The sequence below is a fragment of the Anoplophora glabripennis genome, unplaced genomic scaffold (genome assembly GCF_000390285.2).
Source record: "Anoplophora glabripennis isolate ALB-LARVAE unplaced genomic scaffold, Agla_2.0 scaffold661, whole genome shotgun sequence".
NCBI lineage: Eukaryota > Metazoa > Arthropoda > Insecta > Coleoptera > Cerambycidae > Anoplophora > Anoplophora glabripennis.
The window spans coordinates 194,016-265,217 of NW_019416768.1; the positions used below are offsets into that span (position 1 = coordinate 194,016).

Here is a 71,202-nt window from a genome sequence, read left to right on the forward strand (position 1 = left end):
CCCTCCCGCGCTAGCCTAAGGGCCACCTTAGCAAAGCGCATCCCAGGCTGCATAGCCGCACTACCCTACCCAACCATACCACACATAAACATGACACTACCCCCGGGGTTTACACAGACGAGCCGGCGAAGCAAGAAGAGCGCCAGAAGAAAGGGCCCTAGCCGGCGGGGCCCAGCCAGGACAAAAGGAGGTCCCACAAAGCGCCTACACCGGCCGCATTTGCGGTCGGGGTAGACGACGGATGGGGCCCACCTACGAAGGCTGTCCAGGCCTACACGAGATGAGGCAGGATAAAGAGGGATAATCCCCCTCGATCCCAAATCATTGAGGCCAATTTCTAGCCATGGAATAATGGCGGGCGGCCGCGTTTTGTGGCATGTGGCCCTATTTTGTTGAAACCACATATCGTCCAGATTAAAATCTTCAATTTCAGGATAAAAAAAGTCGATGATCATGGCGCCATAATGTGCCGTATGACAGGCCCAAATGCTGAGCTCGACTTGAAGTCGAAAGATTCGGGTCATCGTTAACACTTTCATTCACAGCGGCTATGTTTCGATTAAACGGGCAAAACGATGATGCACAGGTCTTACGATGTCTGTTACCGATCCACTCTATTGGAATTTCCTCACTGTAACGGTGGTTATTTGCTGGGATGGACGATTATGTCAATCATAATCTCCGCGTAATGCGCGAAATACAGCCACCGAAGATCCACCATTTTCGTAGCATAGTTTATTAATTTTAACGCGTTGTTCGGTCGTAAAACGTTCCATATTGTGAAATGACAAACCTTTAACTAAACAAATATCAGTCAGAATGATAGTGACATTTGACAAATATCAATTGGCAGGGCTTTACTATTTGGCAGGGCTTTACCAAGCTCGAAATGGATAACCCTGTATTAGCGTTTCTAATGACATCTTTTATCTAGTGTTATAGTTAGCTAAGTGACGTCATTTTAAATCCAATATGGCAGACTCCCAAAGATGGCGGACCAGAATACGAAAATAAAATGACGTCACTAAAAGTTTCTTTTTAATTTTTATTATATACATGAACTTATTTTTAATATAATTAGCATTGCTATTATGTACTGACAAAAGTTAAGTCATTAATAAACACTAAAATTTACCAATAAATTAGAACTAAGTATGTAGTTCCATTTTCTTCAATTTTTTCAATCTAGGAAATTTCCAACAATATTATTATACGCACCAGTAAAAAATTGCCAATTCTTTGTGCAATTTATTAAGTAAAATATATTAAAGGTAACACGGGTTTTAGATAAATGTGAAGTTTTCGACCGCCAATGCAATTTAGATTTTATTTCGACAAAACGTTATTGTTCTTTACTCAAGTTTTATTGATTTACTAAGAACTTATTTTAGATAGCTATAGTTACAATAATTGTGGATTTTTTCACATTCCACTGTTATACTACATATAAGTACACTAATTTCATAAAAAATAAGGTATTTTAGTACTTTTATAAATAAATAGTAGTACACCTTTAAAAAATCGATTCCTACAACACAAATGATGGGTATAACGATAAAGTAAGTAAATAGGGTAAAGATAAGACAATTTTTGTAAACTTCTTTCTTGTTACAACTAATAAAAACAAACAAGTATGACAATTTAGTACCAAAAATATAAGTTTGCCATTATCTCACTTTGAAGGCATATCCACAACGTAACAATAATGCTCAATCAGTTAGAACCACGTCGAATCAGTGCATCTTAGCAAACAAATCAAATAAACAAAATTTGTTTATTAGTTATGTCAAAGTTAAACATTTAATTCGGCAAATTGTTATAAGTAAGACAGATATGTTATTTCTCAATATTTTGTGCTTATTTTATATTCTGTTACAGATGATTCCAAATTAATGTTGAAATGAAAACATAGAATCCGTTTTTCATTAAATATTGCGAGGTGAGTACGAAATTCATACATGTATAGTTTAAGATATTGACAGTCCATATTAACCGGTCAAACACAAGTAGAACTTTTTAACGGATTCAGTCTGGCGAATCTAGTCAGATCGACTCGATCAGATAGACTCCTGAATTAGGAAAACTAATTTAAAACATATGACATTATTATTTTAGTTAAACTAATCCATAGCGGGACTAATTATTTAAATAAACTTAAAAATTTTCTTTTAACTTCAACACCCTGTTATGTACTTGCATTTATAAGAATTTTTTTATTTGTTTGTGAAGTAGAAGATACTATCAGAGTTTGGCAAAGTATATGACTGACACCTTGTATTGTATTAGTTTTTCGTATCATACAATATGGAATGCTCTCTATACAAATCTATTAGCAATAGCGTAATAGGCTGCGTTGTCCCGAGCCTTGTCCAGCTCATGTTTTACAGATAAAATATAATTTAAAAAATTTAAAACTTATCAAATTATTGAGAAAATTTCATTTACAGGTTCGGTTTTTTTTTGTTTATTTGATGTACCAATACCATACTGTCATTTTCAAATTTAGATTACTCAGTGAAAATGCTTACTTTACGGTACATTCTTCCACATCTTTATAACAGAACTAAACATTATTCTCTAAACTGTAGCATTATCTGTTTGTATTTTGTACTTTATTGTAGACTCTGACAATAGCATGGCACAAGACTGTTTAATATTGATATTTGTATAAACAAAGAGGCAAAAATCATTATTGATTTGATTAATAAGGCTTTCCAAAAAAAAGTGACCGAAACTAAGTACCATGTCCTTTTATCTTTACATAGTCACTGCGCGATGAGAATATTTGCATATTTTATTATTCGAGTTGATAGTACAGGGTGAAATACTCAAAGAGCGAATAAAGAAGCAGAACCCGTAATATAAAGTTTTACGAATTTGATGAAACAGTTTGATCAAAATAATTTGATTGCGTGACAGTGAATTTTGATGTAATTTAATAACGTCATCAAACTATTTTGGCAAATACATTATGCTGAGCAAAAAAGAAGAATAATTGCATCTGCAACAATTGAAATGCAGTTGCTTGTGAGCTTGTGAGGGGAGACTTCCTTACCTAAAAGCAAAATGGATTGGCCACATCGCTTTCTTAACCATCTGAAAGTTAATCAACCCACAGATTGTAACAATTTTTTTTGTTTCTAGTTAGTTTAGGGTTAATTAAAAATTGCACATCGTGTGTTTACTTGAATAGAGTCTTCTTACCAGATAGTTGATAAACATCTTTATCTTGATCCTCAACAAGGAATCAAACCATTTAAATAAAACGCTGATATCTGCTGACTAATCTAAGGGATATCTTCTTTTTCAGCAAAACATAGGCGGAAGTCAAGGCAAGTTCCGTCCGAAACCGAAAGACTCCTGGTTAAAAATGAAGTTATCAGGGAGACAGCCGCGCCTTTTACCCGACGTCATGCAGGCCATCGTCGACCTTAAGGAGGGACACGGTTCTACCCAAAACAAGATCCTGGAACACATTCAAGGCGTAATCAACACGAAGAAGATTACTCCGAGACCGCGCAACGTAACTATGCAGATCAGGAGGGCTCTGAAGCACGGAGTTCAGAACGGACTTCTGAAGCAACGGGGAGGAAAATTCGTCCTTGGGATCCACCCAAGGGACTTCGCGCTCTACAAGAGTTTTCAGCAAATGGGCTCATTGAATTCCTGCTGCAATAAATGTAGAAGGGGGAAAAAAGGGAAGAAACGCGGCAGAAGAAGGCGAAGGAAGAGGCACATGGGAGACTTTTCAGATACGGATTACAGTGCTAAAGGTAAACTAGACTGAGATATATTATGGTAACATTGTTTGACATTTATCATACCTCCCTACAAAAACAGAAATTTTACTACCATAAAACAAGACTTTAGAAAACACATGTTGATTCTTCCATACTTGAAGGAACTTGTATTAAAATCAGTAAATATGTAGGTATCTACTTAAAAATCAAAAAAAAATACTCGTTTTCACATGCACAATCTGTTACTAGCACTTCTGTGTACAATAATTATTAAACTATAATGCCCGTTTGCACCGTAGTATTTAATCCAGAATTAAGTCTGAACTTGGATTAAATTATAACATTTTGTTTGCACCGTTTCAAATCTATGTATTAATCTAGGATTAATTTAAACCCTCAAATTTGACCGCTTAAACTTGGATTAATGAGAAAATATAAATTGACACTATTGACAGTACTTAGCTGCTAATTATAATTTTTTTAAGTAGGCATTTCTTTCTTTTCCTGTGGACTGTGTATGAGTGAGTGGTGTTAAGACGTCATTGAGAACTCTGAAATGGATTCAGATTCTGACTTTGATGTATTGGATGATTTTGATATTCACGAAATTATAGACTTTGGATTTCCAAGACAAATATATATTAGAAATGATCTATTTCATAATCTAGTAGACAATATGACATTTTTCTGCAAATTTAGGTTGACAAAAGAGACCACATTACATTTGCTCACCTTAATTGAAGAGGAGTTGGAATATCCAAGTGATATGTAAGTTTTACGAACACATCGGCATGAACACGATGCAACTGGCAATCAAAATTTTGGAGTTATAAAAAGCTGTTATTATTAACATGATTTTGTATTTCTGGGAATAATAGTATATCTCCTATCCAACAACTGGTTTTATGCTTGTGCTGGTCATTTGTCTGCTATTGCAGACTTTTCAGGGATGGACATATCAATACAGTGTCCAGAATAATTGTACGAGTATCAATTGCAATAGCTCGGCTTTATTAGGGACATAAAAATGCCAAACCCAGAAAAAATAGTTAGTGTGCAACATGAGTTCTATAAAATTGCATCATTTCCTAGAGTGTTAGGTGTCATTGATAGTACTCATATTAAAATTTTGGTTTGAGAATTTGACTTTGACATATTTTTTTCCGAACATAACTGGACATAAGTTAGCAGCATAATAAAATCCCTAAACAGTATTCCTAAAGCCCAGTTTAATTTAATCTACAATAGGCAGTAAGTGGTGCAAAGGCTGATTATTAAAACCCAGTTTTAAAATTAAACCAAGTTCAGTTGAACTTGGCTTAAATTCTAAACGGTGCAAACGAACAAGAGATTCTTGGGATTAATTTTCAATTTGATTTAACATTGAAAACGAAATAATGCTTTGGCGAGTACTTGAAACTTGCAATTGAATGTCCTTTCTCCATCTCAAATAAGAATAATTATAAAAATTCTAATTTGATTGCGCAATTTACAGAATATAGAAATATGAGTGTTAATTATTTTCAATAATTTTTATGAAATAATATTCGATTACGAGTTTCTTAACTTCACGTAAATCTAGTCTGTTAAATCTATCTGTCTTTCAGTAATAACTCTAGTTTCAATATACTCCAGTCCAAAGATTTGAGATCAAGCTTTCCTATGTGTATTTTCCGCCATCTGTCGACGACCTAAAATTTAGGTCGTCGACAGAGGTAAAGACGACAATAGGTGAAAAGTTTATAGGGCCTAAATTATAGATCGTCGAAAGAGGAACAAAAAACAACAAAATAATAATTATGTATCTTGACGGAGAACCAAGTTATAGCAAAAATAAAAATTCACCACTTTTTAATTTTATTTTAATTTTAAATCTCAAGTTAAGCTTTTCTAAGTACCCCCCACAACATATAAAAAATTTAGCTTTCCCGGTTCACTTTCTTTTCCAAATGAACAGAATGACTGGACTAATACCATCTTTCTATTTTCAATGCCATCTTTAGTACGTATACTAGTATTTAAGTAGCAAATCTATATTTTCAATGGAACTGCATATTGAGTTTCGACATATTTTTTGCCATATTTGTTTTTGTTTTTAAAAACGCAGAATTCTTTCTTGACCACCATGTAGCCAAGCAAGACTTATATTTGTAGTACACCAATTGAAGATAGACGTAGCTGTCCAACTAATGAGTATGAAAGTATAGATTTATGGCTAGCGTTTTATAGACACGAAATCGCACTTTTAGTAAGATAGGACAAACAGATTCATCCAGTAAGTGACGAAGCGTAACGCTAAACACTAGAGCAACTTCCTTTAATTTATCACATTGAAAGATCATGGAGAACACGTAAATATCAGAAAACTTTTCTGTTTTGTCCAGCAAATGTTTAAAGATACTCAATAATTATGATTAATTCATGTGTTAATAGTTTCCTAAAAGCATTTTGAGGGGTGTGATTATGTTTATAGTGCCGTACTCGATTTTATGTATGTTCAAGGCGTGCAACATTCAGCAAACGTAAGATAAAAGGTAAAAATATGATTTTTTTCAATATTTTAAATATATTGTCAGTTGTCTTATACCCTGAAGAAAACTTATACAACTGGTACAGTGAAGAGATGTTTCCAACTTGCTTAAATGTTCTGAAATGCTGGACAAAGAATTGCGCATATAAACACCTCCCAAGTGTATCTACAATAAATAACTACTTAAAAAAAAAAATCCAAACAAAAGTATTTACTTGTTTCTAATACATTACGATCCAGAGACAAAAGGGTTCTGGCAACATGCAAAAGCCAAAATTAAAAAACAATACATTTTTGTTTGCCCTATAGATTGTGGTACACCCGAGCCAATGGAAGCCAGAGGAAGGAAGAAACGGAAACGTCGTCGCAGGAGAGGACGTAAACGTACCGAGTTGAGTCTCTCTAGGGATAGCAGTGGGTTAGATCAGTCCAATAAAAGTCCAAAAAATTCCAAAGAATTAATCCGACCTCAAAGGAGCTTGAGAAAGTTTGAGGAGAATCCGTTAGGTACTAATTTCCATTCATTTTATTTCTTTTCTGGAACCTGTTTGACATTTACTTTTACCTTACGGTCACTATCGTATGAAATACTATTTTTAAATAAGAAATATAGGTAGTGGTATATTTGTCTGTATATTACGTTAGAAATTATTGTATTTTAAGCAAATGTCATTTAACTGAGTTACACCATCACGGGAAAAGGGCGAATATTTTTTTACTAGGTTGGGGTTGAGATACAACATTTCAAATATTCAATTAGGTTTGATATACATATTTCAACACTAAAGATTTTATTTATTAATTATTGTAAAATGGCAAGTTTTGGGGACTTTCAACATAATGTAAAATTATTTCATATTTTCATTTTTTTTAGAGCCCTATGTTTGTGAAGATGCTGAGAAAAAGACAGAAGATAATTATATAAATTAGTCCATTTACTTATCGTAGATATGTGGTCCTTGTCGTGTATGTTTGTTACATGAATGAAATAAAAATGAGTAAAACTTTTATTAGATTTTTTAATGTTTTGTTTACGTATGCATGTAATACGTAGATAGTATACTATTTTAGATCTATGATGCAATAGGTATGTATTACCTACACACAGTGAATCAAAAGTTGACGATATTAAAGTTATTAAACCTTAATCCAAAAGAACAGTTTTTTTATATAATATACAGGGTGTCCCGTTCATGTTTCAAAAAAACTTGTGTGCAAGTTCCTCATGGGAAAATAATGGAGGTAGTTCATGTAAGGTTTATTTAAAGCATACTACCAAAAAAAGGTATATTTGTCGAAATTCGGTATCATGTAGCATTTTCGAGAAAAATGAAGTTGCATTGTTTTGCTCACATAAAACGGCAAAAGTACATTAACAGAATATTAAATTGAAAGAGGATGTTACCATCCAATGAGATGAAGACATTTCGCTACCAATAGTCTGCATTTAAGAATATAATTATTTTAATTTCTTGCGTAGATATCACATAAAACAGTTATTTTAAAAGTTTTTATTAACTTCAAGAAATAAAAAATAAATAAAATTTAAGTTACATAAATAACATTTAAAATAGTAAATCAAAATAAACAAATTGTGGTATTATCTAATAACTAATTTTAGATTTTATAAACCACTACACTAACACTACTAAAATAAACAATTTTCATTGAATGAACTGAATTGTTGATGGACATGAATGCTTAAAAAAAGTGACAACAGAAATTAAATATTAGCAAACAGACTCGCAGACAGACAGAAAAAAATATCTGCACAATTAAATGAGCAAAAGTCGAAATACTACATAGATGCTGATTTAAAGATAATAAAGTAACAACTTCAACACACAGTATCTGGAAAACAGGGCGTCTAAGAAAAAAAACGTCACATGAACTACCTCCATTATTTCCCATAAGGAACTTGCACACAAGTTTTTTTGACACATGAACGGGAATATCTTGATTATCTTGCTATTCAAATAAATACTAAAAATATCTTAAATACCTTAACAATAAAAATAAAAATTACAAAAGTATTAATATGAAGCATATACAATACAAAATTGGATTTTTTACTTTTTATACAGAGCGTTTTCTAAGTAATATAAAATAATTTAGAATGATTCGAAGCTTACTTTTAATTTTATGAATGTTTTGTAATCTTGGTTCATTACCTGACATAAGATGTTTTAGTATTTTTTTATTCGAAGAAAAGTTCTGGAGAAAAATACTGTTTTATTAATTTATTTATCAAACATGATTGTACTATTTTTTATAAATTAGCATTTTTTCTCCAGTACTAAGATCTAAATCAAATAATACTAACAGACCCCACTAAACATTTTTCAGTTTCTGACATGTTTCAGAAACATTTCTATTTTTCTTGAAACGTTTCATAAAAAATCCATGCAACGTTCTGGTAACGTTCTAGAAGCCCAAGATGTCCTCCCCAAAATACGTTTCCAATGAAACGTTTCAAAAAATTCGTTTCAGTAACATTCTTTTTATGTTCCATTTATGCCCTCGATATTTTTCTTTTACGTTTCAGTATATTTTCAGAAATGTTTGAGTAACATAATAATTTTATTACCATATTGTTCTCATAATGCCCTCAACTTTAGATAATTTTCATTTCAAACGCGTTTTTAAAATAGTATAAATAATGTGAGTATTTTTTAAAATATCTGTAATACTCTTTAGTGATATTTTTATTTGTATTGTGAATGACTTAATTCGAACTAAAAAAAGTTACATTGTATATTAAAAAAAATAAATATGCTCTTCTAGTTTGGGGATGCGGCAACTTTTACCAAGAATTTCTTTCTTTTTGAGAAGCCACTGAAAAAAGTTTCTAATGTGGATTACGAATTTTGCCATTCATTGTACAAATAAAAATGTCACAAAACAATATCAGAAGCATTTTAAAAAAGCTACTCATTTTATATTGTTCAAATACGCTTCTGAAATGGAAATTTTCTAATGTTGAGACCATCATGAATATGGTAACAATGACGAACTGATAATTATAAAAAGTTAGTTATGATTATGAATCTTGAAATACAAATAACATTACTGAAAAATAATATAAAGTTATAATTTCTTCTAGGCATGGTTAATATTACATCTATCCTTTTAATAGTAATAAATTATTCAGCAGAAATAAGGATACAAAATGATATCTTGACAAAGTAAATATCTGTAGGTATACCTAAACTCTTTTATTTAAGCATGCCTAGAAACATATAAACAAATATAAAAATTTGTACAGAATATAAAATAAATGACGTCTTATTTCACTTGATTCATCCATATTTCAAATAGTTCTCACTGACTAAGTAGTTGCCCTTCAAATTATATCGAAACGTATAGTTGTTGTTCCATTTTCTTAGTTCTTGTCCCTTGTCCTCTTGTCTGTAATAGGTAATGGCAGAGACAACCCTTGTCTCTGGTAGTGGGTATAACTATATTTAGATAGACGTGACGCAAAATTGGAAATCTCTACATATCGTTTTAAACATTTTGCATCAATATTTATTATTTTATATGTACCTTACAATAACCACTACTGCACACACTACAAATTATCACATAAAATAGCCTCAAAGTAAAGATGAAGAACAACGAAACCAAGCAAACTGGCAAACCGCAAACCTAACCTAACATAATACGAATTGAAACGACACACGGGAAACAAATAAACTATGGCTGTTACGCGCAGTTTACGCAAGTCACGAACATACATTTTTTCTAGACTTGTGTTATAAATATGCTACCACATTTTTTTTCTAATTATGTCTTTGTATAACAAAGGCAAATGAACTAACGCTTGAGAGGGATTGGGGATTGAGAGCAAAATTTGACTAATGCCGAATGTTCCATAACATAAGCAAAAATAGCAAAGTGTTGTTCGTCTGTTATGTTTCCGAGATCGAAAGGGAATGTTTCGAGTAATGTTTCAAACTCTCTTCAATTGTAACGTTTCGGCTATGTTTCACTAAATAAGTTTTCAAGTGCTACATTTCTGTAATGAAACAGAAACGTTTCTAGTTAATGTTTCAAATGTTTAGTAAAACATCTCATTTGCAACGTTTCATTTACGTTTCGTGTTTAGTGGGACGTCTTCAGATTATGAACGAGGATTACAAAAAATCGGACAATATTAAAAATGTCAGTGGCGTGTATATTATTTTTTAAATAATTGGTACTATTGCCTGCATACACGCCCCTGATGAGGTGAGTAAATTTTGGTTTATACTAAAGCATTTTCTCTAATAGGCAATCTAATCGTTCAAAGTTTGAGAAAAAGAAAATATTTAATTTTTGGGACAAAAACACAAAATGTTAAATTCCAACGCCCTTGTATTTTATAAAGAGGCATTTTTGGACATAAGCTAATATAAGCTTTTTTTCATAAAATGATGTGTAGAACCACGCTCTGGCAAAATGGCAAATATAGCAAAAGGTGTTTGAAGTAAATTAATCTAACTTGGATATGTATAGTTAAAAATTCACTGAACTGGCAACAGTTATATGGAGTAATTCGTAAATGAACTGGCACAGGAGAGATGCTTGTAAGGAACCTTAAAATATAGTGTTTTAACACAACTTACCTCTCTCCAAGGTAGATGGCGTTAAACTTGGCGAAAAAATTTATTTTCTCAACTAAAACGCTTTATATGATTTAAATATTGGATTTGATTCTTGCCCATACATATATGTTAGTTATAGACACCACTGTGTGAACTAACTGCATTTATAGAAATAGAAAAAATGCCCCCCTGCTCCTAAGCAAATATGCCCATATTTTTTGACAGGTGGCCTTACAACTTATTATTTTAACAAAAAGGTAGGAGCTTCTTTTATTATGTGTGGCAAATGTTCTAGTCTAATAAAAATAACTCGAAAATAGATCGCTTTTTAAAAAAAATTCAGGAGATCTTCGTTTGATGTACAACAGAATTGAATAGACTAATCGAATTTTTAAGTACTGCCAGTGGCATCGAAATTTTAAGATTTCTGTGACTATGTCGCTCAGTATCTCCACCACTGATATACCAATAAAGTTATAGCATTGGTTATATGTATAAACTAGTTTGTATAGTATACTGAAGGCTTATAGTACATCGCTAAATTAGAAAAAAATCTTTATCCTCCTAAAAGAAAAAAATTACTTACCTTGTAACTTCCTATTTTAATAAAAAAAATAAATGATTGCCAGATGCTGAAAAAAGTCGAAGTTAACTTTTTAAGATCAAAAATAACATAAAATTTGCAGCAACACCCGGTATTGACAACATAAATGGGGTGTATTTCTAAATTATGAAAACAAAAGTTTGATAATCATTTTATTATGAAAAGAAAAGCTCTTTTTCAATATGTTTATTAATTTTAAAATACAGTCTCGCTATATAGCTACACAAAAAATATATATATTTGTCTACTTTTAAAACATATAACAAATATCAACAACTAAATTATAACCAAATATAAAGATTCATAATGTATAATAATTTAGTTCTTTTGATTTTATCATCATAGACATATCACTTTTCAAATAATTTCTTTTATATACAATATCAGCGTATTCTTTAATTTACAAATTTGTTGACTAAAATTATTTACCTTGAATATGTTTCAGATTTGTAGGCAGTTATGGCACTTCAGGCCCATGTTTAAAAAAAGTTATTTAAATAATAACTGATTTAATAATCAATTTAATTTAATCATAAAGTGTATTCTATAATAAAACATATAATAACTCTGTAGAAATGGTAGAAATATTAAGTTTAACACATTTTACACATTTATACTCATTTTAAGAAAAAATTTCTCTTTAAATCTTTACTGATAAAGATGACTAAAAATTTAGGTAAAAATTTGGAGGGCAAATTTTCAGATTTAAATATTTTGAATCTATATTTTCTACGAACACATCTACTATATGAATGTAAAATTCACTCATAATTATTATCCTATAATAAAAATATATTGCATTAAAAAGAAAAATTTTCAAAATTGAGTATTTGGTGGTTTTAAATATTAACTTTTTCTAGATTTCCCAAAAAAAATTTCACTAGAGGTCATGTTGTATAAAATTGAACGTTTTGCCAAGAGTTTTTACTTTTGTTTGCTTTCCTCTGTTCAAACATTTTCTTCTTTCATTTATGAATTTGTAATTTTCTTTTTATTAATAATGATTTGCCTTTTATAAAAAAAATACTTGGGCAGCATAAATTATGTTCAAATCATATTATTTCTTTAACTTTAACAGTAAATGATGGTCATTATTGTATTACAATTAAGTACCTACTAAAAAAAACGGAAAAACTATATCTGGAATAATATTCAATTTTAGGCAGTTTACATTTCTAGCATTAAAATGATATTACATAAAAAAATTTATGGATTTTTAAAATATGATGGCAATTTTTCAGTAAAATAATTTTAATCAATCAACAATGCTGTTTCTCTCAACGCATCCGAAATAATAAAAATATAAAAATAATATTTATAAAAACTAGCTTAATATATGACATATTTAGCATTTATGTCACCTTTGACTCCAAGGGACTGATGTAGCTCGAGAAACAACACTACCTTATATCCAATTACCATAAGTAATATTGAATAAAATTTATTAGATAGGTATTCAGTTATTTACGAAAAATTATCACTCTTACATTATAAAATGTTCCTTGACAACAGAATGTTAGGTAGGTACTATTTAAAATGATGTGAAATATTTAGTTTTCAAATGTTCACTTGGGATGCACTTAAGGGATGAAAAAGACAGACAATTCGAGTTAGGACCTTGAATCAGCTTCTACTACTTGTAAAAATTTAAGGTTCACAACACTGTCTTCAAAGCAATTTAAATACAAGCAAAAGGAATGTGCTGTGACAAAGGATTACATTTATATCGGACATCTTTTGGATTGTAAAATTTGATGTCTCTCAAAAATAAGGATTGGCACCATGCTTACACAAAACTAAAAATGTTTTCATAGATTTGTTCATAAACAATAACATAAAGAATAAAAATAATGTGAAACAAAACCTCAAAAATAAAATTATGAACAAAACGTTATCAGTAAATATAAAACTACAAAAAAGAAAGTTGGTCAGCAACACTAACCAACTAAATGTTCAGACGAGAGATAATTTTGGTAATAATAATTAGTTAATCATGTCACAACTTAGAATTTCATATTCATAAACGTGTTCTACATTAGTATCTTCATTTTACGACCATTTTGAAATATTTACATTGGAAATCAACATTTCGATGACTATTTTACAAATGATTAAATTTGTTCTGATCTGCAAAGTAATATTTTGCTTAATTTGCTCAAAACTGAATGTTCAAATGCAGCACTTTTTGCCCCTCAAAAACCAACTCATATCTACCAGTAATTGTAGCATTCTCGCAACAATAATGTACAAAATTATGACGTTAGTCTTTGCAAGCTCCAAAAAAGTGTATGTAACAATAATTCAATATGAACCAGGGGAATTGATAAAAAAAATCTACAATTGGAGATATAATTAAAACGTACCAGAAACTGATAGCATGAAAATTTGTGAAAAAAAGCAGACATTAAAGTATTGAGGGTATGTTGCCCTCGGTGGACATACAACATCGATATGATTTTTACAAGGTAGAGTAGGTACTCTTATTTATTAGTCAAAAGCTAAATAAAAATTTAGTTTTCTTTAATGTAAAAAAAAAAACGCCATGGAATTCCAGAAGAAGAGTCTAGCTGGGGCTAAACCGAAAGATATTTGAATACACGGCACGAATAATTTTCAGTGATAAGCTTTAGTTTGACATGTGTTATGGATTTTCATAAGCACGTGATATGAACGGCAAGCGAAGCCTTCCAAAAGGAGTGCTTAGAACATACAGTGAAATTCCTACAGGGAGTCATGACCTGGAAATGCATGTCAGCAAAAGGAGTAGAAGACTAGAGTTCATTAACCAGATTAGTGCAGATAAATATAGGGAAATCTTGGCGAGCAACTTATTGCCCAGAGCACCAGACAATTTGGCAACAGAAGTTTCATTTTCCAGCAGGACAGTGAGTCCTGTATCATATCAGTCTTGAGCTGACCGTCAAACAACCCCGACCTAAATGTCGTTGAAATATTAAGAACCCATGTCAAAAAGTCTTTGCGGAACAACCCTCGCTGGGCAATTCCTGACCTCAATAGAAAACTCCAGATTTAGAAATTTTTCATTTTGGATTTGTAGATCTTTAGTCCGTCAAAATTCGTGTTGTTATACAGGGTGTTCCTAAATAAGTGTCGCAATGGAAAACTGTAAATTCCAATTGAAAAAAGAAACATTGTTTTCCTCTTCGATTTTTCTCTCTGGGCTTTCGTTTCCGAGATACACGGTGTCAAAACTTTAATTTTTCTTTAGTTTTTTGCCAATATCTTAGGAACCGTTTCAACTACAGGACTGATCTTTTGTACATACATTACCACTATTAATAGCTACTTTTTCGCACCCTTCTCAGATTTATCTCAACTTGATTATTGCTTATGGGGTCACATGAAGAGCATTGTCTATGAAACCCCTGTCAATACGGTTGAAGAATTAACCGCTAGGGTTGAAGCTACAGCGGAACAAATTAGAAATACCCATCAAATTATGAACAACGTTCATAGAAACATGATCCGACGATGTAATGCGTGCATTCAAGCCAACGGACGTAATTTTGAACAGTTTTTGCAAGTTTTAGTCGCTAAAGTAATAAAAAATTATTTTGAAGTTTTTTTAAGTTAAAATCCTGTCTGTTGTTAAATTTCGGTAAAATTGTTAATTTTTACCACCTATTTTTTGAATTACAAAAGATTTTCGAAACGTTAGCAAAATGTTTGTATTTGTTCTAGGGGAGGAAACCTTTACAATACCTTAAAATCTCCTCCACTGGCATGTCCAATGAATTCGAGAAGGGTACGAAAAAGTAGCTACTAATAGTGGAAATGTGTGTATAAAAGCTCAGTCCTGTAGTTCAAACGGTTCTTAAGATATTGGCAAAAAAAACTAAAAAAAAAAATTAAAGTTTTGACACCGTGTATGTCGAAAATGAAAGAGGAAAAAAATGTTTCTTTTTTCAAGAGGGATTTACAGGTTTTCGTTGTGACACTTATTTAGGAACACCCTGTATAAAGGCCAAAAGAAATGTTACGAATTACTAAATCATAAGCAAACTCTACCATCGAAACGTTTACTTGTCACCACATTTTGTAAATTTCTTTTAATTCTTATTGCACTGCAACTGTTTTTTTTTTAATAAATACAAGTCAATCGTCTTTCTTGGCTACTGAATTAGTGACATTATTCGCAAAGTTAAGGTAAATTTGGAATTTTTTTTTTTTGAGAGATTCAAATATAACATATCCTAATAACGCTAAATTGGTATCGGGAGCACACCTCACCTTTAATATTAAGTTATTTATATTATGTAACTGCATGTACAATTTGAAACATTTATTTGAACAGCAAATGATACAATCTAAAACAAAGGCATGCTAATTAATGTTTAAGTAAAGTAGGAGGCACCAATTCAATGCTTATTTAACACTGAGACAAAACTTACTTAAAAAAAATGTTGAATCAAGCTTGATTCAAAGTACACTAATTAGATCTCTTAAGAAGTTATCAGTACTGAGAAAAAGAGGGGAATTAAACAATTACACTCAAGATCACTATTTGACCTTTTCCGCAACTATCCACCATTCATTTGTTTTTCTAACCTAACTTTCAGCGTCAACTTTTCTTCCTTCAAATCGGCCAATTCCTGACTCAATTCTTGGCAGATCCTTAACAGTACTGTGTTTTCTTCTTGTAATTGCTTAAATAATTGCCATTTTGCCTTATCCTCCAGTGTTACCGGACTATCTCTGCCTTTTGCAGGCTTCCTATAAATTTCAAACGCCCCATGCTTCCTAGGCACCTCCTCGTTAGCTTCAACAGCACAAAACTGTGCAAATAATTTTTTTCTCTCTGCCTCGTATACATCACCAGGGAATATACCTTCGGAAACGTTTTCGTATTTCTCGAATTGGTCGAAGTTTGCGAAAGGAGTGTCAGTTTCGTGAGATACACAGTCTCCTTCAGATCTTTGATTAATAAGTTTTTTGGAGTTTTGGATATTGGGACTAACCCTAGGTGGAACCGTGGGTGGAGCGCCTAACTTAGTTAACCTATTTAAATCCAAAGAGGAGCTACGCCCGTGAGTTTTGAAAGGCCGTGGTGGCGGGGGAGGAGGTTTTTCCTTTTTTGGTGGTGGAAACGCCGGGAGACTTACAGGGCCTTCCTCGTTATTACTCTGATTTGTTGGAGGGGGCGGTATGGCTCCTGGTCCAGGTATATTAATTTTCTTTGGTTGGGGGCGCTGTATAGCACTATTTTGTGCCCCTACTGATAAATTTTGTATGTTTTGAGATATTTGCATTGGATTTGTGGCATCTATGAATTTTTTCGGGCTATGCAGATCGATATTATCACTCTGTTCCTCAGTCTGGCTATTAGCTACTTCTGGCGTAAGGCGTAATGGTACTGGGTGCAGAATTTTGGAATCCTTATCTAAAGTGATTTTCTGAAAATCAAAATTGACTGGTTTAGGACCTGGCGATGAAATAGAACTTGTAGGACTATCGACAAACTTTGTCCATTCTTTTGCAGTATCCTTGGTTTGCGGCGATAAGATAGGTTCTGTTTCTGGACTGACCGACACAGGGGTTTCATTTCCTGGCATTAACGTTGGCGGTAAAACATCTGGCAGTTCAATGTGATTTCTTCGCAACACCACAAGGTGCATCGCAGTATTAAATTCCTGTAAAGACAACGCACCGTCTTTGGTAACATCGGCGAGTTGCCAAATTTTGCGTAGTTCGTGGACAGGCAGGCGTGACTTTTCAAAAAACATTCTTGCTACAGGTCCGGCTAATAAGGCATTCGTATCAGGTTGGAGGGATCTGAATTGATTTGTATAGTATTCGCGTTGTTCAGAAGTTATTGTCCACACTTCGTTTGACACTTCAGTGTCTTCTTCGCTACTGTGTTTATCTGACGATTCTTCTTCTGTACCTTTAAGTCGATATCAATATAATATACACTAAGATAATTATTGTTGTTCTGACATGGGGTTAAGAAATTGGAAAATTTGAGTACCATAAAATTTGAATGGAAAATGTCAACAGCTGATGGAAAATATCACTTTTTACAACTATGAAAAAGAAGGATCTTTTTACCAACCAATCAAATAAAAACAGACTTGTTAATGTTGTCAAGTTCTCAAATAATTATATTGATGTTCTATGGTATCACTAACCTTCTAAAACAGCATCTCTCGAAATTGGCTTAACAAACTTGACAACATTACCCTTGTTCATTGACTGGATATTGCAGATGTAAGGATGTGATGACACTTTTCCAATTTTATGAAAAGGCATTTTAATATGGACCTTTTCTACGAGTCTCAAGTTAATTTCTAATTAAAAACGAATTAAAGGTATTAGAGGCATTAAAGGCATTCTTTTTGTATGTAACATTTTATAAATTTAACATTTTACATTTCTGTATTATATTAAATTTCCCGCTAAAAAGAACCAAATAGATAAAAGGAAAAATTGCCGTTATTCCCAAGTTCTCAAAGAATTACATTTACAGTCCTGGAAATGTGACATCACCTTCCTCCTTTTTTTAGCTGTAAACAAATTTTTCCGTTTCATTATAAGAAAAAATGGAAAACAATGTGCTACATTGCATACACTGAATAGCGCAAAATTGAAATTTATAAGTCCAAAAAATGTAAAAAAAGGTCTACACTTTCCAAAAGGTGCTGTCAGGGCTACGAAGAGGAGTGTCATAACTGTGTTGATGACGAATGGTTTTAATTCTTGTAATAATACACCAATACACAGCTATGCTCTCTAACTTGTCTTGAGTGTCCAAAGGACTGTTTCTTATGAAACAATAGTAATGCGCCTTCAAGTGAAACCTGGAGCACAGATTCGTCAAGGGCTTAAAAATTTCTATCGGCAGCCGTGCGCCCAAAAAAAATTTTGAAATGGTTTAAAGATTGTATTTTATTCTTATTCCATGATATTGAAATTAAACTATGTAACACAAAAATTTAATATATCAAAAAAATAGCAGTCAGATTTAGCACTTAAATACTATTTATCGTAATTGCTTACCAAGCAATTGCCTTTGCTCTTCAGAGACGAGGCCTTGCCAAGCACCAGTAACTGCCCAACTTCTATCCTGCACACTATTGGTTGGCGTGGGACTATCTGAAGCAGTACTGGAAGCATCTGGCGATCCATTCCTTACAGTTTCACTATCCACTTCCGAATCTGTACTTGTTGTGTCAACCTGCAAAACAAATAACTTTATAAATTATAATCCAAAAAAAAAGAAATTAAGACAACAAATAAGTATTGTGTAAACGAACACATTGAAAAAATAATAATTCCTTACCTGTTCTGTATAATCATTTACATCCTGTCGCAATTCTATCAAGTCAGGAATAGGGCTTTCTCTTTCTATATTGGTCCATGTAAAGCGAGGAAGTGGGAGATCAATTTTTGAAGTAACTACTTCACTTCTAATAGGTATATTGGCCTGGTAAGCTGCTACCAATTTCAGAGCAGAAAAAAATTGTTTCCTATTTAGATAGTTTGTGCATTGGTTCCAACAAATATCTGCAATCTTAAATATATTTTCATAAAATGATTTTACAACACCAGAAATGAGGTAAGTTAAACTGTTGTTAATTCAAATATAAAGTATAAGTATAAAGTATAAAACAATTTCATTAATACAAACAAAAGTTTATTATGTGTAGAGATTTTAAATCATAATAATATTTAGATAGTTTGTGCATTGGTTCCAACAAATATCTGCAATCTTAAATATATTTTCATAAAATGATTTTACAACACCAGAAATGAGGTAAGTTAAATTGCTGTTGTTAATTCAAATATAAAGTATAAGTATAAAACAATTTCATTAATACAAACAAAAGTTTATTATGTGTAGAGATTTTAAATAATCTCAGGCAGTAACTTCTCGAAAATATCGGTTATTGACAAGTAAAAATAATATGTGTATTATTTTTACTTGTGGTAAATTACTGAATAATCAAATGTGAAATATGTTAATAGTTATGATTTTAGGATGGCTATGATCTTTTAATAAACCCCATGAAATTCAAAACTTACGGACAATAAACATCAATAAGAATATACTTTATAATGTAATATTACCAAAACGTAAGAATTACTATTACATTTCAATTTGAAGCGTTCCATTACAATTTAGATGAGTCAAGTTTAGTTGTGGATAATAGACGTTTGTACGTAAATAGCAAATAAAAATATCCCGACATAATTAATCTAATGAAATAAAACAACTAGTGTAAACTAATTATTTAAGCAGTTAAGGTAGATAATTTATATTGTAAACAAATTTTGTATGTACAGAATATTACTATGCTATTATTCCCCTTTTAAATTAGTGTTTAAATAATCGCGTTTTTTTAATTATACGTTAAAAGTAGGTAATTAAAAGAATATAAACAATCATAAAAGATAATTGCAAAAATTTCATTGTTAAAGACTACAGAATTACCTGTGTAATTACGTCCTCTGGTACATTTCCAGATTTTATAAGTTCGACAGTTTTTGATAAAGTGGCTTTACCAGATTTTTCCTCATCACAACATAGAAAAACATCCGAAAAATATCTTTGCAAAGTCTCGGAAAGATACAACTCGTCCATTTTTTAAGGTTTTGACAACTGACCAAACACTGACAAGTGACAACTGACAGATAATTTTTTGACAATCGTTGGCTGAGGTTAGTTTCCTTTAGTGATGGAAATAATCGAATGAATTAAATAATCGAGAGGTTACCGTTCGAATTAATTTTATAATCGAATGATCATTCGAATGATATATAATCGAAAGTTCACTTTGAAAATTTCCGGTCTATCCCAAATCATATGCGAAACATGTTGACGCTAGGTAAATGAATGACTGTCGCGGATTGGGGCATTTCTTCCATATTTCTTCATTGCCAGTTGAGTGGTTCAGTAGCATGTGTTTAAAATGAGTAGTCGCCGCCTAAAGATGTCCATTGTTTGGGATTTTTTGGAAAAAAAAAATTATATAGAAAACATAATTTGGTATTATTTTCATTCATATGAATTTTTATCCCCGCTAAATAAAGCTCCCATCTAACCCTCCTCGCGATGCCACTCATAAAATTCCTGCATACCTTTTTTCTTGTATGTCGGTGCGGTGATATTCGATTTTCTCATCTATCCACTCGGCCGTCGGCCGTCTTATCTCGAGATGTTGTAGCTCGTTAGAACGTTGGAACAATCGAAACATCTGCGCACTCGCTCGAGTAGCGCAGGTGTTAGTAACGCTGTGCCCACTGTCATTCGTATCCGAATAATCGAATGATTCTATATGACCACTCGAGATATCTCGAGAGATTTTCATAATCGATATAATCGCTAATTTTCATTCGAGTAGTCCCATCACTAGTTTCCTTTAATATTGAACTAAATCAATGAAAATCATTGGCGCTTCAAACATCAGGCAACAGAATTTTACTTATCTGTTTTTCAAAGACGTTTTATTACATAACGATTTCATAGATTTTATAAAAAATTATAATTTTGTCAATAAAATTTTTCCGAATGATTTTTTAAATAATCACTAATGAATTTTAAATCTGTGGGTCAGACCAACTTCATATTATTATTTTAGATATTAGCTGATTTCCAGTTTCCAACTTATAACGTATTTCGGAAGCACTTCAGGAACACTTCAGATTGGCTTTTGCGATTCCACACTATGTCATAGAAAATATAGTACTAACGACTATATTTTCTATGCACTATGTGAAGTAAAGATTTTTTAATATATTTTATTTCATGGTTATTTTGTGCTGTGCACTGTTCTTTAATGTGAAATTTATATTAGGCTTTGGCTTTGGGCTCACAATATTAAAACGAAGTACTTATTATAAGATTATTTAAATATGTACATGTTTCTCTCGGAGGTGCTCCAATTGTTTGTTTGAAATATTTAAACTTAAAATATTTCTTCTACTGTTCTACTCTTTAAATTTTAGAGTAGAGCAGTAGAAGAGCACGTGAAGAGCACTTCAGGAGCAGTTTCCTGGCAATTGGAAAGGCGGTATTGTTTATTGTTTTCAAATGAAATGTCAGAAAATTACAATGACATGTTGGTGTTATGGTGTTATCAAATAAGTGTCAAGGAAAGCATATAAAATAAAATGAGTATATTAAACTTACGTTAAAAATTAAAATAAATAATTATTAATGTAATATTAATGTAAAAAATTTGGATATAAAGATGGCATTTTTGGAGGTAACTACAAACAAAATTAAAAGATATTTAAATATTTTTTATTTATTTTTTTTTGTAGTGGAGAAAATTCCATTTCTTTGATTTAAAAAAAAATGTGGACGATGGAAAAATTGCTGAGTTGTTCAAGGTATAGTAACATTTCACTTCACATTTGTTTTTAAACAAGTTAATTACTGGACAGAAAAAAACTACATTTTTTACAGGAAAGTAAAATCAGTACTACATCCAGCGGTAATAATCATTTGATATTGGGCGATTCTTTGGGTCAAATTTATATTATTTCGCGCTCTTGGTATGTTACAACTTTCAGAGGGTATGAAATTAGTGTAGATTTCTCCCATCAGCTAAGAAATTCACCACTGTTGGTAACAATTGGAGTAAGTTAAGTATTAAAGATTTTTATTCATTATTCTTGATAATTACTATGATTTTTAGCAAGACGAGCCAGGTATTAACCCGTTGATTAAAGTCTGGGATACAAGCAGGATTGATAAGAATGGCACCCCTTACTGCCATAGGATAACAAGAGCGATGCCTGGTAATAAAGTTGTTCAAGTCAGCGCTCTTTGTGTCCTTGACAGTTTACAATTAATGGCTGTGGGGTTTGTCGATGGCTCTCTTGTCATATACAGGTAGGAAGTATAATGAAGTGAATGAAAATTTTATTAATATTATTTATCGATAGAGGTGACATTACACGGGATCGCAACTCTAAACAAAAAGTCCTCAGGAATTCAAGTTCAGTTATAACTGGCTTAGCATTTAAATCGACAGCAACGAATATCTATTTATTTGTAGCCACAGATAATTCCGTAAATGTGTATAATATTACCCAAAAGGATAAAGAACAAAAAGTATGTAGTTGTCTAGTGAAAGGTAACAGGTTTAACTGTCTTAAATTATTTTAGGTGCATTTAGATAATATAGGATGTACAAAAAAATGCAGTGTCTTGGCAGAATCAATGCAAGAGAGCCATTTCATGGTTGGAAGAAATGATGTAAGATTCTTTATAATACCTTTTCCATTTTGTTACTTTTTATGAAAAAGAAATAAATACTAAATTTTATGTGGAATTCTAAAAGAGAAATCTGTGACGAACTATTTCATTTTGATGTAAGCTTTCCAAAAATACAAACAGAGCAAGACGTATAGACACTACTTTTTCATTACAAATCGAACTTTCGACTGTCTTCTTGACGTTCGGTGCAAATTCAACAACATTCAACTTGTTGGCCAAATAGCACATAGCAATCGCAGATTATATTTTCATTTTCCAAATTAAATCAATACTAAACAATTTGAATGGTAATATAGATCTAATAATTCACAGTGAACAAAAATTTGTTTGTTTTCCTATTCCACTAGTTCGTATATTCATTTAATATTTAACGGGTTACCATTTTCTACTTTTAAACGAGACAAAAACTTAATTATCTATGGGAAATGTTTTTAGGCTATATATTGCTATACTTCAGACGGAAGAGGTCCCTGCTATGCCGTAGAAGGAGAAAAGGTAATGCTGGAGTGGTTCAGAACGTATCTGATAATCATTTCAAAAACCAGTCGTCCAGCATCTCTTACTGCTATGCCAAATGAGATTCAAAACAATGTCTCTCAAGGTGACCTAATAACAGTGCTCGATATTCATAATAAGTTTATAGTTTTTTCTGCTACAATGCCAAAAATTAAGGCTATACTAAGTGAATGGGGAGCTTTCTATATTCTCGACGAAGATAATACAATGTATCATTTGGATGAAAAGGACCTGCAGTCAAAGTTGTCTTTGTTATTTAAAAAGAATCTGTATGACGTTGCAATACGAATAGCTAAATCGCAACAGTATGATTCTGATGGACTAGTAGACATATTTAAGCAGTATGGAGATCATTTATGTGATAAAGGTAAATAATTTTTTTATTATTTGAAGAAGAAATATCGATAGATATTTTTTAAAATACAAATAAGTGTATCCTGTAAATATATAATTTTTCCAAGCATGTTTTAAAATGATATAATTTCAACATTAATTGACGGCTGCACATTTGTGAAAAATAAATCTCTAATACACAGTATGTTGGAAAAGTAAAGGAACTTTTTAAATTAAAAGAAAAACAATTAGTTATTTTGCCAAAATTATTGCTTTTTATTCAAAATACATCCTATCCGCATCAATACACTGCTGTCATGGCCAGTTTGAGTTTTACGAACAGTGACGGTCCTGTGAGATGGTGCATTATCGTATAACAAAAACCAATTTCCTGGCGCTCGATATTCAGGCCTAACTCGACGATTCCCTTTCACAAATGCTCCAGAACACCCAGATAATATCCACCAGTGACATTTTGACCCTGTGGAACAAATTCCCGAAATATAATACTTGTAGAGTCATAAAAAGAAATCAACATTGTCTTCTCTAGTGACTTTTGGAAACACAATTTTTTCGATTTCAGAGAGCCTGAGGATTTTCACGTAGCACTTTGGCGTTTTGTTTGAGAATCCTACTTGAAGCACCAAGTCTGATCACCAGATACAATCAATTCCAGGAATGTGTGGCTGTTTTAATAAGATCCTTGCAATGTTCAACGCAAGCAATTCCTTGATCCTCAATTAAAGAGTGAGGAACGAATCGAGCGTAGACTTTCCATTTGTTTAAATCCTTTGTCAAAATTTCGTATATCATGTCTTTGGTCTTATTTAATTCCTCTGCTATCCATCTCACATTCCAATTCGCATCACAGGCGATCATTTCACGCACTTTCAAACGTTTCTGTAAAAGTTTTACCAAAAGGTACTGTCACTTTAAGCGCTATAATTTAACAATCCGTTGATAGATTCTAATAATAGCAGTCTCATTTTGTAGAGGAGATATACAGCTTTTAGAATTGTTTCAATAGATAGCATTAGTAGTTTTCTTTATTTTCCTCTATATTGAAAAAATATGTGTAATGTTTAGAAAATTTTATTTTCTTTACACTTAGGCTGTAATTAAACAATTTTGTAAACTTTAATAGAAAAGAAAATCGGGAAATTTGAAAAATAAACAAAACATTTTATTTAAAATTGACGTAAAATTTTTTAACATGGTCTCTATGGTACAGGGTAAGACTAAATTAAAATAATACCATACCTATATTCGGCCACTATTATATCATTAAATTTGAATATTACTCCATCTGATGCATAAAACTTTAATGTTGATAAATTTACATTATTTAGAAGGAAAAAAAAAGGTTTCTTATGGTTTGTGGGGTATATTAGACGATTGCTATTAAACAGTGTTAAAACTAGAATTAACCATTAAATTTTGTTATTATTGTTTCATTTAAGTTAAAATAAGTGCTATCCGGATAACAGGAACAACTAAACATTCAAATGACATTCTTAATTGTGGTGGGCAAGAACTGGGTATAGTGCTTGCAAGTGTTTTGTCCTTTTCAAATATTTTCAAGTTAGATATAAGTTTCTCTGTTATTATATCTTCTTTTAAAAAATAAATATCCGTTATCCAATTTTTGGCCACCAAAAGCATTTGTCAACCATTTTCCATTTCCTATTTGTATGGTCGAAGAAAAATTTTGAATGAGCTAGTTTTTGGCTTACTTTTTATCATTTTTTAGTGGTCAACAATAATTCTCGGCATCTTAACCATTTTAATTTTTCCATTCCGCGTTGTGTTAGTGACATTAATATTTTTATTTCTTGTAATTTTAATTATAATCAATTTATATAATCATCGACGTTTAAATAATAGTTTTTTTAGTAGACAAAGATATAGCAACTAATGAGGTCAAAAAGAACTCTTACTGTGTAGCCAATTAGATGCTGGTTAAAAAACAACATCGCATTGGCTAATTACTGTAATAAGCTGGCCGACAACTAGCATGAAGCGTGTTTGCAGATTATTTTCGTAAAATATTTAAGCAGATTAATATTATTAAAGGATTAAATTAAGGTTGTATAATACAAATTCTGACATAGATCAAATATATAATGTTTGTATACAAACTAAAAAATATACTATTTTATAGAATGTCAAACAACATTTAACCAGAAAGGTTAGAATATTGCTGGACCACAGACTAATATCAATAAAAAAACAATTTAGATCGACTTATCTGTATATCTACAAAAATCAACGTCTATTGCCTGCCTGCTGAATGTCAGCACGAAACAACATTTTCTTTTCTAAAGCATGTAAAACAAATTTATCTTCAGTTTTGAATAGAGTGGAATGAATTTATATTAGAAGCGATTCTATGCATAAAAACAAAAAAAAATCACATTGTTTCTAAAATATTCTGTACAAGTCCTACAGCTGTTTCAATATTGTTTTTCTTTCAATATCCTTGGAGTGGCCTTAGTACCTATAGGATGAGCTTATATATATTTTTTTCCTTATTTTATGAAAACGTATGCTCCTTTCCGCATGGATTACTACAAATTTATTTATTATAGGCGACTTCTCTGGTGCCATTGAACAGTATATTAAAACAATAGGTAAATTAGAGCCAAGTTATGTCATAAGGAAGTTCTTAGATTCTCAACATATTGAAAAATTGACAATGTATCTTCAGGCTCTACATAAACAAGGTCATGCTACTGAAGACCACACTACACTACTGCTGAACTGTTACACAAAACTAAATAACACTGTGGGGCAAACCGACAGCTTAAAAGAATTCATATTGATGAAAGAAGGAGATCTGAATTATGACGTAGATATTGCAATAAAAGTTTGCAGGTAAGCAAGTGATTCACTCTAATGATAATATCTAGTTATTCTGTATTTAATAATTTAATTTTTAGGCAAGGAAGTCCAGTGGAAGCACTCATGTTGGCAAAAAAACATGAGAAGCACGATTGGTACATTAAACTTCAAATAGAAGATCACCAAAAATACACTGATGTGATAGACTACATTGGCAATTTGAATTTTGAAGACGCAGAACACTATATGAAGAAGTATGGAAATATACTTGTAGAAAACGTGCCATATGAAAGCACTCAACTCTTGAAAAGGCTCTGTACTAACTACAAACCTAACAACAGCGCGATAATTTCAGAAAATATGATCTCTGGAAACTTCGATGTAGAGTTACGGGCCGATCCAGAAGATTATATTCATTTATTCTTAAATAATTCAGAGAGGTTAGTCGAATTTTTGGAGCATCTTATGAATGAAGGATGCATTTTAAGTACACCAGTATACAATACTTTACTCGAACATTATTTACATGTATGGTCGAATTTGGAAAATGTATCTGAAAAAAATAAGTTAGGAGAGAAAACGTTGAAGCTCCTGCAGAGCCCCGATGTGAAATATGACAAATCGCAGGCCCTGGTTGTTTGTCACATGCATTCTTTTAGAGAGGGAATTCTATACCTGTATGAGGAACAGAAGTTGTATCAGCAAATCTTAAGGTAATGTATACGCTAAACATCTATTTCAGGTTAGTATAACTGGACTTCAACTTGAAACGTGCAAATAAAAAAGAGAACGCTTTTGAGGTAGAATGAGATGAAAATGTAGGTAGCAGGTAATCCATAGGCATAAAGGTAGGTATTGTCCCCACTCCCTAACTTTACCACTGCACATCCTACCTTCGGGCTCAAATAAATTTGGTTTACCTGCATATTTCGTACTAGTCGAGGAAATAAAGTACTGAACCTCCGAAATTTTTCGATCAAGTCGTATCAAAATGGGGTTTTTTGCATTCGGTTTCTAAAATTATGTGAAAAAAATGTAACAACTTTGTATCATGTTATTCGCCCAAATAGCACTTGTGCAGTGCAAAATGCATCCGGAAAAATGCATTTTTTAAAGTCACTTACAAAAAATTCATAACTCGGTTAATAATGCCTGGAGTGGACTCAAATCAGGGTCCTGGGGGTTTTCGAGGTCTCTGATCCCGAATATGACCTTCAAATTGGTCCATCGCTGACCTGGAGCTTAGGAATGATGATGAACGTCATTTCCGAGGCTTCTCCTGAATTTCACTCTTAAATGCAACGAGACTTGACACCCGGGGGTTTTTCGGCTGATTCCTAATCTGGTGTCGGCGAGCACCCCCCGGACACTTGGTACACCGAAATCTGGACATGGACGTCATCTCCGGGAGTTTTCCTGTAAAATTTGCGTAAACGAGCCAAATCGTATCAGGGGGTTTTTCGGGGCGCTCTTCTCGTATCTGGCGTCGGCGACCACCCACCAGTGAATTTTCAATTATTTGAGACTGCCGTTAATAGTACAACTCCATTTTATCCTAATCTAATCAACTATTAACTTTAATTTGAAAATATTTTACTAAATATCATTTTCATCATCAACTGACGTATAAGTCCCGGATAGTTTTTGGAGGGCCCCGGCCTGGGGGCCCACAGTCGTGCATGCGTCATATTATAAAATGATTTCGAGAAGAGCAGCCCGAAAAAGCCCCTGATGCGATTTTCGGCTCGTTTACACGAATTTTACACGAAAACTCCCGGAGATGACGTCCATGTCCAGGTTCCGGTACCCCAAGTGTCCAGGGGGTGCTCGCCGATGCCAGATTAGGAATCAGTGACCCGAAAAACCTCCGGGTGTCAAGTCTCATATTTAAGAGTGAAATTTAGAAGCCTCGGAGATGATGTTCATTGTCAATCCTAAGCTCCAGGTCGGCGATGGACCAACTTGAAGGTCATATTCGGGATCAGCGACCTCGAAAACCCCCAGAACCCTGATTTGAGTTCATTCCAGGCATTATTAATCGAGTTATGAATTTTTTGTGACTTTAAAAAATGCATTTTTCCGGATGCATTTTGCACTGCACAAATGCAATTTGGCCGAAAAACATAATACAAAGTTGCTACATTTTTTCCACATAATTTTAGAAAGCGGAGGCAAAAAACCCCATCTTGATACGACTTGATCGAAAAATTTTGGAGATTTTAGCTCTTTTTGTACTTTATTTCCTCGACTATACACATAACAGAGTTGACCGCAGTTCTTCAAGACTCTTTAGCAAACTGACCCATAAGTTCAGAGATCGATAAAAATCATTTTTCTAATATAGAATTAACAATTGTTTATAAAAATCAAGATAATTTTTTGTATTATTTTCAAATCTTTTATGTTCTCAATTTCCTATACAGTGCAACCTCTTTAATCCGAACACCGCATTGCCAAGCATTGTTCGTATTATCGAATCGTTCGGATTATCGAACATTCTATAAAGATTTGTACATATGTATATTATGTAAGTACATACACATTTTATTATAACAATATAAATATAAATCGTATAAGATACATAAAACTTATATAAGGTAAAACATAAACATGTAGTTACATATACATATATGTATTATTTTACGCTTTTCACAATTTTTATTTTTCTTACTTTCCAAAAAAACTCCAAAATTGTTACACAAAACACGACACGCAACAGATTTGGCCATTCGGATTAGCATGTGATCGGATTAACGTGTGTTCGGATTAAAGGGGTTGCACTGTATATTCTTATTTTAACTTCAATATGTCTTTAAAATCGTGCTTATAGGTATCATTTTTTTAATTAAAAAATTGATTCAATTCTTATCGTGATAGTCCCCTTCTTTACTACTAAAGAAGTTTTAACAATAAATTAATTTGTTAAATAAGTAGTTGTTATAGGAGTATAAGTAAACAAATTTTTAGGTATCATATATCTAAGAATGATTCCAATTCTGTGCTGGCTTGTTGTCGAAGATTTGGACATCAAGATCCGACACTATGGGTACAGGCTTTGTGGTCCTGTGCTAGGAATACGAAAAATCCTTCTATGGATTTATTAAATGAGGTAAATCGGTATTACTAAATCTACAAATAACTACGATGTAACTTTATTCGTGTTCATAAAAAGTAACATCTTTAAACATCAAAGAAATATTCGTACTTATTATTTGAAACAGATGTTAAATGTAATCATACAGGGTACTTACAGGAGCGCAAAAAATTGAAAGGTAAAAACCTCATCTGGATACCCTGATTTATTTAAGAGATGCAGAATAGTTTTCATTTTTAACCATTTTTTTGCGATATCAAACATAGTGGAGTGAAATAAGATTTTGACTTCGGAAAAATTAGCAGATCAGGTAACTTTTAAGGACACACTTATGAGGGTGTTAGGAACAACATATAAAAAGTTACCAACAGTAGAGTGTACGCTTGATTATTTATTTAACAAATTAGTTGCAAATTTCCATTGTTTGTTGTATATCTTAACAAATTCAAGTTTTTTAAAAAAACTAATTGCGCCAATCGAAAGAACGGGAAATTTTACATGAAAATTGTATATATAGTTATTTTCTGAAATTAAAACTGTAGGTTGTAGAATTTTTTTTAAATCGTACGAAATTGTAAAGCGGCGGCACTTGTACGCAGGTCTCTAGGAGTGTGCGGCCTCGCGCGCTGTCCACTAAATTTGTTATAACTTTTGATCTATTTGATAAAATTAAGTCCACAAAAATTTAAATGAAAAAGGAATCTGGTAGCTATATAACAAGTTTTCATGATTTTAAAATCGAAAAAAAATGTTTACAGGAATAGTGTGTAAATAAATTTACCTACGACCACTACTGTAAATACTTAAAAACACACCGTCTGCGATCAATGTAAGATTCCTATTACGTACGGTAAAAAAATCGCACAATTTTCCTAGCAACTGCCTAGCAACGGTCAATACAATATTGTTGTATTGACCGTTGCTAGGCGGCCGCTAGGAAAACTGTACGATTTTTTTACCACGCTATGCAATTTTTTACATTATTATTTACATTTACTATTTACAGTAGTGGTCGTAGGTAAAGTATAGTACGTAATATGTAGTGTAATGCAATTACGCACTCATAGAATCACGCACTCGTCGCTAAGCGGCGTCTTGCGTAACTTTTCCATTCGTGCGTAAAATGCTTTTTACAACACTTATTACGTAATAGTATATTACGTTACAGTAGAATTTTCTACAAATTAATTAAAGATCTGCCATTTTTTTTTATTTTCAAGATAAAAATCTAAAACTTTTAGAGATTACTCTTAAAATAGCATTTAAAATAGTGAGTGATATAAAGAAAATCTTAAAATTTTAATTCAAAAAATACAACGCTCGAAAGATTCAATAATTTTAAAAAAGGCAAATTTGATTTTTTAGGTCACGTTTCAAAGTCCAATAACTTTAGTTCAAAATATGAAATTGCGACTTTACAGGAGCATCTTTTGAAGCTTGAAAACTGTACTTTAAGATGATCCATTTTGTTTTAATTAAAAAAATTATTTTTTGTAACTATGATATTGTATAAAATACGAAAATATACGGTTTTTCAATAAATTGTCGTGAGATTCAGTTTTACCTATATTTATTCATGATGAGAAATTATGTCGTAGAAGTTTATCTGGTAATGTAATTCATTCTCGTGATTCGAGAATTATATTTTTGAATATTAGAAAGAGATAGAGAGAACATCTGCTTGGCGAATGGAGCTCACCTGGCCCATGCTATGTGTCTAACGGAGGGAAGGCAGAATGTTGGAAGTATAGTGGCTTACTTTGACAGTTTGCCTTGTGAAGCCAAACATATCTACCACGTGTTTTTTTATTCTCGTCTCATTTTTTATTTAAAAAATATTTGGTTACAAAGTTTTAGTAATAATTTGAAAATGGTAATTTTTTAATAAATTGTTCAAAAAAAGTCGGCCATATTGGATCAGCCATTTTGAATTTTTATTTTTTAACATTATATTCTTATTCAGTGACCTCGAAAACCCTTGTAGTATCAATTTGATTAAAATTGGTTTGAAATTTGTTGATTTATTTAAAATAATCTTTGAAATACCATTTTTTATTGTTTAAACAATTAAATAATAAGTAGCGTACAAATATAAGTTTATAACTTTTTTCTATAAGCCGTTTCAAGGCGATTGCAAAAGGTTTTATTAAAATCCAAGGCTCTGCTAATTATTCCGAAATAATGCATATTTTTAAGCTACCTTTACTCCACTAACAGCTTATTTGTAAATTTTTATGATATTTGTAGAATGCCTTTTAAACAAATTTTTTTGAGTAGAACACAGTGAGATGCCAGTTTAAAAACACAAGAAAATGTGGAAATTAATTTTTTTAATATTTTACAATATTTTTTTCTGAAGGCACACATGATTAAGAATGAACACCTAACTCTTTATGATGAAGCATATTCCAGAAGCTAGTCGTGATTTATCCATTACAGTGCGTTCTCCCTACAACTGACAGCAATTGTGCAGTGGAAATTGTCCGTTGTTGTGGGAAATATATTTAAGTAAAACAAAATATAAATTTTTTTAAATATGCTTTATTAAATTAATTTGTTTACATTTTTATTATAGCAAGTTATTTTTACAAGATTAACATGAAACTCGTCAATTTTGTAAGCTTACAATGACATGCAATCTATTATTTTTTTAAAAATGTATCAAACGTCATTTGTTTTAAACCTGTAAATTTATTTTTAATAATTTGACTTTCCACTTTACCAACAACTTTCGATAACTTTTCTGTTATAGCAGAATCTCCAGATAAAACAAAAAAAAATTCAATATCTTGCAGCTTTTTGTAGGCCTCTGTAACATTTTCAATGTCTGAAGTAATACATCATCCTTCGTCCTTCATCACTGTCAGGTAATAGGGTATTACAGGTTTGCAGGTATCAAGGCCTACATTATAAAAATAGGAGTTTCCAGTATCATTCCTCAAAAATTTTACTTTCCGTGTCCGTTGTTTAAAATAACCCTTTAGGGTCACTTTGACATAAACACATATTGAATGTAAAATTTTCCATTCTATCAGAAATATATCTATCATATCTAAAAATGCAAGTTGACCTTCAAACGGCCTCTTCGATTGACCTTTGTATCAAGGTCAAGGTCACCTTCAAATGTCCCCCCTCAGGACCGTTGGAATAATAAGGAAAAGAGCGAGCTGCTGTGCTGCCTGCAACGCGAATGGCTCGCGTGAAATTTTTATTTCTTTTTTCCCTGACAGGGGCGTTCCACAAAATTCTTGACTGACCATTTTGTTTATGACAATGAATACCTTCACAAAAGTTTTGAAGTATAGTAAACAAATTGCACATTATTTTTTGTACATACATACATTGGGGCCGACTGACGAGCTCTGTCCCCACATTCAGCTGACTGACTGATATAACTTCTATTTATATGCAATATAGAATTTGTATAACGATTTTCAGCCTTAGTAAATTCATTTTATTACCTCGGTAGGTACGACAACATTGATAGTGAACCTGAGACACCTGTTCTCAGTTTCCCTTGACTGACCGTAGCATGTTTGTGTACAACTACTGTAATCAACTATCATAAAAACTAAGATTAGTAAATTCAAACAATTTTTTTGCCTCTGTCTCTCCATCTATTGGGTTATAACTTAAAAAGCAAAAAGTTTTAAAAAAATCATACACCACTAGATTTTGCCAAAAAAATCTATATAATCAACCGCTTTACAAAGACAGAAAAATTCGCATGTAAAAATATTCAACATAATGAAAAATGACCAAAAATGAAAAATATTCTATATCTGTTAAACGAATTGAGATTATTCCAAAAAGCTCTATACTTTTTCTGTTTCTCTTTAAGCAATATAAGAAACCCGTCAAAAGTGTGGAAAACAACCCTTTAGTGTTTTATTTTTTTTTTAGATTTTTACGGTTATTGCCAAAGAAAAATTATTCTCTCCACAACTAGTTATTGACGCGGTGGGCACTGGTAACGCTGAAGTCTGTTTGGGCCACATTCGATCCTACATTACCAATGAACTCCAACATGAGCAAAAGAAAACAAAAGAGGTATCTGAATTAACAACAAATTATCGTCGGGACACCGATAAATTAAAACAGCATTTGGATACGTTAAAGAGTGGAGTTGTAGTTATACAGGGATCCAGGTACAAACTTTCAAAACTAAAGAAAAATGTTTATATCAGTTTTTAGTAAACTAACGTTTATTTTACCTTTTTAGATGTGCAGCATGTCATCATCCTTTAGAACTTCCTACAATACACTTCCTGTGCCAGCATAGTTTTCACCAGCATTGTTTTCAAAGTTTTTCCGACGATGAACATGAATGTCCCACATGTCAGCCAGAAAATAAGAATCTTCTAGAACTATTGAAAGCGAGAGAATATAATAAAGATCTTCATGAAACTTTTCATTCGCAATTGGAAAAAGCGCATGACGGATTTACGGTAGCTGCAGAATATTTTGGAAGAGGAGTGTTTAATAAATACAAGGTCATTGGTGATGAAGAAGTAACCAAAAATCTTAATTTACCAGAAAAGGTTAATATATTTAATCCCATACCTAAGAAACCAGAAGAGAAAAGCTTAAACTATGGTTATGGAGCAGAGGCTAGGCTCAGACAAGGGGAAGTGAAAAGTTCTGTAAAGGTTGCTCCTGTTTCGGAGGGACGAATGAGAGTACAAGAACAAAGGTATTATTATTTTTTATTTTTACAGTTTGGAAAATACTATTTTCTTTTAGATACAGTTCATCATTAGAAGCAAATATGACTCGATTTGCTCCCAAAACGTACGAGCCAAAACAATTACCTACAGCTTCCTCAAATCCATTTGAAGACGATTATGATGAAGCTAAAAATCCATTCAATGAAAATGATGAATTGGATGAAAATAATCCTTTTCGAGACGATTATGATTGTGATAAAAACTTAAACCCTTTTTCATAATTTACGTTAATTATTTTTATTAAAGCATCGATATATTATGTTTGCATATTGTATACAATACAAAAACTACAATAAAATATTGCTTACAGCCTAACTTTCATAATTATGATGATCCAGGAAATGGATCAGTTCTATTTTTCCTTAAAACAAATTGTATTTTCCTATCCATATCTTCATTATAAATAGCTTTGCATCTTTCAAAGTTTATACGTCTCCGAAACTGAAAGTATTGAAAAATTATAAGATAATTTCAATAATTTTCTTAAAATTACCTGAAAAGGTTTTTCAAAATAACGGGTACGACGAAATTGATCTAATATATCTTCCTTCCCTAAAATTCTATTTAAAATTCTACAAGCCGCCTCGACATCATTATTTTGAACAAATACTGTACGAGCAATAAAGCTAGCGTGTCGCATTGTTATAAATAAAGTATATTAGTAATGTAAGAGTAAACAGATATTATATCTGCTATTATATACTTTTATTATGAAAAAAAATATTTTGGAATGAAATTGAGGTTATACAAGCCACCCTTCTTCTTCTGCTTCCAGCATACACCTTAGCAAAGCGCATCCCAGGCTGCATAGCCGCACTACCCAACCATACCAGACATAAACATGACACCACCCCCGGGGTTTACACAGACGAGCCGGCGAGGCAAGAAGAGCGCCAGAAGAAAGGGCCCTAGCCGGCGGGGCCCAGCCAGGACAAAAGGAGGTCCCACAAAGCGCCTACACCGGTCGCAATTGCGGTCGGGGTAGACGACGGATGGGGCCCACCTACGAAGGCTGTCCAGGCTTACACGAGATGACGCAGGATAAAGAGGGATAATCCCCCTCGATCCCAAATCATTGAGGCCAATTTCTAGCCATGGAATAATGGCGCGGCGCGCTTCCAACATAATCATAAATAATGTTGATATTAAGTTTTCTATGAACATAATTTTGAAACTAACTATAAACTAAAGATTTAATAGTTTAATACTACCAACTACGGTGACGGTGAAAAAGAAGAAGAAGATTACTACCAAACTACCATTTACAAAAAATAAGACTGAGGATAACTACTGGAAGTAGCATGCCATTCCATTGCGAAAAGTGTGCGAGAGAGATATACCGTATTTCAGTACTTGCTATCTCACTCTAGCACTCCGCGATTGGTAGGAAATGAATGCTTCAACCAATTGCGGCGTGCTAGAGTGAGACAGCATGTACTGAGATATCATTTGTCTCTCTCGCACAATCGGCCACAATTTTCGCAATGGCATGCTACCGTCCTCCAGTAGTGCTCGAAGACATAAGATACTTTAGAAACAATGACTATTTTTTTTTGTTAATAATTTTCAAAATAAAGACAATACTTAATCTGTTCCTGCCACAAAAATGTTTATAATTCTTCATAACTCAGTCGCAAATATGTAAATCTCTTGTATTGTAACACCCTAGTATTTTTTTCTAAATTTTAAAGTTAAAAACACTAGAAGTTACTAGAAAATAATTGTGCATTGTCAAAAAGTGGATGTATGTCTTTGTAGTTTTATAAAAGATTAGTGCTTTTGTATTAGTTTAACGCAAAATATTGATTTTGTAATTATCAGTTATATATCTAATTATATTCCTTTAGATTACAAAAATAATTGGAAAATTTCTTAAAACACGTTGCTGATGAAGGTTAAAGCGTGTATATAGAGGTATTGCAAAAAATCAGCCTAGATATAAGGGAAATGAATAAAAAAAAGCACCAAAATGATCCCAATGGAGACGAGTCTTCGGAATCGTGGGATGAAAACCAAAACAGCATAGAATGTGTTCACATTAACAAAGCTGTGGACCTGCAACGAGTAAAAAAATCGTTAACTAGAACTGGATTTCAAACAGACTGTGAAGAATGTAAAAAATTACCTCCCGATAATGACATTGGAGATATAGAGTATGACCTTTCTTTATGGTTGTGTTTAAAATGTGGAAATCAAGCCTGTGGGAGAGGACGAAACAAACATGCTCTCAAGCATTATAATACGCCTCATTCGGATTCCCATGCAATGTGTGTCAACACAACCATTTGGAGTGCCTGGTGTTATGATTGTGATGATGAAGTGAATATATCATGCAAGAAAAAGTTGCAGGAAGCTATGGAATTTCTTAGGAAACAAGCAGAATCCAATAAGATCAAACAAATTAGCTCACCACATACTGATAATCGAGTAAATATAAAATAATATGATAAATATGTGTATAATGCATTGAAATATAAATCATCCTTTTTCAGATTTTAGATATAGCTACCACAATTTTACCACTCTCTACCAGTACTGGAGCTATGCCCAAACTTACAAATTCTTTCAGTTCAACCCTTCCGAGGGCTAGAGGGCTTACAAATTTAGGAAACACTTGCTTTTTCAATTCAGTAATGCAATGCCTCGGACAGACACCTTATTTGTTGGAATTACTGGATGAGACTTCAGAAGGAGGCCAATATTTTCAACTACCCGGAGGCAAAATGACTCAAGAAAATAAAGAAGTTATCGAATTACAACCACTAGATGGTAAGTAATATATAAGCAATTAAGCATTTCCAAAAAAGTTATAAAATCAATCGTTAATTACTTTTTATATACTTAATTTTACTTCTACTGATTAAGATAGATTACATTAATGTGATTAAAATTTATCTATTTTATTTATTATGAAATTTATAGACAAAGATTATTTTTGTTTAGTAGAATTGGCAGAATAATAGTTGATTTTAAAAATATATTTTATATCAAAGCATTGTTATGAAAATAACCTTATAAATATTGAAAACTTGTTTTAAATATTGTTTGGGCATAGGTTGTCCATCATTAATTTCCAGGAAAAATAATAGATAAAGTTTTTTTCAATTATGAGATGGCAGAGAACGGTTTTTATACCATACAAAAATATAGTAGAACAAAATTTTTAAAGAATATAACATTCCTTGGTAGCTGGATGAAAATAAATAGTTATAAGTGTAGAAGGTATTGACAAAATTAAAAAAGCAAATAAAATTCAAATATTTTTTATTAAATAACCTTAAGAACACGCATACAGTAGAACCGTGATTCTCCGTGATCTATGAAACCGAACACGGCACTGATAATCAAAACATTTATTTTTTATATAAAAGATGAAGCACTACATAGGTAAACATGCACAAAATCATTAAAAATGCAATTTAGGTACATTTATTTTAGTTATACTTTTTAAACAATCAACCATTTTAGTCCGAATTTACCTTTTTCTGTTTTTCTTTATTTTATGACGTATTTTACGTAAGTTTAAAATGTCGACTTACTCAAAATAGGCTAATGAATATTTGCAACTTCTGCAGATTAGAAGCGTTAGCCACAATACATGATGTTATACGGTCTTTACTGAACAAAAACACAAAATAACGCGCCACCACAAATTCCTAGACATAGCACGGATAATCCGCAACACCGGACAATCCGCACAGGGATAATCGGGGTTCTACTGTATTGGGAAACTATAACTTCTTCAAAATAATACGTCTAAACCTGTTATCTTTTATTTTTCTAAAGCCTATTTTTAATAAATTTGATTAACATTTTTTTTCAAATGGAATCCAGTAATATGTCATTGCACTAATTTCTAGAGCTGGCAAAAACCGGAAAAAAGTGAAACCGGTTAACTGGGTTCCGTAAAAACCGATTTCAGAAAAAACCGGTTAGTCGAATAGTTGCTAAAACTGGATATTCTAAAACCGGTTATTCGAATAATGGCCAAAACCGGATATCTGAAAATCGGTGCTTTGTAAAACTGATGAGATATACCATGTTATTCACATATTTTAAATTTTAAAGTTAAATCTAATGTCAAACTGCACTTGTTACTATGATTCTTCAATTTATTATTTATATAAATGGATTTGGCGGTTTGGTGTATGTGGGTGTGGGTTTTTTATCAGTCTGTGTCTGTCTCCCAGGATAAAATATAAAAATAAATTGTATTTCTCTTAATAGTTCAACCCTTCAAAGTACTATGAACTATGTAGCCTGTGTCAATAACTGCATAACACTAAGACTATATTATGGTGTTATAAGACCAGGCAATAAAGAGAAAAATATCTAGATTTTCGCGGCCCGGTTGCATTTTATTCAGAAAGACCGTCGGAAAAAAGTCCCGCCTTTTTTATTATCCGGAAGTGGCAGAAATGCATGCGAGTGCATAAAGTGCATCTAGAAGTGCATCGCATCCGAGAAACTTGCCAAAGTGCACGAAATCTAAAGTTCTCGAAATGACTGGGAAAATGTATCTCGGGGGTTTTCACGGGTGCTGATTCCGAATCTGAGGGTGAAAAATATCCCCTGTGCTCGTGGAGGTGGCGGTGGGGGGTAAGGGGTATGAAATCTAAAGTTCCCGAAATGACTGGAAAAATGGATCTCGGGGGTTTTTTGCCGGTGCTGATTCCGAATCTGACCCTGCCAAATGCGTCCGATGACTATTTCTGATTTCACTTACTGCTTATACAATATACATGTATGTGCGCGTCCTCGCTTCATCTGTCTCTTCCTCTTTTCTGGGACCCCTCCCCAAAAATTCCACTGTTATGTATAGGTACCGCCAGACAGCTGCGCGCATCCGTATACCTGAGATTCGAGAGCGTATACAGCGGGAATTTCGAAAAGCAGCATCTCAGAATATTATCGAATTTCGTGCTCTTCTCATTTTTCCCCCGGGGCCTGATTGTCATAATATATCACTAACATCACACGTTATAATTTTCTATCCCCAAAATACTCTTTATTCCATGTTACCAGTTCATGAATATTATAACCCTCCCCCTACCCCCCACCGCCCCCTCCACGAGCACAGGGGATATTTTTCACCCTCAGATTCGGAATCAGCACCCGCGAAAACCCCCGATATACATTTTCCCAGTCATTTCGAGAACTTTAGATTTCATACCCGCCCCCCTCTCCACCGCCACGAGCACAGGGGATATTTTTCACCCTCGAATTCGGAATCAGCACCCGCGAAAACCTCCGAAATCCATTTTTCCAGTCATTCGGAGAACCTTGCAATCCACGTGCCCCCCGCGCCCCCCAGGCGGCCGGAAGTCGCCCCCCGGGGGGTCGGGTGGACTGGATATATGCATATTCGAATTCTGCGTCCCCCAAAACCCCCGAGTAGAAATTTATGCGGTATTTCGTGCACTTTGGCAAGTTTCTCGGATGCGATGCACTTCTAGATGCACTTTATGCACCCGCCATGCATTTCCGCCACTTCCGGATAATAAAAAAGGCGGGACTTTTTTCCGACGGTCTTTTTGAACAAAATGCAAAAAACCGCATTAAAATCGAACCGGGCCGCGAAAATTTAGATATTTTGGGGTAAATCGTTCTTTATTGCCTGGTCTATATGTAGTTCTTGGCTATAAAGAAAGAATCCCATTATTCGGATGTTTGAATAGATTATCAAATAGTCAGTTGTTTGAATAATTGGTTATTTGAATAATCGGATATTTGAAGAATCGAATAACCGGTTTTCGGGTTTTGTAAAAATCCGAATTATCCGAAACCGGTTAACCGACTATCCAAAAAACCGATTTCAGTTGCCAGCACTACTAATTTCTAGGATATATTTTTAAATTTTATCCTACAAATTTTAAAATTATATGTATATATTTTCATTTATGTATGTGTATTATTATTTTTATATTTTTTTTGTTTAATTCCTCCTGAATTAATGTTAAAAATATGTGCAATTTGCTCCTCTTCTTAATGAATATAAAATTATTATTTTCATTACGATTTTAATAGGTTATACTCCAGTCAAATTAGATAATAAAACCTGAAAACTTGAAAAAGTTAGTAGTTGACATTTTATTGCGTTTTATGACGAGGAAAGGTGTGTAGAATGATAATATCAAAAAAGTAACTCAAAAGAAGTGACATTAAATTGGCAAATTGCAAATAAGTGGCAAATTTACGTGTTTTTTCACTTTTTTTACTGCCCACGAAAAACTAGACGATCTATTGGAAAATTAGTCATTTTATGTTGTAGGCAATTAAATTACCTACAATTTAAGGTATCTAAACCATGTGACGTCCCTTTCCTTTTGACTTACTAACTTTATTAATTAACCAATTAGATAATTTTTGGTTTTAACTATTAATTGCAATTGTCACTGCCATTCCTACTTGGATGCCAATTTTGTGATGCTTACTTGACAAAAAACTCTATCGGCAGCCGGAGGCGGTGAGTGACACCACAGGAACGTAATCCGGATTATATTTTATATATTTTAACCTATAGCCTCACCCTCAGTTTAGAGTAAGTACTAAGGCAGCTACAGTGAAGAAAGTTTAATGAAAGTTTAATTCCAAGGGTCTGTTATATTTCTTTTATTGTAATTATAACCAAAAGTAGTTTTCTTCATGTGCTGTTAATGCCTTCTCAAATGAATGGAATTATCAGTGTATATCGCAAAAAAATACTAGATCCTTTACCAATCGTAATTTTGTCAATTTTACCAACATTTAAGATGAATACAACTAGAAGTGTTTCTACTAGATTTATTTATATTTATTATTATTTATATATTACTAAGGCCTATACAAAAATCTTTCTATATACCTCTTGTAAGAAATTGAAACAATCAAAAGCAAAGTCAGTTTTAGTTATAATTATTATAAATAAATACAAAATAATTTACAATGACTAAATAAAAATCCTACTCGGTTTATTCGGTGCTGAAAATAAATATCACATTGGAATTTACATTTGTTTAACAATAAGCAGTCTAATAATTAAAAATCGGTAAGCAGTAAACAAAATCGGTGCTGTTAGATATATTTGTTAGTAAACAATCTAATAATCAAAAATCGGTAAACAATAAATAATATATTCAATTGTAGTTTTGGTCAGTACTATAAATAAAATGTTTAATAATTCAAAGTAGTTACCAACATATATACCTGTTCCAAATGACCCTGAAAATTATGGGTTAATATAAATCTACACATAAATTCTATTCAGAGGTTTCTAGCAAACAACAGAAATTAAGTGTTGTTACCAGCCAAGGAGAAAGCATAAGTAGTGCAGTACAACAATGTTATAAATAAGCAAATGTTAATCAAGGAAAGGGATATTTCGGTTGAAAAGAGGCAAAGTCTATAGGAGGTGCACGTTCAGTTTGGTTATGGTACAACCAGAACTTAACGTCTTCCACTGGCAATGTTCTATACGGCCAATTGGCAGTTTCAGTTAATATGACATACAACGTTTCTCAAACGAGGGTGGTATTTCTCACAGCCAAAGCCGCTGCCTGACAACGCCGCTACTGTACAACTGTGGGACAAATTTCTCCCAGAAGTGGTGTTCTTCACACCCAACTGGCTAGGTGTATCCTAGCACTTAATGTCTTCCACTGGCAGTGTTCTTTACAGTTTACCAGCGGTTCTGATTAATGTGGTACACAACATTCGTCAAACGAGGGCTGTGGATAATCTAAATTACTATAAAATGGTTAAAAATGTTATTTAAATTATTATTTATAATACGAGTCATGCTAATATGTCACTGACAATGTTTTACATATCTGCCCCACTTACAAACTGCCTGTTAAAAACTACCATGAGCAGATCAAGTAAAAGAGGTTACAGTCTTCCACTGTAACAGACATTATATTAAGAGTTAGAAAATGTTAAATATTTATGACAAAAAAAATATTTCTCCAATTAAATTCGTATTGAAGTGTACCTAATTCTTAACTTCATATATTTTTATGGTCTGTAAAGTAACGAAAAATTGTGCTGTGGCTTGAAAATTTTTTTCTAATTGTAATGATAGGTGTTTTGGAAAAGTGGAGACCACTCACAGCAACATTAGCACAAACTTTGAGCGAACTTCAAAGTGGTAGGGCTGAGGTATACAACCCTAGAATGCTGCATTCGAGACTTGTCAGTAAAATGCCCCAGTTTGGAGGGGGAGATCAGCATGATTCGCATGAATTGTTACGTCACCTTTTGGAAGCTGTACGGGAAGAGGACTTGAGACGATATAAATCTGTAATTTTGGAAAAGTTAGGTCAGTAATTTCACAAATTTTATTATTAACCAAAAACTAAATTGTTAACTTCTGCTTTATTTTGCTTATAATTTTTTGAATGACACTAATTGAGAAATATAGAATCATCTAAAACTTTACTAACGACATTTTCTTAGTGTGACGTGTATGTGTGGTGTGTTTTATTTACTAAACATTTTTGAACAGGCTTCAATTGTAAGACAGATCCCGCCACTGTCGAAGGGGAGCAAAAGAAAATCATCAAGTTCTATGGACAACAGGCATCCGAAATGCTATTACCAACTGAGCAAGTATTTAGGGGTGTTCTGGTAAGCACTCTACAGTGCCAAATATGCGAGCACACTTCACATCGTGACGAATTCTTCCTGGATTTAAGGTAATGCAAAAAAAATCATGTTTAAATTTGTCTTTTGATTTTTTTTCTCTTATTTTTAGTTTACCAATATCCGAGAAACAACTTCCACCTCTGCTAAGGCGCAAGGCTGAAGAAATAGAAGACAATAAACCTTCCAAACATCAAACCAAGAAAGAGAAAAGAGCAGAAAGAAAGAAAAATAAAAAGCAAAAAGGTCACAGGAATTTGGTTAACAATTTCCAAAATAATCAACTGTCGTCTGCCGATCCTAGCATGGATAATAAGTCTGACAGTGAATCTGATGCCGATGTTGAAGATAACATTGAGGTACGTGAAATACTTTAATAATTTTTCATCAAAATTTTAGTTCTAACAAATTTAACTCAAACTTTTCAATAAAGTCCATACAAATCATTTTACTTTATATACTATATTATATAAATTATTATGGTATAAAAATTATAATGATGTTATCCTAAAATTTTTCTAATCTGTTTTTTAATTATTACAAATATTCTGTACTTTATTTATGCGTATCGCACAGGGTGCTGGCAGTATAAGTGCTGCCTTATGTGAATAAGTTCTATACAGCATTGGTTCAAATGGAACTTTACAGGTCAAAATCCAAGTTTTCAAAATTAAAATAGAATACAATAATAGCAAAAAGCATAATAATAGTTTGCTTTTCCAAATATCACTATTTTATGCTAAACTACAGAGTGTGGCTATTAAGTTTTAAGACAGGTCAGAAAATAAACGTAAAATTCGAATACGAATGTAAAATTTCTATGCCATAGATCAGCGGTCGGCAACTGGCGGACCGCGGAGGGTAAAAAATTGGACTGGCAAAAATTTTTTTAAAGTATTTAAAGTATACATTACTAAAATAAATTATTTAAAAATATATTTCAATACGTCTGTGCCACCCTTATAATTTTTTTAGTATTTTACAATTGCGTGACAGATTTGATATCTTAATGGTTAGTAGGTAGATTAAATACATAATTGCTATGCTGTGTAGCGCAAGAGAGTGCATTGGACAGTGAGGGCAGAAGGGAACAAGCTGGCTGTGAAATGATCACGTTATCTTTCGGGTGGGTGTACTCGGCGGCGGCGACCTTTGACATAGAAGCGGTGCGTCGGCATACACTTTGATACGGAAGTAACTTCTTTGCGGTGCGTCGACACGCGTTTTGTGTCGGGCAACGGTATTTTTATAAAGAACGAATCTAAATAAAATAGACAAATAGTTGTTGCGATCTCGTATGGAGTGGAGCTTTAATTAATCTGTTTTGTTATTGTCGACTGTCGAGGCTTATAACTGTTTTTTATGAATCCTAAAAAGCGTAAAGTTGATAGTGAAAATAGGAAATTTTTGACTGAGTGGACTGAACAATATTGTTTTACGCTGCCTGATAGACCTGGAGCTGTTCCAGTTTGCCTCATATGCAACAATGCTCATATGCTCTTGTTATTAAAAGTGCCAATTTAAAACAACACTAAGAAACATCTCATCAGCAGTTCCATAAAAATTTTCCTTTAGGTAGTGAAACGCGTTAAGAAAAACTCTAGGCATAGCTTCTTACAAAAAAAGCACTGGCCTAGTTCGCTCTATGAGTGAGCAAAAAAAATCTGCAGAGGCAGCATTGCATGTATGTTGGATGCTTAATAAACACCAGAAGCCATTTTCAGACTCTGAGATAGTAAAAAAATGTATGTTGAAAGTGGCCGAGGCACTTTTTGAGGAGAAAAAGGATGTTGTTGCCACAATTCCAGGTATTTCATTGTCGGCAAGAAGCAATACAGAAAGAACTGAAATTTTGGCTGTAGACAATAAAAGTAGTTTGCTCGAACTTCTGCAGAAGGCGCCTTGCTACGCTATAGCATTGGATGAATCATGTGAAATTGTTGATGAAAAAAGAAGAATTTAGGGATGAATTGCTAGTAATATTGCCGTTTAAAGACAAGACTCGCGGAGAAGATTTATTCAAAACATTTGATGACTTCATGACAAAATCAAAACTCAGTTATGATAAAATGGTGTCTCTTTCAACTGACGGGGCCCCAGCGATGATCAGCAAAGAAAAGAGACTAGTAAACAGAATCAAGGATAAGAATGCTGGGCTACTCTGTTATTAGTGCATAATTCACCAGGCAGCCCTTTGTGGAAAACTTAGTGCCACTCTGAAAAAAGTAATGGACAGCTTGATCATGTTGATTAATTTTATGAGGTCTCATTCTACTCTTCAGCACAGACAGTTCAAAGAGTTTCTATCTGAATGTGATTCGGCGCATCTGACTTACTGCAATACAACAATGTTCGTTGGCTAAGCAAAGGTCAAGTGATTGAACGTTTTTGGCAAATAAAAGAAGTGACCTCATTCTTAGACAATTTGGATGTACAAGAAGTAAGAAAGCATTTGGAGTTCCTGGCAAACGAACGCAATATGCTAGCTGTGGCTTTTCTGAAAGACATTCTGAAATATTCAAATGCACTCAATACCGAGCTACAAGGAAATGGGAAATTAATATGTGACCCGATACAAAGTCTGTCTTCTTTCCGTCGCAAGCTGGATACATTTTAAAAAGGCATTACAAGTCAAGAATTTATTCACTTTCCAACAGTTCTTGAATATATAAATAATTCTGAAATAGACATTGCAGTATTTTCAAATTTTTTATCAGATCTTAGGAAGGAATTTGTAGCAAGATTTCAGGACTTTGCAGAGATAGAGACGTCGCAATTCTTAAAATCGCCTTTTACAATTTCTCCAGCTGCAGAATGGACTGATGTGGCTGCGAAGTTGTTTCATCTTTCAAAACCTTTACTACAAATGGAGATAATAGACTTGCACTAAGACATTTCCTTGCAAATGTATAAAACTTCATCTACCGAAGAATTTTGGGGTAAACATGTCCCAGAAAAATATGGAAATTGCAAAAAATTAGCCAATTACCTGGCTACTATGTTTGGCCCCACATGTTTGTGATACTTCATTTTCAAAAATGAATTTTTTGAACAACCAATATCGTTCAAGATTAACGGCCGCCCACCTTGAAGACACTTCGCATAAGCTGCTCCCTGCTTCGCATAAGCTGCTCCCTGCATAAACCTAACGTTAAAATACTGGCTCGAAACTGCAAGTGTAATTTCTCCCATTTTTGAATAAAAATATGCCTATTGTATTTCATATTATTTTGTGAGTGCAAATAAAAATACAAAATTAGTAAAGAATATGAGTTTTTTTTATGGACCGCGTTAAAAATTTTCAAAAGTATCCGGACTCCACCTAAAATTACTTGCCGACTCCTGCCATAGATTAATACATTGTCAATTCTGTTGGAAGATGTTCCATTGAAACTCGTTAAAATATGTGGTATGGTATTTATATGGTGGAGCTCCTCTTTTTCTAACTGTTATTAAACATTTAAACACTGCACATTAGATTGGAAGAAAAGTTTGTTTTTTAGTACTTATGTATAGTTACTACCACCTCTTACACACGGGTGTTGTTTTACGGGTTGGTAGCCGACCGTCAGACTTGCCGGCAATGTTTTGGTGTGTAAAGATGTATTTAACTATGTGTAATTTAAAATTCAGACAGTTGTTTTGCCGATCATTTTAAATGCTGATCGGCAAAATACCGTCCGTGTGTAAGTGTAATGACATATTAGGCGGGAAACCGCAAAAACGCTAAAACTAGCGGCGTGCTTAAAAACCGCCAGCAGTGTAATATCAATGCCCAATGACATATTACGTGCCCGCCTGCCGCTGCGATCGGCGGCAAACTGTAGTTCGCGCCTTGTCGGTGGCGAAGCGATTTGCGTTTTGTGGTTTGGGCAGAGGAAACATACACAAACTAACGGCTGATGACAAATTGTCTACTGAACCGCTGCGGTTTGCGATTTGCAGCTCAGTGTGTTTCGTGATTTTGACAAGGACTCTGCGGGATCATGTTCACAGAAGTTCATCGAATGACGCAATTGACATGCGATAGTACTTAAAAAAAAATATCGGGGTGCTTTCTAATGTCTTCAAAAAATTTTGGGCATTTCCTCGAACGTACATTGTTATACGGGTGCACTGACTGCATATCTGCGAATTCGTGTTTTTTTCAACAGACCTTCAGCTTTAGCAGCACAAGCAGTTACTATATTAACAAAATGTACTACCTCCATGCTACAAAGCTAAACCACAACTGATGACAAAAGGAGAATGTGACCCTCCAGGTCCCATCCCCCTGCCGCGCCGCCGAGCGATTGTGCGGTATGTCATCACACAGAAAAGCGGTTTTCATTTCCGCCGCTTTTGGCTTTTTGCGGTTTCCCGCCTAATATGTCATTACACTAAGAGGCATAATGATCATACATATGCTGTTATCATTTCAAATAGAAAAACTTTAGGTTTATTTTTTAAATATCTTTGGAATGGATAAAACGTAGTTGCATAAAACTTTTGTGTTTATTTTTTCTTACACGTACTGAATGTACCTATACAGTGGACACCCTATAGATAGTCAGTAATGTGTTGTTTTCAGGATTCTGCCTTGAATAACGTTCAAGCAGATGATATTCCAAAGGGTATGGAGTCAGGTTACAATTCCGATAAGGTAGACAATAGTAGCCCCGATTCAAACAATCGAAATGGGTCTCCGGAAATGAGAGTGGACGATAGTGGAGTACCAAGCCCAATTATCGGCATGCTCAGTATTTCTCCAGGTACTCCGGAAAACAGTGCGTCCTCAAGCGAAACTAATATCGATATGAGCAGCCCTGTGTGCGGTAACAATAGCCCTAATGAGGAGTAAGTTTGTCCATTAAATAATAATTAACATGATTTTATGCAACAGTACGTTTCAGCATTACCGAAGAATTTGAAAGACCCGAATCAAGATTAGCCTTCGTAACAAACAAAAATATCGATCTCAAGGTAGATCTGGAAAAACTTAGTTTACTCAATGATGGTGATTCTCATAAAGTGAAAGCTTTCAACCATGACGAACTAGATAATTTGGAGGGTGCTTGCGGTCCCATCGAACAAGAAGATGAAAAGGTTTGTGAATTTGGCACTGACCTTTATTTAAAATTACTGGCGTACTAGTTTATCTAAATAGGGACAATTCCCTTTTTTTTTTCTTTTTTGTAATATTTTCAAAGGATTTGTACAGATTAACGTATATTTAACCTTTTCTTGTTTGTTCTTCCATATTACTAATGGACATACAAAATTTCAGATTTTTTTTAATCACTTAATTCTGGTTTATCATATTTACAGTTAAACAATTAACCCTATAGTTGGCACTGCCAACATAGCAGAATATGACAGAATTATCAATGTAGAGAGTGAGTCCAAAAACAGCCCGAAAATCGCCCATTTTGGCAAACTTGTAATTCGTTAAATATTTTGTGCTAAGTTATTGTATATCATTATGTATGTTAGTGATAAAGTTTCAAGATGAGTTCAGCTTTGGTTTTGGAGGTAAGAGTGATACATGTCACAGTGACGGCTTGTGACTGAGAATAGGTGAAGCATATTCATTGATTGACTAAAAGGAAAATTTTCCAACGGCTTTAAATGAATCTGGAAATTTTTTGTTGTATTTACTGAAAAACTGACGTTCGTAAGAAGGATTTTCATTTAGAATTTATAAAAAATAGAAATATTGGTTCGGCTTCTGGACTTCTGCGAACATTAACACACACCGTACATGTATGTTCCAAAGATGCTTTGTGGTTACGACAGCCTCGCATGACTCCCAATATTGTTAAATCCCCCCCCTTATTCCACACGCCCGACTTTTTTTTTAAATAAACACTTCCACACAACCACATATACTCCGAATACCATTCATTCTGAAACTTCCAAATGCACACATTAATGCACATTAACGCGCACCGTACATGTATGTTCCAAAGAAGCTTTGTAGCTACAACAGCTTCGCGTGACGTTCCCAAAATTGTTAAATTGTCCTTCACGCCCGACATTACACCCACAATTAAACAACATACAGAAAAGTTTTTTTAAATAAACACTTCCACACAACCACTTATACTCTGAATACCATTCATTCCAAAACTTCCGAACGTACACTTTGTCCTTTGACTTCCCCTTTTTTCCATATCGAGAGAATAAGGCACAAGTCTCTCCCAATTTAAAAAATCCATTTTGTCCTCAATTTTCCATCTGGAAAATGGCGTTTCCAATAAAATACATACTGAATCATACATAGGAAATATTTCTACAATTATACAAAACAAATATTAATTCAGAACCGTTATAATCGTACACTGGACGACGCGTATCGTACAAACTGTTTAAAGGCAGGCGATGAGCGATGCTAATGCTGATTCAATATCCGCGACACTCCTTCCCCCATGCCGCAGTTTACTCCCATGTTGGCCACCTCGTTGCCATGACAACAGCCGTAAACAACAAGAGAAGTGGAATACAGACTGATTTCGATCTGCTTCACTTGCGTACACGTTGTATGGTACAAGGTTGATGTTCGCGCTCAACGAAGGCAATGTTTTTTTAGAAGGCGTTCACCGACAACTATTCTGTTTATTTCTGCGTATTAAACAAACACAATACATTTTCAATATAGAACTATACCTAAATTATAAAATTTATATAAAATTAAAATAATTTTAAATTGCACAACCAAACGGAAATTTTAAGTGAAGTGATGCGTCACTTGCGTCACCTGACGAGCCGCCACTGACGTGTCATAATACTCATGATCTTATGTATCAAGCTTAAACTTTAAACCTTTAAGATTCAATGTTTTTTAGATGGCCTATCATCAAGGTCAAGGTGGTTACTTAGGCTTTTGGGGTTGCTGATTATGAATCTGAACTCAGAATTTCAAAATTCAAGATGGCGGACAAAATTTTTGAAATTGAACCAAGTTCGACCAAATTGGGTATATCGGGGTTTTCGGAGTCGCTGATTACGAATCCGAGATGAGATTTGCAAAATTCAAAATGGTGGATCCAAGCTAATGGTCAAAATTTAAAAAATCAATGCAATGCTATCAAGTCTTCGTCTTTTTGGGTTATACTTCATTCATAAATTATTAATAGTCGATAAAGTCAGAATGTTCAAAAACTTCATTTTTTAATATTTTTTGAATTTTACAACCGAGATAAGTTATAGAAGAAGGCATTTTTCTGAACTAATTGCAGAGTGAAAATAATCTAAAAAGATTGACCAAATTGGTTGAATAGAAGAAAAAAAAGTTTAATTAAATCAAAGCCTATAAGCAAAAATACCTAAATCTAATTATACTATTAGAGGAGAAAGAGTAATCAGGGTTCTTCAGAGGTGCTCGCTGGAGCTCCAAGTGAAAAGTGCTCGGGCGGCCAGTTGCGCAAACCTTTATATTTTTTCAAGCACAACTCTCTTGCAGGCAAACACGCCACCCATCATCCCCCGCGGTGCTAGATTGTTAGATTCGTAATGAGCAACCCCGAAAACCTAAGTAACCACCTTGACCTTGATCTAAAAACCAGTGAATCTTAAAGGTTTAAAGTGATATGCTCGATACATGAGATCACGAGTATTTTGACATGTATCACTGATATCTCCAAAACCAAAGCTGAACTCATCTTGGAACTTTCTCAGTAACACGTTCTAATGATATACAATAACTCAGCACAAAATTTTTAATGAATTACGAGTTTGCCAAAATGGCCGATTTGCGGATTCACTCTTTATCGAAAATTCCTGATTCTGAAGCTTTCAGTAGAAATGTCATCATTCCACCTCTTTATTATTATTTTGAAAAACCCCAATGAAAATAATTAATAAATAAAACTAAAATTATTCTATTTTATTTTACACTATTTTATATACATTTATATTTTGTAACTATTGCTTGTGCATAGTGAGGGTCTGATTCTAAACAATTAAACAATATGTTCCACATATTTTATACATTTGCAAGATAATTCTTTTTTTTTTGTTTGAACTAAGTATAAAACATTTTGAGACATACGGTAAAAAATTACACAAAATAACCAAAATTTTTTCATTTTGTAAAGAAAAGCTTTTTTCCGTAAATTGAAATAAATAAATTTAAAAAATTAAACGTGTAGAGAATGCGATTATAGTAAAGAGTGTCCCAAATGGAACACAGGATTTTGCATGAAAAAAAAAGGTTTTTACAAGTTTTTAAAGCATAGACATTACCTTTAAATATGAGGATATTGGACAGTTATCCTCCTTTACTCATTCGGCATACTCGACTTCTTTTGTTGATAACTCACCGAATTTCTGCCTTTAATGCCAGGAATGGTATTCATTTGAGCAGAATAGACCAGTGGCTGCTCGCCAGGTGACACAAGTGACGCACCGCTTCACCTAAAATTTCCGTTTGGTTGTGCAATTTAAAATTATTTTATATAAATTTTATAATTTAGATATAATCCTATATTGAAAATGTATGTGTGTTTGTGTTGTATTAAACTACGGCATGGCAGAACGAGTGACGTGGAAATTGGAGCAGCGTTGTCATCGGCGTCATCGCCCATCGCCTGCCTTTGCCTTTAAACAGTTTATACGATACGCGTCGCCCAGTGCAGGATTATAACGGTTCTTAGTTAATATTTGTTTTGTAACGGGTTTTTCAATAAGGGCGGGTCGATGTTGATATGGAATAAAACAAGTTGTGTGTGAGATATCAACGGAATTCTTTTTTTATTTGAAAGGTCTATGTATGCCATTATGTATGGAATGTGACATCATTCAAATGTCCACCGCAGCTCTGCATGGTAGCACGGATCCAAGAGGTCCAATTTTGAATGACTTTGCTGCATAGATCCGGCTGAATTTGAGCTATGGCCTGGGTTATGGTGACTTTAAGGGCATCGGTCGATTATGGCTTATTGGCATAGACCTGCGACTTCAGAAAACTCCATGGTCAAATCGCACGATCTTGGTGGCCAATTCACGTTACCTCTGTGAGAGGTAACCATACCCTTAAATCGTTCATGCAGAATACCCATTGAGACAGTCGCTGTGTGGCACGTAGCGCCGTCCTGTTGGAACCACATGTTGTCCACGTCCATTTCGTTCAATTTGGGCCAAAAGAAAGTGGTGATCATTGATCTGTAGCACTCACTGTTGACGGTGATGGCCTCACCGACGTCATTTTCGAAGAAGAACGGACTAATGATGCCGCCGGCCCAAAATCCGCACCAAACAGTAATTTTTTGTGAATGCATTGCCACCTGGTGAACCTCGTGTGGGTTAGTGTCGTCCCATATACGGCAATTTTGCTTGTTAACATAGCCATTAATCCAAAAATGCACCTTGTCACTAAAGATGATTTTTCGGTCAAAATTGGGGTCCTCTTCCAAACGTTCCGAAGCCCAGTCAGCGAACAAACAACGTTGTCTATGGTCATTAACTTGTAACTCCTGGGTCAGTTGGATCTTGTACGAGTGCAGGCCCAAGTCCCAACGCAAAATTCGCCAAGTTGAAGTCTGCGAAAGTCCGAGGTCTTGTGCACGGCGAGGAATAGACTGCCTTGGGTTCTCCTGCACAGTTTCACGGACAGCGGCGATGTTCTCGGCCGATCTGGCATTCCTTTGACGTACGGGTGTTGGTTGATTGTTTACCGAACCGGTTGTCTCGAATTTGGCCACCAAACGTTAAAGAGTTTGATAATAAAATTTTATCAGTTGAATCGTGTAACTTGACATGATGATTTGGCATCAGCAACATATTTGACAGATGCCGAAAAAAAAAACATAGCCGCCATAGACTGTCAACATCGACCCGCCCTAATTGGAAAACCCTTTATAATAATTGTAGAAGTGTTTCCTATGTATAATTCAGATGGAAAATTGAGGACAAAAAGGATTTTTTAAATTATGAGAGACCTGTGCCTTATTCTCTCGATGTGGAAAAAAGGGGAAGTCAAAAGACAAAGTGTACGTTCGGAAGTTTCGGAATGAATGGTAGTCGGAGTATAAGTGGTTGTGTGGAAGTGTTTATTTAAAAAAACTTTTCTGTATGCCATGTTTAATACTTGTAATGAATTTTCACGATCTTCTTTTGCTCATTCCTTGTATAATGCACCATTTTGTCTAATTGCAACATTGTTACTACAACATGTGGCAATGCACAATGCTGCCAACTCTTCGGAATGAAAATAGCGCACAATTCAAATCTTGCGTTACTTTTGGGACACTTTTTAATTTAAATTCTGTCTGAAACCTGTCAAAATTAGATTTTTTCATTTGTATAATTTTTTTTAAAATTTTAATTTAAACTGTTAGATGGAGGAAGATGACTACGAAGATGACGCCAGTTTATGGTCTGGAACGATATCCGCCAGATACCAGTGCGAAGAAGGGGAGTGTTCAGTGCAATCCTGCCTTAACCAATTTACTGAGTGTGAGTTGATGGTTGGTAACAATAGAGTGAGTTGTGAGTTATGTACAAAGCGACATGGGGGTCCCGACAAGAAGACTGTCTACACTGACGCTTCCAAACAGCTCCTAATCTATAATCCTCCGGCGGTACTTATTTTACATTTAAAACGATTCCAAGTAAGTGTTTACGTTTCCTCTTATTTTTTTTAACAAAATACTCGTCTTATTCTTAAACAGTAAAAAAAAAATTATCATAGAAATATTAGTAAAACACATTTAAATGTGATGTGTAAACAGGATGTCCCATGAATTTCCTTGTTTCTAATTGGACCACCTTAAAGAAGCAATTGTGTCAATCAAAATAGGACATTCAGTATCTCAAAAAGATAATTTTTCATGAATAAGGAAACATACCACATTTTTGTCACACCTTGTACTTAATTTGTGTTAATTTTAAGATGAGATTTTTTCAATCCCATTGACATTCGTCAGCAAGGTTTTTGTCTGATCAAAAGTTAGGTTGTGGTAGAAGAGTAACACCTGAATAACACCCTGTATATTTCTCTATTTATTTTTTCTCTTAGGTTTATAGATTTAGATCCGCAAAAGTGTCGAAGTTTGTGAAATTTTCAACATTGCTGGACTTGGCTCCGTTCTGCTCAAAAAGATCTCAGTACTTGCCTACATTTGAAGCTGGTCAAACGAAGGTGCTCTACTCGCTGTACGGTGTGGTCGAACATAGCGGTTCCATACACGGGGGCCATTACGTGGCTTATATTAAAGTACGCCCACCGTTAGAAGAAAATAGTTACAGGTGGCAGTTTCTGCCGAAGAATCAGAAGGAAAAAACGGCAAATTCCCCAAAAGGTGCCCTAGGTGAACCAGACGTGCCGCCGGGTAAATGGTACTATATAAGTGACTCTTTCGTTAATGAGGTTTCAGAGTCTAAAGTTTTAGGAGCGCAAGCTTATTTACTGTTTTACGAGAGAATATTGTAATTTTTCCCTAGTGTTTTTAAATAAATGTTTTTATTTATATTAATTTTGAATTAAACGTTTGATGAAAGTTTGGAATTCAGAAAAATCCACATAGAATTAACAGGTTTATTTATGTAGGATATTATTTGTAGACTGATTTACTATTTATCATGTCTGGGTTTTCAATTAGTATAATATAGAGCTTTTTTAAATGTTTTTATGATACTATGGAAGAAATTAAGCATCAAGTTATGCAATTTTTAATTCAAAAAACCGTTTGAAATGCTTGCGAATAAAGTAATTAATATTTCAATTAAAAAATATTGCCGATAATTCACTTTTATAATTTGTAAAATGTTCATACCTCCTTTTTGTGTATTAAAATTTTAAAAATGTATGAATCACAGTAAACATTTAAATAATGTTTTTTGTACTATAATGGTTGATCCCTTCCCAGTTTGTTCCTATTTTAGTAATAATATCTATGAATTTCCATATCGACGCGAAACTAAATAATTTGTGATGTAGAATTTAACACAATACAGTTTTCATGGGTCCGTTTGTAACCAATGTTCCCTCTAATTTTTTCACTGACTGCGCTACAAAAGTATATGGGAGCAAAAATGTTCAAAACGTTTCATTCAATGTTTGAATGTCAAAGGGCGATTTCAAAAACTTTTTTATCCCTCTAAATTTTATTTTTTTTTTTGTGAAATTTCGATTTTTGCCATTTTTAGACACAATTCTTTTATAAAATTGAAATTTTTAAAAATGATGTCCACTGTGCGCAGAAGACAAAAACGGCTGCGCAACTTTCAAAAAATTTGTGCTCCGCCGCGCACATGTGCATCTTATAGGAAACTTTGTAACTCTACAAGTAGTGGAGTAAAGGTAACTTAAAAATATGCATTCTTTCGGAATAATTAGCAGAGCCTTGGATTTTATAAAACCTTTTGCAATCGCCTTGAAATGACTTATAGAAAAAAGTTATAAACTTATATTTGCACGCTAATTATTATTTAATTGTTTAAACAATAAAAAATGGTTTTTCAAAGATTATTTTAAATAAATCAAAAAATTTCAAACCAATTCAATCAAATTGATACTATAGGGATTTTCGAGGTCACTGAATAAGAATATAATGTTAAAAAATAAAAATTCAAAACGGCTGATCCAATATTGCCGACTTTTTTAAACAATTTGTTAAAAATTGACAATTTTCAAAGCAATTTTAATCAAGTTGATATTATAGGGGTTTTCGAAGTCGCTGATCAAGAATATTATATCAGAAAAAAAAATTCTAAATGGCTGATCCAGTATGGCCGACTTTTTAAAAAAATGTATTGAAAAATCACAAATTTCAAAGTAAATTTAGTTCAATTGACATTATAGGTGTTTTTGAGGTTTCTGAACAAGAATATTATATCAAAAAATGGAAATTCAAAATGGCTGTTCCAATATGGCCGACTTTTTTAAACAATTTATTTAAAGATTGCATTTTCAAAGCAATTTTACTCATATTTTTAGGATTTTTCAGGTCATTGAACAAATATAAAATGAAATCAATTCGTTAAATTTTAAAGAAATTTGGGTATGATTAGGGTTTTGCAAAAAGTTATGGGATTCTTAATTAACAAATTTATTAAATATGAAAAAGTATTTGCATATTAAAAATAGAAATATAAAAAAATAAGAATATTCAATTTTCATTCTTTTGAATCGTAAGTTCTGGCAATTGTCGTTCTTCTTCGAAAAATGCTTGGCAATTGAGACAATCAGTTTCGGAATAATTAGTGCATGCTATGGTGTAAAGTATACCTGCCTTCTGGCAACCGCAATTATTAGCACAGCCACTTTTGCATCCGCAAAAAATCATTTTGAGAAGTTCACTTGGTGGTGGATCTTGAGTTATAAAAGTTGGAGTCATACCCGAATCCTCTTGTTTCCAACCCCAGTCTTCTGCTTGCAATTTTTTGTCAAGCCAAGCCTGCACTTGGAGCATATGTTCTCTCTAACCCTTTCTAATATTCAAAAATATAATTCTCGAATCACGAGAATGAATTACATTACGAGATAAACTTCTACTACATAATTTCATCATGAAAAAGTACAGGTAAAACTGAATCTCGCGACAATTTGTTGAAAAACCATATTTTTCCATATTTTATACAATATAGTAACAAAAAAATTTTTGTTAATTGATTATACTTTTTTTAAGATCATAGTTTGAAATAGATTGGTTAAACAAGCAAAAAAACATTTTTTTTTTAACTATTAAAGTTTTTAACAAGAAATTTCATCATTTTAGAACAAACATTTTTTTTTGTTTTTCTTTAAATTTTATTATAAATTCAACGTTTTAAATAAAACAAAATGGACCATCTTAAAGTACAGTTTTCAAGCTTCAAAAAATGTTGTAAAGTTGCAATATCACATTTTGAACTAAAATTATTGGACTTTGAAACGTGACCTAAAAAATCAAATTTGCCTTTTTTTGACAATTTATTGAATATTTTGAGCGTTGTATTTTTCGAATTAAAATTTTAAGATTTTTTTTATATCACTCACTATTTTAAATGCTATTTCAAGAGTAATTTCTGAAAGTTTTAGATTTTTATCTTAAAAATTAAAAAAATGGCAGATCTTTAATTAATTTTGTAAATGTATTTTTCGATTTTAAAATCATGATAACTTGTTGGCTACAAGATTCCTCTTTAATTTAAATTTTTGTGGACTTAATTTGATCAAATAGATCAAAAGTTATAACAAATTTAGTGGAGAACGCAAGGCCGCGCGCTCCTCGAGTCCTGCGCGCAAGTGCCGACGCTTTACATTTTCGTATGATTTAAAAAAAAATCTACAACCTACCGTTTTCATTTTAGAAAATAACTATATACATTTTTCATGTAAAATTTCCCGTTCTTTCGATTGGCGCAATTAATTTTATTTTTTTTATTTTTAAGGTATACAATAAAAAATGGAATTTTGCAACTAATTTGTTAAATAAATAATCAAGCGTACACTCTACGGTTGGTAACTTTTTATATGTTGTTTCTAACACCCTCACAATTGTGTCCTCAAAAGTTACCCGATCTGCTAGTTTTTCCGAAGTCAAAATCTTATTTTACTCCACTAAAGATTTTATAAAATGGCTAGTAAAATATTCAAGGATACTCAATACATTATAATATTTTGTACAGAAAAGCATGAACTACTTTTCATTATATTTATTATTTGTAAATTAAATTAAGAACAAAATTTTATTAATCTTGGATTTTAAGGGGGTACATCTGAGTAGACAACGGAAAAAATAGGTGAATTTTAGGAATTATTATCTTAAAACCTATTAGTTCAATTTTATCCAGGTTTGTTTTATGAGCGCTGTTGTCGTGGCTGGCATAAAAAAAGTCCCTGGCTAGCACGATCTGCAGTTCCCAAGATTGAATGCAGTCCATTGATCTGAAACAAAAATTTCAAATATATAAGATAGGATTAAAAAAAACATTCATTTTTACCTTAATTTCCGACCTTTCCGGTTTGATAAAAAAGAACTAATTAAATGAAAAAAAATCCTACATCCCGAAGTAGAAAATCTGTTCCAAAATATTGTGTCAAATTCTGGAAGCAATCGGCAGAGCCTGTATCAAATTTTAGAAGCAATCAGCAGAGCCAATTTCCAAATATTTTGGGATCCGTCTTTGAATAGTATGTTTCGAGATAATCACGTTTGAAGTTTGGTAAAAAATCGGCACGCTTGGGGACTTGATCGCTCATCAGTTTCTCTATAAATCGCCCATTGGAACATTTACACACAATATTCATATTCCAAACTTGGAGGATTTTTGGAAAAATCGATATTTGTAAAAATTCATAACTGTAATTACATAATACAGTGGAATCTCGATTATCCGTACTAATTATTGCAAGCCACTCTTTCAATAATCGATTTGTTCGGATAATCAAATTTGAAATGCAAACCTATAAGAAAATCTTTAAAGTATCAATACAACTCAAAGTACACTGGTGTAATAAACTAAACATGTTTTTTTAAAAAATCTGTAGTCTTTGGTTGTGTAAAATTTCTAATTTCTCTGCTGTGTTCTGCATCTGCTTTAAAAGAAGTATGTCAGTATGCATTTATCAAAACAAATTACTGCCTCCCCGTATGTGATATGACTACTGCCAGTTTCTTCTTCACTCTCCTGCTCCTCCAAGTTTTCTATGCTCTGTAATATGTCATTATCATTCATCGTTTCCATCGCGTCTTTTTCTCCCAGTGCCCATTTCTGAATTTCTTCTGTTGGAACATCTGACAGTTGTTTTGTAAGGTCTAGTACTTATTTCACTCATTTAGACAGAGGAACTAAATCTTCCCGTGGGGGGGAACGGCCTTGTTCGGATAATACCATTACTTTTTCGTGTTCGGATAACCAAGTTTCCACTGTATGTAATACTATAGTGAGAATTTTTTTACTTTACTGTTAATTTACGATTCCTGAAAATAAAGTAGGCCCTCCCCAGCATTGACAGCATCTGCGGCGATCTGTGACTTCCTTCGCTGAATCCTCCCTTGACAGGCACGTTGTGAGTTTTGACTTTGGCGGTACGCACGCGTTCACGTCTTTGATCTCGCAGTGCTGATCAGTGTTTCTTCCTACCTTGATGCCTAATGCATTCCGATAAATTACCCATAACTTCCACAGTTATTGGGATTTCAATATTCTTAAGACTACAAAGTTTAAGATGAGCGAAAAAAATATTTTCTGCTCGGATATTCCCCCTTATAAGTGTTTTAGACAGGCAACTTTTTTCCAGATAATAGAACAAATTATTTTAAGTTAAAAAGTTCATATGAGTAGGAAAACATTTCTTTTTCGAGGCACAGTATGTTAAAATTCGAAACAATATAATTATATCTCTGAAGACGCTTGACGTACTGTAATGGTACTTGTCCTAATAACTTACCTAATTAGAAGTTATCTTACAAATGTCAACCAATGCGATAAATGCTTTTCATCCCCAGTGGAACTTCGAAGAAAAAAATGTCTTCCACATTATTTGAAGAACAAACCATTTTAGTGTAATGTCGAAAAATACTATAGATTTTTTTATCAGTTATTTCCAATTTATTTAATTGTTACAAAATTTAAAAAATCAAAACAAAAGTTACTCATTCTTGGAATGAAGAAAACTGAAAAATTGTTTCCAAAAACCGTATTTGCGTTGGAATTCTGGGGCTCCTAGTGGTATTCGCTCCTAGTGTCTCTGCCACTGACTGACATATTTGTAAGTCAACTCTGCAAATTTTTACCTTTAATTAAATAAATAAGTGGGATTCATCAGTCTATGTCAAACATCCTCGGAGATATATATAAAAAAAGTGATATATTTTTCTATTCTATATAGGGTGATTCAGAACTTATCTAAAAAAAAGTTTAGGATGTACAGGGGACTCTTACAAATACAAGTTTGTAAAGAAAAAATCAAAAAGGGCAGTTCAAAAATGACTTCTGCACGGCACTGGAAACTAGTCCACTGTAAAACCTGACCCTGCACAATGTGACCGGCATGACGGCAAAGTGTGATAAAAACGAACAAAAACTTGAACGAATTTCGCAAGGAAAGAAATAAATAGAATTTTATAGCACCTTTTTTATATCAGCAAATTCAACTGCTTTTGCCGCTATTGTTATTATTAGTAAATAAAATTAAATTGTGGTTTTAGTTAATAAAATAATTTGACATACCTGATGTTACACCTGTTTAAAATTTTTTCCACCGATGTGTAAACACATTTGGACCCGTCTTATACTGTTTCTACGAACTAACACAAAAAATGTTGTCTTACTTCACCATAAATTAAAACAATATTCATCAACTTCAAGTTGCTATACACGCAAGCCATTTTTGACACTAACTACTAAAAAACTATTGGAAACACTTCCAAGTCGCTGAGGCCACATGGCTCTCCACGCGTATTACCATTGTATAAGTAAATATTTACTTATACAATGGTATTACGAATGATGATAGAGACTACAGTTGTCCAGCTATTTTTTTTAGGATATTGACTCCATTTCTCATGCCACATCTATTCCCAAATTTTTTTGAATAAGTTGTGAATCACCCTCTATATGAAATTGTGCATATGAAATTTTTTGCTTCGAAATTGTTCTATCACCTAGTGAGGTTTCCCGATTAACTCCTGAACCACCAACTATTTAACAAAACTAAGGAATATCGAGTGTGGTACAAAGACAAATAAGTTTTGCAATAAAAAGCCAGGTTGAAATATCTGTTAAATTTTACGTTCTATTGTTTCTTTGCTGTTGTGACAATTTTTTCATCAGAATTTGTTGGAGTTTTTTTGCTTTCCCCATAAGTGGTATCGGTTCCCATCATTTTAGAAATTATGAAGTGTATTTTCCAAACAACTATTTTTTGTTTTTTTAATGGCTAAATTGGAATCTGTTTTGAAAATCGGCTCTTCTTCTTGAACATACAAATTCACTTTTCAGTTGTTCATTATTAAAAATATATCAAATTAAAGATTAGAGAGTCCTTTAAAATGCGTCATAGTTTGTTAAACTCGGGTAAGGCAAACTGAAGTTAAAGCATTTAAAAAAAATTCAACGTGTCGTCCTCCATGTTGCCGTTGCCAAGGTAAACAGAAAAAATTATAACAAAATTTAAAAAATTTAAAGAAGGCTGAACAGAGATTATAAAAATTATAAATACGATATGCATTGGATGTAAGATGTTTGGAAATATTAATGTTTTTTTATAATACCATGGCAAATGCAGACTTTTAATCTATTTTTTGCATATATGTTTATTTCTTTTTATTCAAAATCGTTGCATGAACGGTGTCCAGGATATAGCCGTTTCATAGCCTTAACTGATCACGTATATATATTTTTATGTACAAAATTTAGTTTAAGAATTTTGACAATATTCTGTGTGGTTACAAAGTAGCCTTAAGTGCATACATAGTGGAGTTTAGTTATAACAACATCCGAAAAGACAGTGAAATCGTTTCATATTAAACAAATGTAATAAACAAACTGAAAATTAGTTTATATTAAACCAAACTTGACTGGAATATGTCGCATTAAGTTGGTGGTCACCAAAAGCAGAGTCCTAATAACAAAGTCCACTGTGTATCCACAGACAAAATAGCTATCTCCAAGCTATATTGTCTGTGGTGTATCTGACAATTTTATTATATTTATGAATAGATTCTGCAATTTTTTGTTTAGTTTCAATAAGATTGAAATTCCCAGAATACTATGTTCCAAAACAACAATTTATTATAAATAATGACTCCGTCTGGAACATATTAAATTGTTTCAATTTTAAAAGTCCTACTACGACTAATGTGTGTGCTCTGTAATAATTTATCAAGTGTGATATATTTTCTATAAATATTTTCGTTAGTTTCTCACAAATATAATACCTTTTACAACTTTTTTGGTAATTGTAGACTAGGACAGATGATTTTTAATTGACAAAATATGGCTATTGTTTTTTTAATTATACAGGGTGTCTGAATATGAGTAGGCCAGACTTGCTTGATATAAACTAATTTGGACCAAGTTACCTTAGTACAGTTTTGAATCTTCAAATACATTTTATTTAACTTCTTTTTAAGTTATCTTTAAAGGTATTTCAATTTTTACTGTAGTTATTAGTTATGAAGGATCGAGTATTTGAAGATATCTATAGTCCAATTAAACTTCACTTTTTTGCTAAATTTGTAACTACAGCTATTTTTTAATCGGTTTAGCAAAATATAAATCAGTGATCAATCTATTGCACCTGCAACGTTTCTCTTTTCAATTGGTGACAAATCTATATCAGTTTCTATAATTAAATCGAGTTCGATGATATATGGCGTATTCATATCCGGACATACATACAGGTAATGTATAAATCATAAATAAAGTTCTCAAAAATTATGCCTTCAACTACTACATCAGATGGTTAAATATTGTTTTTTTGATTTACCAAAATTTCACAAAAAAATGTATTATTAATTTTTATAATTGCAATATTTTAATTTATGTTGGATATATGGTGAATATTTTTCGTAGTGTTCTAAATCCTTTTTCATTATATGTATGAGTTGCTTTGTACAAAAATATATAAATTTGAATGAATTTACAGTGTATTTTTCACAATTTTAGAATTTTTATAAATACATTTTTATTTGTAAATTATAACAAAATTGTCAACTATACTCAATTATGTGAATAAATAAATTTAAATAAGTATATTAATTCAAGATTTTATATATTACCTTTAACAAACTCGGAATTATCAAGCCAATAAACTTGTGAAAAAACGAAAGCAAATTTAGATATGTATTAGTTTACATTCTTTAAATACGTTCTGATAATAAAGGGATGATACTTTGGTGCATTTTAAAGAAAAACAGTCCCTATGAACTTATGAAATGGCTCGACATACAAGGTGTTTTTGAAAAAATCATATACAAATATCTTGAAATTATATAGCTCAAGATAAAAGATTTCATCTTAATAATTCAGGTTCTGATTTGCACCAGACGAAAATTAATTTCTAAACCCTTTCTGCAACTTTATTTTTAAAAAATATTTCCTTGTACAGGTTATTCAATTGCATTTCAAGAAAAAAATAACCTTACCACCACCAGTTCAAAAATAAATAAATAATAAAAAATAATTATAATACTTCGGAATTTTTTTGTTGAAAATTTAAAAATTTCTATACTTTAGTTTTTTGAATATGTAATCATTACACTGTATGTAGAATTATATCTGCAACAATAATATACATATTTTTTTGTGGGATGTTAAAATTATTCTTGATTTATTCAACTGTGTAGTAAATTTATTTTAGACTTAAAAAAAACTCAAAAATTTTTTTCCAAATAAAGTGAAACAGATCATTTCTCTGAAATACAATGGAGAGTTGGACTGATCGAATTTTTAAAACGATCAGTAGTGTAAGTTTCTTTGTAATGGTATGTACCAAAACCATAAAATAATATAAATATCAGTACCGGAATTATTACGACACTGCTAATCCGAAAATCCAGTAACAGACTGAAAGTGGATAATCTAATAATCCGAACTATATTAACTGGAACATTTTTAAATGTAGTCTAGATTATAAGGTTAATTTCAGGATTACAGTTTCAATGTTTATTGATATTATGTTAAACAGTTAGTATAAAATTAATTATAATTTTTTTTCCACATTTTTTATTTATCTATGATTATTCGGTAATTCGGAATATTCACTAATACGGACTAAATTCAGAACACTTTATTTTGGATTATCAATATTCTAGTCTATATGAATTTAATTAATTTTGATCTTTATATCGGTAAATCACCAACTAAAATTCTATTAATTTATGTTAAACACCTTTCGTGATATTTACGTAGATATATTTTTAGAAAACTTGTACACCCTATACTTCGAAGAATGAGAAGTTATTCCTTAATATGATTTAAAGAATCACTTCTATAATCTATCATTATCTAGAAAAGACGAACTGCAAACATGGAGGAACTTCCCTCTGGACATAGATGTTGAGGTAAATATTAACATACAGTATACAAGCTTTATTTATTTAATTTTAAATTAATCCAAAGTAGCTAGATCAATTAAGAAGCTTCCATTCGACAACTCGCCGGTGCCGGCTCGTGAAAATTAAAGTGTTCATATTTTGACAATGCGGCATGGGACCCATATGGTTTTTTAGTAGATGATTTCTTGTCTCACAACTTTTTTACTAAAAAAATTTAAACTAAACTTGCAAAATGAGAAATTAAAATAGCGACGGTCGATCTGTTTTTTGAAAAATAAAACACCTGTTTGTATCTGTCAATTATTGATTATGGAAAAAAATATTTTGTAAATATATACACAACCCTTTTCAACACCTCAGGTTCATACACCTCTAGTTTCTTTTTATATTTCTCAAATTTCGATAAAAAATTTTTCATTGCAAAATTTCTAAGTGCCTAGAAATCATCACTGCCTTCCATTGGTATAACACACTAAACAGTAAGGGGGTGTCCATTAATTATGTGAGTTCAAAATGGGGGGAGGGAGGGGTTCGGTATAAAAATCTCATTTAAAGGGAGCGTGGTCATTGAAAATCTCGGGTCAACTTTTTTATTCAAAGAATATTATAACATTTTGTATTGCAAAATTGATCACGGGCATAGACAATACTAAATATTTTCTATGCCCGGGATTCTTTTAAATAAATTCGTTATGGTACACCCTTAAATATAGTATTATTTTTCTCCTCTTATTTCATCAGTATTAACATAGGTATTTAGCGGTGTGTAGCAAAATACATGAACATATCAAATAAATTTAATTATTTAAAAATTATAGGGTAAATCTCACATGAGGGGGAGGGGGTCCTACCACATCTCACTAAGGGGGAGCGAGGGGTCCAAATAAAAAAAAACCACACCGCACATAATTAATGGACTTCCCCTAAATTAGAATTAGTTAGATCACCAAAGTATCGCTTAATGTATGTCCCGAAATTCATGCAACAAAATATCGTCACAGATGCTTAACACAAATTTAGGGGACTCGTATTTTTTATTTTTGACAAATGGCCCCTTCTTCCGGAGTTACAGCCCCATGAAGTCCGCCCCTAAGAATAATCTTCTTTTTATATCTCAGAGCCCTGTTGTATGAGAATATGATGGCACTATGTTTTTTGGCGGGGAGCCCCCTTAAGACAATTTTTCGTAGACCCCCGTGACTTTGGAGCCAAAAAAATTTAGTCGCATATTTAAATTTTGTTAAAATTATCAGTCCACTAGAAAGCTATTAAATTTAGAAACTTTTTGTCTCTATACTTTTTTCGTAAAACGCAATGTTTTCGAGAAAAATGTCAAAATGTGATTGAATACATATCATGATTCATCATTTTCATCAAAAACATTGTGTTTTACGAAATAAATATCAAGAGACAAAAAAGTTTCTAAATTCAATGGCTATTCTTGTTTTTTTCGAAAAATCAATGTTTTAGCTTTAAAACGCGACCAAAGTTTAACACAGACTATACGTATGATAGCTATAGATATATGCGTGTGTTAAGTTTAACAGCATTTTACAGCTTGAATATTACTTTTTCGAAAAAAACAAAAACTTTTCAAAATAAATAACTTTTACTTGAAAGATATTTTCATAAAATGACAAATAAACTTTACAGCTTTATAAACAATTAAATTGTTAATAACAATTTTCCTGACCTGATTAAGTAAAATTGAGTTGCAGATTCGAATTCAGCGTGAGAAAATACATGCAAAAAATATACGTGCAAATATACGTGCAAAAAATACGTGCAACTATAAAATACTGTAATCTGGAAAATACGTAGGCCGATTCGTGGGGGGCAGAGTCAAGTGGGGTAGTTTGATAGTCAAAAATGTGGTTGGTTTGGGGTTGGGTTAATTAAAAAAATAAATTGTTTTACATACAGAAATCAGTAAGTTGAATCCCCCCGCTACTTGGAAGCAGTTTTTGGGGGGGAAGGGGAGGATTTAGGGCTTTGTGTCTATTGAGACTTTCGATCTATATTTAAGTACTATCAACCTGCGAAGTTTCAAAAAAATTGACCGAAAGCCACTTCCCATAAGAAAAGTGCGGGGTCCTTTAGTGATTCTCGTACAACATGGTTTTGAGACATAAAAAAGACTTCTTAAGGGCAGATTTCAGGGGGCTGTAACTCAGAAAGAGGAAGCCAGTTGGCAAAAAGAAAAAATACGGGTCCCCCTAAATTTGTCTTAAGAATCTATGACCAAATTTTGTTGCATGAATTTCGGGACACCCTGTACATACAGGCTATTTGGTAAGTCGATGCATTCCTTGCAGGAGGTTATAGTACAAGTGATTTGTGATATATTTCCTTACTATACCAAATTCCGAAAACGTTTAGTTTCCGATCTACAGGGTGATAAAGTTTTAATAAGAAAATGCAAATTTATAAATATTGCGGAAACCGTTCAGAATATTTTAATGAAATTTTACAGGCTTTGAGTTATATAACAATACATGTTTAAAGATAAATGCCGTTATTATGTATCACTTCCTCACTCGTGCGCATTTTTCGGGCATAAACCAACTCTTTTGTCCTACCCCATACATAAAAGTCTAACGGAGTTAAATCTGGGCTCCTAGCAGGCCATTGTATGGAGCTTCTTTTCCCGATCCACCAATTTGGATAACGCTGATCAAGGTAGTCCCTTACAGTTTGCCGATAATGTGCAGGACATCCGTCATGCTGGAATGTCATATTCTAGCGAATATTTAGCGGCACATTTTCTAGTAGTGGTGGCAGGTGATTAATAAGGAAGTCTTTGTATCTTTCTCCATTTAAAAAGTCGGGCAGAAAATGTGGCCCAATTAAGTGATCGTTTATTACACCACACCAAACATTAATACTGAACTGTGTTTGGTAATTACGGTTTGACGTTAAGACATGGATTTTTCTCGGCCCAGTAATGAGCATTATGGTAGTTAGTAATCCTTTCTCGATTAAAATTGGATTTGTCGGTCCACAAAATTCTTCTGAGAAAAGTTGCATCTTCCATACAGCATTTAACATAAATCTGCAGAAGTTCATTCCCCTTAAAGGATCCTCTTCAAGCAAGTCTTGAACCGGTATATAATGATATGAATGTTGTTCCTCTTTGTTCGTCGCTCAAATCCACTGTGACACCCTAAGACGACTAGCAACGATGCATATGCTCGCCATCGGATCTTCCTGAAGACCACTAAGAATGGTTTCTTCGTCATTAGGGCTGTAACATGCAGGAGCTCCTACATGAATTTGCCTATGGTGTATAGTTCCTGATTCACTGACCATTTCGATAAGTGTTTGCAAAGACACGGATATTTGGAAGTCGCCCGTTTGGAAAGCGATTCCGATATTCTCGACATGCTTCAGCAGCATTTCCATCGTAAAGTCCATACATGTAAAGAATATCTGCGTATTCAGCATTCGAAAACGTAGCCATTTCAGTAAATAAGTCGCACAACTAACGTGAACTCACTCGAAATTACGTAAAATGCACAAACCAGGTTGAGCTCTTAACTGCTTCACACTCAACACTCAAAGTGACAGCTATTATTAATTTTGTTAAACTATAACAAAAGAGTGCACAGCCAACTGGCTAATTTCTGTTTAGATAGTGAAGTGAATCTAAAAACTGATAAAAATTTTTTAGACTGATGTTAACTGCGAGGAGTAATAATTTTTTGTAATACAATTGGTACAAAAAAGCTGAGTGCATAATTTCTGCTATTTTTCAAATTATTGAAACCGGATACGCCATGCAATAAATCGATTTTAATTTTTTTACTCAAAAACGGTGCGTCATAAGAAAAACAGTCAAGATACCTTTTCCCATCCAAACTGAACAAGGAATTGAAAAATAATTTTTATTTTAAGAAAAATCAGTGAAACTGAAAACAATATTTTATCGTAAAACATGTATTGTTGTTAACTGTCAAAGCTTGTAAAATTTCATTAAAATAAGAAGAGCGATTTCCGCAATATGTATAAATTTTAATTTTTTTATTAAAACTTTAACACCCTGTAAATCGGAAACTACCATTTTGTACTTACCTTTAATCTGGACTATTGTAGAAATATAATTAAATAATAATTCAACAGAGAACTCAAAAATATATATTTCTTTGATTACACAACATAAAAAAAGTAACTAAAAAAACTTCCAAATTTTGACTGTAATCAATTACGATGGTATCATTCCTCTATTCCGTTTCCATTGAGCACCACCCTTTCTATTGTGGTTTGCTCTGCTGGATTTATTAACATTCTTCTTATCCCTAGCTTTCTGTACATTTTGTTCTTGTCCTTGACCCTTTGGCTTTCCAATTACATCGCCTTTCTTCTGAGAAGTCTGAGGCTGAGGATTCTTAGATCGGAATCTTGCTTCACGCCTTTCCCTAATTTGTGCTGGATCTTCACAGAAATTCATTTTTGATCTGAAAAATTAAAATAATGACATTTATTTATTTATTTATTTATACTACTTTTGTACCTGTTATTTGTTGTTTCATTAGATTTTAGTTTATTAAGAGGTTTTCCATTATCATCATATTCATCATCTGACGAATAACTCGTATCACTGGCTAAGTCTTCGTGATTAGGATTGAAAGTAAGAATTTCTTCTTCTATAGGATTATCAGCCACTTTTATAGGCACATCATCATCAAACCTATCATCGTATTCATCATCATATAAGTAATCATTGCTGTATTGTCTAAAATATTAAAATTATTAAGTATATTATTTAAATAAAATTTTGTCATATTCGTAATCATACAAGTAATCACTGCTGTATTGTCTAAAATATTAAATTAATTATATTCTTTTAATAAAATTGTGTCGCCTTACATTCCATCCAAAACGAATGTTTTCAATTTTTCCATGTCCCGTTTGTCATTTAACAATTTCAGAGCATCATCATAGTCGGGTTTTTTGCCTGTATAAGCCAAGGAAGGTTTTTCAGGTTCAGGTTCAGGTGGAATCCTTATGGAATCAAACGGAATATCATATAAGTGAGGTGGCAAATTTTCTTCAAGGATCGCATTTGTTACATCTGCCGAGTTATAATTATAGGCTTCTAAACATTGTAACACAAATCCTACAATTGAGAAGTGTGTCAACATTTTTAGAAAAATAGTGATAAATAGGGTGTGCCACATAACACCGCCACTGGTGTTCCCTTAAAAACTAAAAGATGTATTTTAAAATGATACTAATCGTAGTCGTAAGTAAAAGGTTCAACTAGGCATAAAAATATTTCATTCTTGTAGACGGTGTTGTGCAAAGAAGTTCTTTGATCTTGGGAATAATGAACAATTTTTTCCATATTAAATAATACTTTAAAATCAACAATCTCGTCAAATATTTGATCCTTTATTTACAGTAATTTCTGCTATATGCATACCCAGTACGTACTAAGAATATATTCATCCTTTATTATTCAAGTTGATAGTAGATGATTGAAGATATACTCAGTGTGCACTTTATACAAAAGTGCAAATATTTTATTATTTTATTTAATGGCACACCCTTAGTATATTTTATTTGTTGTCCGATTTATATCAACCATGACAATATAATAGCAACTGGATTATTCAATTGTTATCATCAAGATTGACCATATTCTTTTACCTCGATGACAAATTTCACATCAATCATACATTCTGTATAACAGTTATAGGAATGTGTGGAGTATCATTTTTGTCAAAAAACAATAAATAAAATTGCAAATATCTAACAAACAACTGATTTTACANTTCTTGCGCTAGTTTTTGGATTTTGTTGAACTAAATTTAAAATATTGTTCTGTTCTTGAGCATCTTGATGTAAATTACGCTCCACATTTTTTGGGGTTGGAAACATCCCGTGTTGTCTTGACTACTGGAAGACTTTACTAAAAGTTTTATAATTTTTTATAAAAACGACCAGGAAAACGTGATATTCCCTTTGTGCTGTCCTACTATTCCCATTGCAAAACCCATAGATGAATACCATGTCAGCACATTCTTCGTTTGAAAATAATTGCGGCATGTTTAAATTACAAAATTTAAAGAATTACCTAAATGCAAGTTAATGAATACACAATAACACCAGTAAATAGTTTGTTGTCAAACAATTCACTATTTAATTATCAGTCACTTAGTAGGCCTATTAATTTACATCAAGATGTTCAAAAAGAGAATAATATTTTAGATCCAATTCAACAAACTGCAAGGTCTAACATAAGTTTGACTATTAATATTTCTCAATGGTATGGAAAACATTGAAAATGAACATACAACAATCACTCATGGCTTTTTCGCATTGATTACTTAACCACCGTCCGGTCATTTACAGAACCTTATTTATTAATGAGTTGCAATTTACAAAAGATGGGGTAAATAAATAACTCAAGAAACGACTATAAATGGGCACAGCAATACCCATCTGCAAACGCTTATGTAATTCACAGTACAGATTTACTGTAAATGTTTGGGTAGATCTACATGAATGGCAATCGAAATCTACGGATTATAATTTATTTTTTGTCATGTGTTTTTATCATGCGTATTTAAATAATCATCAAAGTGTAACAAGAAAAAGAGACATGTCGCTGAGATTACTTTTTATGTTCTTTTCGATAATCGTATGGGAATACCAAAAAATACATACAAGGCGATGTTTTCTAGTTAAAAAAAAAATTAAAAATTTTGCAGTCCGGACGTGGAATATATATTATTTAAAGAAAATGAGGTTTAAAATATGCATGCTTATTTATAACATCTACCTTCAATTAAGCCTTCGCTAATTTTAGTTGCAAAACCATTTTTATCATGTGTCCTTTACGTAATTTACTTTTAGAAGCCGTAGTCTCGTATATTCAATAGCTTATTTAAATAACCACCAAAGTGTAAAAAAAAAGAAACTTGTCTTTAAAATCACTTTTTTATGCTCTTTCCGAATATCGTATGGGAATTTCAAAAAAATACATACAGAGTGTTGTTTTCTAGACTTGCACAAAAAATTTACAATTTTTGCAGTCCGGACCTGGATTTTTTTGCTGTCATACATGCATACATGAAGTATCGTGAGTGCATTAACCCTACCAAATATGAACCCATTATTCCATTCCCTACCAAAGTTATGACATAAAGCAGTTTTGACCAAAAATCATAAATCACCCTGTATCACAATAAAGAATGGCCAAGGATCTATTTCTATAGTTACCTTAGATATCCTCTATCTCCCATTAAGCTAGGTCCCTCTCGTGATGCAACACCCTGTATATAAAGCCATATAACTTTTATTTATTATTGATAAATTAATTTAACATACGTCTTTATTAAATAAAAATGAATTACATACTCAAAAATAAGTAATAAAACAATATTGTCATAAATTCAG

At 32.8% G+C, this 71,202-nt stretch overlaps 6 protein-coding genes across 7 annotated transcripts in view; 3 read left to right on the forward strand and 3 right to left on the reverse strand.

The window, feature by feature from the left end:
• Positions 1–1,731: 1,731 nt before the first annotated feature.
• Positions 1,732–7,239, forward strand: LOC108914959. The gene is made up of 5 exons (XM_018720896.1): positions 1,732–1,822; positions 1,879–1,939; positions 3,311–3,773; positions 6,580–6,777; positions 7,145–7,239. The coding sequence occupies exons 3-5, from the start codon at positions 3,371–3,373 to the stop codon at positions 7,198–7,200; spliced, it is 657 nt and encodes a 218-aa protein (XP_018576412.1). The 5' UTR covers positions 1,732–1,822; positions 1,879–1,939; positions 3,311–3,370; the 3' UTR covers positions 7,201–7,239.
• Positions 7,240–15,405: 8,166 nt separating this feature from the next.
• On the reverse strand, positions 15,406–20,074 carry LOC108914957 (ralBP1-associated Eps domain-containing protein 1). The gene is made up of 4 exons (XM_018720894.1): positions 19,913–20,074; positions 18,761–18,991; positions 18,478–18,655; positions 15,406–17,365 (listed from the first exon to the last, which is right to left on the reverse strand). Exons 1-4 carry the CDS (start codon positions 20,060–20,062, stop codon positions 16,002–16,004), a joined length of 1,923 nt encoding a protein of 640 aa, XP_018576410.1. The 5' UTR covers positions 20,063–20,074; the 3' UTR covers positions 15,406–16,001.
• A 1,456-nt stretch (positions 20,075–21,530) lies between these two features.
• Positions 21,531–34,525, forward strand: LOC108914960 (vacuolar protein sorting-associated protein 11 homolog). The gene is made up of 13 exons (XM_018720897.1): positions 21,531–21,686; positions 21,745–21,813; positions 21,890–22,063; positions 22,122–22,318; positions 22,372–22,540; positions 22,595–22,684; positions 23,141–23,588; positions 26,143–26,428; positions 26,494–27,108; positions 29,363–29,504; positions 33,393–33,637; positions 33,712–34,182; positions 34,233–34,525. Exons 1-13 carry the CDS (start codon positions 21,672–21,674, stop codon positions 34,435–34,437), a joined length of 3,126 nt encoding a protein of 1,041 aa, XP_018576413.1. The 5' UTR covers positions 21,531–21,671; the 3' UTR covers positions 34,438–34,525.
• Positions 34,428–34,984, reverse strand: LOC108914961 (28S ribosomal protein S21, mitochondrial). Its single transcript, XM_018720899.1, has 2 exons — positions 34,710–34,984; positions 34,428–34,657 (listed from the first exon to the last, which is right to left on the reverse strand). The coding sequence occupies exons 1-2, from the start codon at positions 34,854–34,856 to the stop codon at positions 34,541–34,543; spliced, it is 264 nt and encodes an 87-aa protein (XP_018576415.1). The 5' UTR covers positions 34,857–34,984; the 3' UTR covers positions 34,428–34,540.
• Positions 34,985–35,935: 951 nt separating this feature from the next.
• On the forward strand, positions 35,936–54,550 carry LOC108914962 (ubiquitin carboxyl-terminal hydrolase 16). Of its 2 annotated transcripts, none has more exons than XM_018720900.1 (9): positions 35,936–36,643; positions 36,709–36,985; positions 42,276–42,512; positions 42,699–42,888; positions 42,948–43,194; positions 47,406–47,671; positions 47,728–47,920; positions 53,152–53,424; positions 53,832–54,550. In XM_018720900.1, the coding sequence occupies exons 1-9, from the start codon at positions 36,164–36,166 to the stop codon at positions 54,243–54,245; spliced, it is 2,577 nt and encodes an 858-aa protein (XP_018576416.1). In that variant the 5' UTR covers positions 35,936–36,163; the 3' UTR covers positions 54,246–54,550. The 2 variants fall into 2 exon arrangements, with proteins under 2 accessions (XP_018576416.1, XP_018576417.1); XM_018720901.1 differs by having other exon boundaries at positions 42,717–42,888.
• A 13,369-nt stretch (positions 54,551–67,919) lies between these two features.
• LOC108914955 (activating signal cointegrator 1 complex subunit 2) overlaps positions 67,920–71,202 on the reverse strand; it is a 13,308-nt gene continuing 10,025 nt past the window's right edge. The window contains exons 10-12 of the mRNA XM_018720886.2: positions 68,668–68,917; positions 68,312–68,533; positions 67,920–68,255 (exon numbers count right to left, since the gene is read on the reverse strand). Coding sequence (XP_018576402.1) covers positions 68,003–68,255; positions 68,312–68,533; positions 68,668–68,917 — 725 coding nt within the window. The 3' untranslated portion in view covers positions 67,920–68,002. The remainder of the gene's footprint in view (positions 68,256–68,311; positions 68,534–68,667; positions 68,918–71,202) is intronic.

What these genes read in the sequence shown, in the direction of transcription:
- LOC108914959 (XM_018720896.1), top strand. Translation starts at nt 3,371, where the DNA reads ATGAAGTTATCAGGGAGACAGCCGCGCCTTTTACCCGACGTCATGCAG. An exon ending in TACGGATTACAGTGCTAAAG is followed by an intron (nt 3,774 to 6,579) that starts GTAAACTAGACT and finishes TTTGCCCTATAG; the next exon opens with ATTGTGGTACACCCGAGCCA. An exon ending in GTTTGAGGAGAATCCGTTAG is followed by an intron (nt 6,778 to 7,144) that starts GTACTAATTTCC and finishes CATTTTTTTTAG; the next exon opens with AGCCCTATGTTTGTGAAGAT.
- LOC108914957 (XM_018720894.1), bottom strand. Translation starts at nt 20,062, where the DNA reads ATGGACGAGTTGTATCTTTCCGAGACTTTGCAAAGATATTTTTCGGAT. An exon ending in TAAATGATTATACAGAACAG is followed by an intron (nt 18,656 to 18,760) that starts GTAAGGAATTAT and finishes TTTGTTTTGCAG; the next exon opens with GTTGACACAACAAGTACAGA. An exon ending in AGAGCAAAGGCAATTGCTTG is followed by an intron (nt 17,366 to 18,477) that starts GTAAGCAATTAC and finishes ATCGACTTAAAG; the next exon opens with GTACAGAAGAAGAATCGTCA.
- LOC108914960 (XM_018720897.1), top strand. An exon ending in AGATCATTTATGTGATAAAG is followed by an intron (nt 23,589 to 26,142) that starts GTAAATAATTTT and finishes TATTTATTATAG; the next exon opens with GCGACTTCTCTGGTGCCATT. An exon ending in ATGAGAGTACAAGAACAAAG is followed by an intron (nt 34,183 to 34,232) that starts GTATTATTATTT and finishes ATTTTCTTTTAG; the next exon opens with ATACAGTTCATCATTAGAAG.
- LOC108914961 (XM_018720899.1), bottom strand. Translation starts at nt 34,856, where the DNA reads ATGCGACACGCTAGCTTTATTGCTCGTACAGTATTTGTTCAAAATAAT. An exon ending in ATTTTGAAAAACCTTTTCAG is followed by an intron (nt 34,658 to 34,709) that starts GTAATTTTAAGA and finishes CAATACTTTCAG; the next exon opens with TTTCGGAGACGTATAAACTT.
- LOC108914962 (XM_018720900.1), top strand. Translation starts at nt 36,164, where the DNA reads ATGAATAAAAAAAAGCACCAAAATGATCCCAATGGAGACGAGTCTTCG. An exon ending in AACAATAGCCCTAATGAGGA is followed by an intron (nt 47,672 to 47,727) that starts GTAAGTTTGTCC and finishes AGTACGTTTCAG; the next exon opens with CATTACCGAAGAATTTGAAA. An exon ending in TCGAACAAGAAGATGAAAAG is followed by an intron (nt 47,921 to 53,151) that starts GTTTGTGAATTT and finishes TTAAACTGTTAG; the next exon opens with ATGGAGGAAGATGACTACGA.